Genomic DNA, 72,089 nt, shown 5'->3' with positions numbered 1-72,089 from the left:
AAGATATTCGTTGCTAAGAATGGATCCTTTCTAGAGAAGGAGTTTCTCTCGAAAGAAGTGAGTGGGAGGAAAGTGGAACTTGATGAGGTAACTATACCTGCTCCCTTATTGGAAACTAGTTCATCACAGAAATATGTTCCTGTGACTCCTACACCAATTAGTGAGGAAGATAATGATGATGATCATGTAACTTCAGATCAAGTTACTACCGAACCTCGCAGGTCAACCAGAGTGAAATCCGCACCAGAGTGGTACGGTAATCCTGTTCTGGAGGTCATGTTACTTGACCATGACGAACCTACGAACTATGAGGAAGCGATGATGAGCCCAGATTCTGCCAAATGGCTTGAGGCCATGAAATCTGAGATGGGATCCATGTATGAGAACAAAGTGTGGACTTTGGTTGACTTGCCCGATGATCGGCAAGCCATAGAAAATAAATGGATCTTCAAGAGGAAGACGGACGCTGATAGTAGTGTTACTATCTACAAAGCTAGACTTGTTGAAAAAGGTTTTGAAAAAGTTCATGGTGTTGACCACGATGAGATTTTCTCACTCGTAGCGATGCTTAAGTCTGTGCGAATCATGTTAGCAAATTGCCACATTTTATGAAATCTGGCAAATGGATGTCAAAACTACATTCCTTAATGGATTTCTTAAAGAAGAGTTGTATATGATGCAACCAGAAAGTTTTTGTCGATCCTAAAGGTGCTAACAAAATGTGCAAGCTCTAGCGATCCATCTATGGACTGGTGCAAGCATCTCGGGGTTGGAATATACACTTTGATGAGTTGATCAAAGCATATAGTTTTATACAGACTTGCGGTGAAACCTGTATTTACAAGAAAGTGAGTGCGAGCACTACAACATTTTTGATAAATATATGTGAATGACATATTGTTGATTAGAAATAATGTAGAATTTTCTGGAAAGCATAAAGGAGTATTTGAAAGGAGTTTTTCAAAGAAAGACCTCGGTGAAGCTGCTTACATATTGAGCATCAAGATCTATAGAGATAGATCAAGACGCTTGATAAGTTTTTTCAATGAATACATACCTTGACAAGATTTTGAAGTAGTTCAAAATAGAACAGTCAAAGAAAGAGTTCTTGCTTGTGTTACAAGGTCTGAAATTGAGTAAGACTCAAAGCCCAACCACGGCAGAAGATAGAAAGAGAATGAAAGTCATTCCATATGCCTCAGCATAGGTTCTATAAAGTATGCCATGCTGTGTACCAGATCTATTGTATACCCTACACTGAGTTTGGCAAGGGAGTACAATAGTGATCTAGGAGTAGATCACTGAACAATGGTCAAAATTATCCTTAGTGGAATAAGGATATGTTTCTTGATTATGGAGGTGACAAAAGGTTCGTCATAAAGGGTTACTTCGATGCAAGTTTTAACACCGATCCAGATGACTCTAAGTCTCAATCTAGATACATATTGAAAGTAGGAGCAATTAGCTAAAGTAGCTCCATGCAGAGCATTGTTGTTGAGGCATGTCTCTCTCGATGTGGTTTTGGTGATTGATGACAATGTGCTTGCGGACTAATCTTATGCTTTGAGCTTTGCAGAGATTCATCCCTGGAACAAGACGATTTCTTCCCCTTGGAGTGTCATTCAAGACGGTGTAGCTCGTCGTTTCTTATTTGGTGGACTAGTTGCGTAGAGGGCACTGTACAATCAAGAGGGGGTCCGCTTTGGTATTGCTTGGGTGGAATCAACACGTACACATCCGCTTTTCACCCTCCGAGCCCTTTCGCTTCTTTGGAGAGTTTTTTCTCCCTCCCTGTGGGCTCTATCTGGTACCCAGCGGCAGTACCGCTTGGGGGTCACAAGCGTTAGTACCGCTCCGCAGCGGTAGTACCGCCGGTGGCCCCTCGGTAGTACTACCGCTGGCTTGCCAGGACCCTGCCGCGTCGATTCGAGGAGCTCTCTCTCGTGTCGGGTTTTTCGGTACTTGCTGCGGAAGTAGTGGCGGTAGTACCGCTTCCCAGCGGTAGTACTGCCCTTCTTCCACGGTAGTACCGGTCTGGGTCCTTGCCCTTGGCTCATCTCCCTTGCGCGGTAGTACCGCTAGCGTGGAACGGCAGTACCGCTGGCTCAGCAGTAGTACCGCTCTCACAAGCGGTAGTACCGCTCTCTGCGGGGCTGAGTGGGGGGTAACGGTTGGATTGTTCCCCCCACTATATAAAGGTGTCTTCTTCCCCTTTGTTGACTACCTCTTCCCCCAAAATACTCCATTGTTGCTCCAAGCTCCATTTTCGCGCGATCTCTCTCACTAGCCAATCAAACTTGTTGATTTGCTCGGGATTGGTTGAGAAGGCCCTGATGTACACTTCCACCAAGAGAAATTTGATTCCCCCACTAATCCCTAGAGGATCTTGTTACTCTGGGGTGTTTGAGCACCCTAGACGGTTGAGGTCACCGTGGAGCCATATTCCATTGTGGTGAAGCTCCGTGGTGTCGTTGGGAGCCTCCAATTAAGTTGTGGAGATTGCCCCAACCTTGTTTGTAAAGGTCCGGTTGCCGCCTCCAAGGACACCAATAGTGGATTCACGACATCTCGCATTGTGTGAGGGCGTGAGGAGAATACAGTGGCCCTAGTGGCTTCTTGGGGAGCATTGTGCCTCCACACCGCTCCAACGGAGACGTACTTCCCCTCAAAGGGAAGGAACTTCGGTAACACATCCTCGTCTCCACCGGCTCCACTCTTGGTTATCTCACTCCTTTAGTTGTGCAAGCTTATTTGTGTTGTTCCCCTTGCTTGCTTGTGTTCTTATTGTTGTTGCATCATATAGGTTGCTCACCTAGTTGCATATCTAGACAACCTATTTTGATGCAAAGTTTAAATTGTTAAAGAAAAGCTAAAAATTGTTAGTTGCCTATTCACCCCCCTCTAGTCAACCATATCGATCCTTTCAATTGGTATCAGAGCCTCGTCTCTTTTTAAGGACTTTATCGTCTGAAGAGTATGGTTGACGTCGAAGACGATGTGGGAGAGCACTCTGGTGCGAATCTGATATCGTCTACGGGAGATGGGGGTAACTCGATCTCTCGTGAGGAATTCAATGTGGCGTTAGACACATTGAAAACCTCCATGACGACCGAGGTCAAAGACATGTTTAAGGAATTCCTAGAAGGGCTTAAACTTTCCACCGCACCGTCGAAAGTGGGTGATCCCGCCAACACGGTGACGGATGCTAACCCCGACAAGGGGGAAGCTACTAGTGAGAAAGCCCCTTTGTCTAGTGGTAAGAATGGCACCGGCATATTTGCTCATGTGCAACCTCCACCCGTCTATGGTGGACCGATTCCTTCTACTCACTCGAATCATGCCGGTCCACCCCCCAAGATTGATAAAAAGGAGGATTTTGATTCTTGGGTCTATCGTTTTAAGCGTCATTTAAATCATGTGAACACTAACCTTTGGAGAATCATTGAAGAAGGTTTTTATCCACATGACCGAAGCAACTTCACTCCTAGAGAAGAGGTGGAGAATCAATTCAATGAGAATGCTCCCTTCATCATCCAAGAAGCAATCCTTCCCGAAGACCTCCCGCATCTCCGGCCCTACTCATTGGCCAAAGATGCTTGTCACAAAGTGGTTTCCCTCTACCGGGGAAGCACAAGCATTCAACGTTCCAATTATGAAGTGGTGCAAGATGAAGCCGATGAGTTTGCAATGAAAGAAGATGAAGAACCTCGTGAGCTCTATCGGAGAGTTACCAAACTCGCGGTCTCTCTCCGGGATCATGGAAGCAAGGACACGGATGACAATTGGATCAAGCGCAAATTCCTCAAGGCAATGATGCCCTACCACAAAGCCATGTCCTCCGTCATCCATCAAAGGTCGGACTTCCACACCTTGTCCTCAAGTGATGTGTTGGATGAGTTTGTGGCTATGAGCATATTGGACAAGACCGCCGACAATGCGGTGCTTCGCTCCCAAAGGGCAAAGAAGCCCAACCTTGCATTGAAGGCCAAGGCTTGTGTCGAAGAAGAAGAAGAGGAGGAAGAAGAGGAGAGCAACCTCGAAGATACGAAGTATGCCTATCATGAACACATGGCCCTTGCTTCAAGGCAATTTTGGAGCAATAAGAACTCAAGGCCCAACTTCAACAAGAGCAACTCGAGTGGCGCAAAGGGCAAGCAACGAGTGAGGACTTGCTTCAATTGTGGAAATGTGAGTCACTTTGTTGCGGAGTGCCCTTATGAGAAGAGGGAAGACAATGGTGGCAAGCTCATCCGTAAGGACAAGGCCAAGTATTTCCCCAACAAGAGCAACTTCTCAAAGAAGACTCCTCACAAGGCATTGGTGGTACAAGAAGAGTACAATGAGGATGATGATGATGATGATGATGAAGATGGTGAGTCAGTTGCCATGGCCTCCGTTGCCATTGCGACGACTCCACGGGTGTCTCTCTTCGACTCACCCAATGAAAGCATCACCGCCAAGTGCCTCATGGCTAAAGCCACCAACAAGGTAACCCCCAACATCAAAACAACCATCATTAATCATCCTTCTTCGACGGATTGCATTGATGAATATGAGGGAACTAATGTGGAGGAGAATGAGTTTGAGGCCTTTATGGGTAAACTCAAGGGTAAATCCAAGAAGCACTTTGTTGCTCTCTTGGAACAACTTGGTGAAGCCAATGACATGATCGAGGTTCACGAAGATACTATCTCTAAGATGGAGGGGCATAGTCGTGACTATGCCGATGAGATTTCGGATCTTTCCAATGCTCTTGAGGAAGAGCGTGGTCTTCGTTTGGCTCTTGAGGAGTCATACAACGATGATCATGCTAAATTAAAGAAAGATCTTGACCATGCTCTTGTTGTTTCTCGTGTGCTAAGCTCTGAGAAGGCAAAGCTTGGGGTTGATCTTGCTAGACTCAAAGAGGAGTTTGACATTCTCGACAAGGCTCACAAAGTCTTGAAGGGTATTCATGCTAGCCTCAAGGAGTCTCATGATCAACTCCAAGTGAAGCTAACTAAGGAGAAAGCCACTTTTCCTCATATGGTGTTGATTGATAATGCAAATGCTACTAACCCTTGTTGTGAGCATGTGCATCTTGTTGAGGAGAATGCTAAGTTGAAGGAGCAACTTGAGAAAGGCCTTGTTACATGCATACAAGGTGAGAAGAATCTCAACGACCTTTTGAGCAATCAAAAGGAGGTTGTGGCCAAGGAAGGGATTGGGTTCGCACCCAAGCCCAAGAACAAGAAGAAGAATGACAAGACCAAATGACCTCCTCCTCTCAAGCAAACGTTTGTTAAGGAGGGAGAGGGTGCTTCCAATGAGAAGAAGAACAATGCGAAGGGTGGCGGTGTCAAGAACGGCAATGCCACCCCTCCCATCAAAGCCGACGACTTTAATCCTTCTTATGTGTTATGTTGTGCTAGTGATGGGCATGTTTATGCCAAATTTGTTGGTTCTCTTCATGAATACATTGAATGGTCTATTTGGGTTCCTAAGACCCTTGTTACTAACATCAAAGGACCCATTACAAAATGGGTACCTAAAACCAAGCATTGATCTCTTGTAGGTGTTTGCTTCCGGTGGGGGATCATGGTTGCTCGATAGTGGAGCTACAAATCATATGACCGGAAGCAAGGACTTGGTGGTGGGCGTGCACAAGATTCCATCTATGCCCACCAACGTCGAGTGGGGTGATGCCTCGATTTCTAAGGTATTGGGACTCGGCAAGGTTGTCATTTCTCATGATCTCACTATCGAGAAGGTCATGCTTGTAGAGTCCCTTGCATACAATTTACTTTCCATTCGTCAACTTGCAATCATGGGCTTTGCCACTTTCTTTGATATTGATACCGTGGCCCTCTTGTGGAGCAAGACTCTTAAAGTAGCCTTTGTTGGGCATGTCGAGAACGGTCTATATGTGATTAACTTTTCGGAGCGACCCACTAAGACCACGACATGCCTAATGGCTAAAGTTGACGTGGGATGGCTTTGGCATCGTCGTCTAGCCCATGTCAATATGAGATCTTTGCAAAGTCTTCTCAAGGGGGACCATGTCCGTGGACTAACGAATGTTAGTTTTGCTAAAGATCGTGCTTGCGGTGCGTGTATTGAAGGAAAGCTTCATGAGAAGGCTCACCCTCCCACGACTATCATTTACTCGAAGAGGCCTTTGGAGCTCCTTCACTTGGATATCTTTGGGCCTCCATCCTTTGATAGTCTTGGGGGTAGGAAGTATTGCTTGGTGATTGTGGATGACTACTCAAGATATACTTGGGTGTATTTCTTCAAGAGGAAGAGCGAGACCCAACAAACCGTCATTGACTTTGCAAATGAAGCTCAACGTCAACACAATGCAAAGATCTTGACAATAAGAAGCGACAACGGCACTGAGTTCAAGAACTACACCTTGGATGAGTTCCTTAGTGATGAGGGGATCAAGCATCAATATTCCGCACCCTATACCCCTCAACAAAACGGTGTTGTGGAGAGGAAGAACCGGACATTGATGGATGCGGCAAGGACCATGATGGCGGAGTTCAAGTCTCCATACAACTTTTGGGCCGAAGCCATCAACACCGCATGTCATGCATCCAATCGGCTCTATCTCCGCAAGGGCTTGAACAAGACTCCATATGAGATACTCACCGGTAACAAGCCCAACCTCAAGTACTTTCGGGTGTTCAGATGTAAGTGTTTCATTCTCAAAAAGGGTGTTCGGTTGTCTAAATTTGAGGCTAGAGCTTATGAGGGCATATTTGTTGGTTATGCTACAAACTCTCATGCTTACCGTGTCCTCAATAAATCCACGAGACTTATTGAGGAGACATGTAACGTGGAGTTTGATGAGAATAACGGCTCCCAAGTGGAGCAAAGTGGCACTTGTGATGTAGGTGATGAAATTCCTCCTCAAGCCATCAGAAGAATGGGTGTTGGTTTTATCCTACCCATTGAGGAACCCCTTGTGGCCTAAGGATAAGGACAATGCTCCACTCAAGTGGAGCCATCACCAACCCAAGACCCGCATGCTTCCGAAGAACAAAGTGAAGACCCTCAACCTCATGAGCAAGACCAAGGGCAAGATCATGCTCAATAAGGTGTTGACACACCAAGTGATTCCCAAGGTCAAGCTCTCTTACCCGAGCAAGTACAAGATCAAGAAAAAGCTCAAGACGACGCTCAAGATGATCAAGTGACCGCTCCTCACCTCACCACCAAGGAGGAATTAGAGCGTCGTGCCGCCAAGATTGCTTCCAAGCTCTCCACCAAGGGTCATCTCATGAAGAATGTACTTGGAAGCATTCAAAAGGGGGTAAGCACTCGTAGACAATTGGCAAACTATTGTGAACATCACGTGTTTGTCTCTTGTGTTGAGCCCCAAAAGGTATATGAAGCACTCAAAGATCCGGATTGGCTTAATGCCATGCATGAAGAACTCAACAACTTCGAGTACAATAAGGTGTGGAGGTTGGTGCCAAGGCCAACGGGGAACCATAATGTCATTGGGACCAAGTGGATTTTCAAGAACAAGCAAGATGCTCATGGGACCATCATTCGCAACAAGGCAAGATTGGTGGCACAAGGCTACTCCCAAGTCGAGGGTATCGACTACAGTGAAACCTTTGCTCCCGTTGCTCGTCTTGAATCCATTCGTTTGTTGATTGCTTATGCTTCTCATCACAACTTTAAGTTGCAACAAATGGATGTGAAGAGTGCTTTTCTTAATGGTCCCATTAATGAGTTGGTTTACGTCAAACAACCCCCCGGGTTCGAGGATCCCTACTTTCCCGATCATGTGTATCAACTCGATAAGGCACTCTATGGCCTTAAACAAGCCCCACATGCGTGGTATGACCACCTTACCGAGTTGCTACAAGATCGCGGGTTTGAAGTTGGGCTAATCGACCCCACTCTTTTTACTAAGAAGGTCAAAGGGGAGTTGTTTGTGTGCCAACTATATGTTGATGACATTATCTTTGGTTCCCCTAACAAAGCTTTCAATGATGAATTTGTCGCGCTAATGACCTCAAAGTTTAAGATGTCTTCCATGTGAGAGTTAAAGTTCTTTCTAGGTTTCGAAGTGAAGCAAAGAAAAGAAGGTACCTTCATCAACCAAGCCAAATACACTCAAGACATGCTCAAGAGATTCAAGCTAAGCGATGTCAAGCTGGCTTCCACTCCAATGCCTACCAAGTGCCAACTTGACATTGATCCCAATGGTAAAGCGGTGGATCAAAAGGTATATCACTCCATGATTGGATCCTTGCTTTACCTTTGTGCATCTAGACCGGATATCATGTTGAGTGTGGGAATTTGTGCACGGTTTCAAGCCGCACCTAAGGAAAGCCACTTTGTGGCGGTCAAGCGAATCTTTCGATATTTGGCTCATACCCCAAACTTTGGCTTATGGTACCCAAGAGGAGCAAACTTCAAGCTTGTAGGTTTTTTGGATTCTGATTGGGCGGGAGACAAAGTGGATAGTAATTCCACTTCCGGAGGGTGCCAATTCCTTGGTTTCTCTTTCGTAAGTTGGTCTTCCAAAAAGCAAAGTTGTGTGTCTCTCTCGTCCACCGAAGCGGAGTATGTAGCGGCCGGTAGTTGTTGTGCACAACTCTTATGGATGAGGCAAACTTTAAAGGATTACGGTGTCATTTGTGACAAAGTGCCTCTTTGGTGTGACAAATGAAAGTGCCATCAATATTTCCCTCAACCCGGTGCAACACTTCAAGACGAAGCATATTGAGATTCGATATCACTTCATCCGGGATCACATTAGGCGAGGGGAGATCGAGCTCAACTATGTCAACACTCATGATAACCTTGCATATATCTTCACGAAGCCCTTGGATGAAGCAAGATTTTGCGAGTTAAGGCATGAGCTAAATATCATTGATTCGAGCAATGTTGCTTGAACCCTTGCACACCCCACCATACTCAACTTGTTGTCCTATTTAGGTGTAGGCATGGACATAGGGGGGTGTTGTTCTCTCAATGAACTCTCCCTCCCCCCATTATGCATAAATTGATCAAGTCTTTCACATTAGCCATTGTTGATGGTACTTGTGCTTCAAAGACGAGTTTTGGTCATGGGCCCAAGGATAATTCTTCGCGGTGCCATACCAATTGACTCAAACATAGGTGGCCTCGGCCACCGCCCTCTCTTAGAGAGGTGTGTTTGTCTTGTTCTCTTTGTTGTCTTTTGGGTGTGTGTTTTGGTCTTGTTTCCTTTTTTGCCTTCTTCTTGAGCTTAGTCGTGTCGTTTAGTTGCCTTGGCGTGCTGGGCGGTACTACCGCTGGTGGTATGCGGTACTACCGCCCCCAGCGCGGTACTACCGCTGCGGGGCGGGACCAGGGGGTTATATCGGGGCAGGGGGAGGTTTCTTCTCCCCCATACCCATTCGCTTCGCCCCCTCGTTCCTCTTCCTCTCTCCAGCAACGCATCACCGCGGGAGGGCTCCGGCGGATCTTCTTCTCCGGGGCGTCCCTCTCCATTTCCTTCGGTGGAGTCGATCCCCACCCCATTCTCTTGCCATGGATGCCGGTATTGCCCCCGTTCCTTCTCTCCTTTTGTCTCTTTTTCAAATCTTGTGTTTTAGGGGCAATAGTAGTTGCATCTCTAGATTTTTGGCTAAATATAGGCTTGAGTAGGTTGGAGAAGGCAACTAGACTTTCTAGATTAGAGTTTGGTAGGAATATTTTTGAATTTGACAGGCCGGTAGTGTCGGATCTGACCACCGTAGTAGGGAACTGCTGTTTCCCCGCCTCGAGCAGTACTACCGCTCCCTTTGGAGCAGTACTACCGCTTGGGCGGTACTACCGCTTACAGGTCGCGGTACTACCGCTGCCTGCCAAGTTCCATCATATCCCTACCATACCTTGATCCCTTTGTTGTGTTTGTTGGCTTATGCTCGTTCTTTCTGGTTGTTCTATGTGTTCTTGTGTTTGGTTCCAGGTGATGAACATCCAGATCCTCAAGCTCGCTGTATCAACCCCAATCGTGCCACGTCGAAGCGCTATCGCACTTCTGAGTCAGCAATTGGTTCCTCTAGTGCTCCACCACCGCCTGTGGGTGCTTCCTCAAGTGCGGCTCCTCCACCTCAACTCCAGAAGAGGCCCGCCAACAGGCAGAAGCCAAAGGGCAAGACTATGACTGAGATGACTGCCAAGGAGTTTTGGGCTAAGCGTCGCCGTAACCCCTATGAGGATGCCCAAGAACTCAATTTGGTCAACCGCCCTTTCTGGAACCGCTTTCAGTTTGCCATCTTCCTTGATGTGATCAAGGCCAAGAAGAACCTCTTTGTTAATGTTCGCTCCATCAACATCGATGCCATGGAAAAGGATCCGGGGTACTTTGGTGAAGCGCTTCAGATGTGTACCCAGATGAACATCCTCAGGATCATGCAGTTCAACAAGGATTTTGATGCTGATTTGGTGGCTCAATTTTATGCCATTGTCCATCTTGGGACTGATGCAGAGGGGACTCTGACATGGATGACCAATGGCAAGCTGCTTTCTGTCAAGTGGAAGGCCTTTATGGAGTTACTTCATGTGGAAGATCAAGGGCTTGAGACTCCAGTTGGTTTCTGTCCTCACCGCAAAGACAACTCGACTCACAAGCAAGCTCTGTGGCCCTACTGCACTGTGAAGGTCAACCCTGTGACTGAGAAGGAAACCTATGAGTTGCCTCCCTATCTCGACATCCTTCATCGTGTCTTTCGAGAGACTCTTTTCCCTCACATCGGGAATCTGGATATGGTCCACTCCTATCTTGTGGATATGCTACTCTTCTGCCAGCGTGAGAAGGAAGCGAACACTAGCGAGTCCCTAGACATCTCTCATGTTATGTGGTCTGAGCTTCTTTCTGTCATTTCTGAGCGCAAGTGCCCGATCTATGGCCCGTTCATCATGCTTCTCATTGAGAAGGCTTGGGCACATGTCTATCCCAAGGTTGGTTTGGAAACTGGAGATTTGGTGTCTCACGAGATCAGAGTCTGAGGAAGAAGGACGCTTGGGGCGCCCCCGCTCCCAAAGCTGGGGGTCCATCCACTGCAGCTGCCACGGAGACCGAGGGCGAGGCCGAGGCTGATGATGACGATGAGGACTATGAGCCGTCTGGGACAGAGCCCTCTTGGGCAAAGAAGCTCAAGCTCAAGATGAAGAAGCTCTTCTGCATGGAGTCACATGGCCAGTACATGACTCATGTGGCGGAGAAGAAGGGCAGGAAGCGTCACAAGGAACTCATGCGTCAGTTGGGTGCGACCGTGGTCAGTGGTTCAGAGGATCAGATCTCTGAGGAAGAAGAGTGGATCCAGCAGCATTGCCCGTGGACAGATTCAGACGTCGAGTAGTTCCTGACCGACGACGGAGGTGCAGACGATACCGCAGGGATGTGATGCTCGTGATCCTTAGCTTGTTTTCACCTGGAGCCGTCGCCTCGCTCTTTGCCCTTTTGGTGTCTCGATGCCAAAGGGGGAGAGAGGTTTAGGGATTTGTGGAGTTGTCGTTGCCGTGCTTTGTGTGTGGCGTGTTTTGTGTGTTCGTGTTCGCCGTTTGCTTTGCTTTGTTTGGTGTATGCCTGTGAGACCTAAGTCCTAGTCATATGGTGTGAGACATATGCTACCTTATTACCTTATCTATGTCTATCTAGCACTCTGGTATCTTATGAGTTGCATGTCTACCCTGTTATACTTTCCTTGCTCTCATATATCCTTTCCTTAGGTTGTTGGACTATAACATATAGGGGGAGTGTTGATCCTAATGTGTGTGTCTTGCTTTCCTTGCCTCTCCTTTCTAGGTGCACACATTCAGGGGGAGCCCATCTATATGTTGTAGTCCTAAGTATCTCTTCTTTCCTGTTTTCTTTTCCTTTGTGCAAATCCCTGGTTGTCATCAATCCACCAAAAAGGGGGAGATTGTTGAGGCATGTCTCTCTCGAAGTGGTTTTGGTGATTAATGACAACGTGCTTGCGGACTAATCATGTGCTTTGAGCTTTGCAGAGATTCATCCCTGGCACGAGACGATTTCTTCCCCTCGGAGTGTCATTCAAGACGGTGTAGCTCGTCGTTTCTTTTTTGGTGGACTAGTTGCATACAGGGCACTGTACTATCAAGAGGGGGTCCGCTTTGGTATTGCTTGGGTGGAATCAACACGTACACATCCGCTTTTCACCCTCCGATCCCTTCCGCTTCTTTGGAGAGTTTTTTCTCCCTCCCTGTGGGCTCTATATGGTACCCAGCGGCAGTACCGCGGTACCCAGCGGTAGTACCGCTTGGGGGTCACAAGTGGTAGTACCGCTCCGCAGCGGTAGTACCGCCGGTGGCCCCTCAACAGTACTACCACTGGCTTGCCAAGACCCTGCCGCGTCGATTCGAGGAGCTTTCTCGTCGGGTTTTGCGGTACTTGCTGCGGAAGTAGTGGCGGTAGTACCGCTTCCCAGCGGTAGTACCGCCCTTCTTCCACGGTAGTACCGGTCTGGGTCCTTGCCCTTGGCTCATCTTCCTTGCGTGGTAGTACCGCTAGCGTGGAACGGCAGTACCGCTGGCTCAGCGGTAGTACCGCTCTCTGCAGGGCTGAGTGGGGGGTAACGGTTGGATTGTTCCCCCCACTATATAAAGGTGTCTTATTCCCCTTTGTTGACTACCTCTTCCCCCAAAATACTCCATTGTTGCTCCAAGCTCCATTTTCGCCCGATCTCTTTCCCTAGCCAATCAAACATGTTGATTTGCTCGGGATTGGTTGAGAAGGCCCCTATCTACACTTCCACCAAGAGAAATTTGATTCCCCCACTAATCCCTAGCGGATCTTGTTACTCTGGGGTGTTTGAGCACCCTAGACGGTTGAGGTCACCGTGGAGCCATATTCCATTATGGTGAAGCTCCATGGTGTCGTTGGGAGCCTCCAATTAAGTTGTGGAGATTGCCCCAACCTTGTTTGTAAAGGTCCGATTGCCGCCTCCAAGGGCACCAATAGTGGATTCACGGCATCTCGCATTGTGTGAGGGCGTGAGGAGAATACGGTGGCCCTAGTGGCTTCTTGGGGAGCATTGTGCCTCCACACCGCTCCAACGGAGACGTACTTCCCCTCAAAGGGAAGGAACTTCGGTAACACATCCTCGTCTCCACCGGCTCCACTCTTGGTTATCTCGCTCCTTTACTTGTGCAAACTTATTTGTGTTGTTCCCCTTGCTTTCTTGTGTTCTTATTGTTGTTGCGTCATATAGGTTGCTCACCTAGTTGCATATCTAGACAACCTATTTTGATGCAAAAGTTTAAATTGTTAAAGAAAAGCTAAAAATTGTTAGTTGCCTATTCACCCCCCTCTAGTCAACCATATCGATCGTTTCAATTGTAGACATAGAAGTTTGCAAAATACATACGGATCTGAATTTGGCAGACCCATTGACTAAACTTCTCTCACATGCAAAACATGATCACACCTTAGTACTCTTTGGGTGTTAATCACATAGCGATGCGAACTAGATTATTGACTCTAGTAAACCCTTTGGGTGTTGGTCACATGACGATGTGAACTATGGGTGTTAATCACATGGTGATATGAACTATTGGTGTTGAATCACATGACGATGTGAACTATATTATTGACTCTAGTGCAAGTGGGAGACTGAAGGAAATATGCCCTAGAGGCAATAATAAAGTTACTCCCTCCGTTCCTTGATATAAGGTGTATAGATTTTTAAGAAGTCCAAATTATAAGGTGTATCGCATTGCACCACTCGTTTGGATAATTTTTGAAGGGATTTGATTACATTTCCTTATATTAGGTAATCTCCTCTATTTTCTCATGTCAAATAGTCAGGAGTAATATCGCCCAAAACTTGTGAAATTTTCCCTCCACTTGCGTTCTTTAATTTTCGTGCCAAAAACTATACACCCTATATTTAGAAACGGAGGGAGTATTATTTATTTCCTTACTTCATGATAAATGTTTATTATTCATGCTAGAATTCTATTAACCGGAAACTTGATACATGTGTGAATACATAGATAAACAGAGTGTCACTAGTATGCCTCTACTTGACTAGCTCGTTGAATCAAAGATGGTTAAGTTTCCTAGCCATAGACATGAGTTGTCATTTGATTAACGAGATCACATCATTAAAGAATGATGTGATTGACTTGACCCATTCCGTTAGCTTAGCACTTGATCATTTAGTATGTTGCTATTGCTTTCTTCATGACTTATACATGTTCCTATGACTATGAGATTATGCAACTCCCGAATACCGGAGGAACACTTTGTGTGCTACCAAACGTCACAACGTAACTGGCTGATTATAAAGGTGCTCTACAGGTGTCTCCGATGGTACTTGTTGAGTTGGCATAGATCGAGATTAGGATTTGTCACTCCGATTGTCAGAGAGGTATCTCTGGGCCCTCTCGGTAATGCACATCACTATAAGCCTTGCAAGCATTGTAACTAATGAGTTAGTTGCGAGATGATGTATTACGGAATGAGTAAAGAGACTTGCCAGTAACGAGATTGAACTAGGTATTGAGATACCGACAATCGAATCTCGGGCAAGTAATATACCGATGACAAAGGGAACAACGTATGTTGTTATGCAGTTTGATCGATAAAGATCTTCGTAGAATATGTGGGATCCAATATGAGCATCCAGGTTCCGCTATTGGTTATTGACCGGAGATGTGTCTCGGTCATGTCTACATAGTTCTCGAACCCGTAGGGTCCGCGCGCTTAACGTTCGGTGACGATCGGTATTATGAGTTTATGTGTTTTGATGTACTGAAGGTAGTTCGGAGTCCCGGATGAAATCGGGGACATGACGAGGAGTCTCGAAATGGTCAAGAAGTAAAGATCGATATATTGGACGATTGTATTCGGACATCGGAAAGGTTTCGAGTGATTCGGGTATTTTTCGGAGTAGCGGGGAGTTATGGGAATACGGGGAAGAAGTATTGGGCCTCATGAGCCAAGTGGTGGAAGAGAGGTGGCAGGACAAGGCAAGGCGCGCGGCCCCCCTAGCCCAAACCGAATTGGACTAGGGGGCGGCCCCCCTTTCCTCCTTTCCTCCATCTCCTTCCTTCTCCCTCCCTTCCTCTTGGTGGACTCCTACTAGGACATGGAGTCCTAGTAGGACTCCACACTTGGGCGCGCCTCTAGGGCCGGCCGGCCTCCCCTCCTCTCCTCCTTTATATACTGAGGCAAGGGGCACCCCATAGACACAAGTTGATCAGTTGATCTTTTAGCCATGTGCGGTGCCCCTCTCCACCATCATCCACCTCGGTCATATCGTAGTGGTGCTTAGGCGAAGCCCTGCGTCGGTAGCATCATCATCACCGTCATTACGCCGTCATGCTTATGGAACTCTCCCTCGAAGCTCTGCTGGATCGGAGTTCGTGGGACGTCACCGAGCTGAACGTGTGCTGAACTCGGAGGTGTCGTGTGTTCGGTACTTGGATCGGTCGGATCGTGAAGATGTACGACTACATCAACCGCGTTCTCATAACGCTTCCGCTTACGGTCTACGAGGGTACGTGGACAACACTCTCCCCTCTCGTTGCTATGCATCACCATGATCTTGCGTGTGCGTAGGAATTTTTTTTAAAATTACTACGTTCCCCAACACCACGGCCTTGTAACATTACCCTTGTACCCTTGGGGGGGTTGACCTATAAAACCCCCCAGGAGCCCTCATGCATAGGCGATCAGATCATCAGTAGCACACACACGCCACAAGGAGGAGCAGCCCAAGCCCCGGCATGTCTTCCTCCTTCCTCCATACAGCTCAAGGAGCAACTCTGTACTGATACATATCAACTACGCTCGGCAGGACTAGGGATGTTATCTCTCCGGAGAGCCCCGAACCTGGGAATGTCTGGCGTCCCGCGCTCGCTCATGCCGACCTCGCCTCTAGAGCCCACCAGTGCCCTCGAGCCTCCTCCTATCTTTAGCCATCCCTTGGCATCTGCTGTGCGCCCACCACGACAAAGCTTGCTACCACATCACCACCACCATCATCATCTTCCCCACCAAAGGAGACTTGAGTACACAGGTATGGGCACTCACCTTGGCTTGTGCCAATCTTAGGGGAGGTGCCCCTGTATCGTATCACCATCACCTTTATTTACCTTTACCTATCTTAGTTCGATCATTAGTTACTTCGTGATTTAGTTGAATAAAAGTTTAGTATGATCTATTTTCGAGTGTTAGTTATCTGTCTATGTAATCAAGTGAGAGTTATATAATAAAGTTTAGTTTGAGTTTTTTGCTTCTTTACTTTTATGTTTCAATGAAAATAAGAAGGAAATAATGAAAACCATCTCATATGCTAATCTTATGGTAAGTAATGACATCACATAAGGAAAAGTATAAGTGATAAAATTTATTGAAGGATGATAAACATATCATTGATCAATGATGCAATTCATGAAAGAATTAATAAGGGAAGAGAAGATTCACATGAAAATACACTATCTTGGACATCTTTTATGATTGTAAGCCCCCATTAAATATTATATGCCAAAACGGTTGATGCTGGACAAGGAGGACAACGTAATGATTTATGTTCGCTCATATTCACATAGAAGTTATATTGTCATAGACCCTTCAACATGTGTTTCTTGCCCAATATCTTTGCTAGCCAAAAATCCGCACTAAATAGAGATACTACTTGTGCATCTAAAAATCCTTAAACCCAAATCTATATTTGAGAGCCACCATACCTACTTATGGATTGAGTAAGATCCTTCAAGTAAGTTATCATCGGTGTAATAAGGCAATAAAAATTGCTTCTAAATGTGTTTGATCATTTAGTGTAAGAGAAATTAAGCATTGTACAAACTTGTGATGGCAAAGTAATAAAAGCGACGGACTGCATAATAAATGTTGCTATCATAAGGGCAATATAACATGACGTTCTTTTACATTAAGAGATTGTGCATACAAACCAAAAAGCGCATGACAACCTCTGCTTCCCTCTGCGAATGGCCTATCTTTTACTTTTATGTATTTACTTTTTATGAAAGGGTCAAAGTATTTTTCTCTCTATTCCCTTTATTTTTCTCTTTGGCAAGCATCATGTGGTGGGGAAAGAGCTAGGCACATATGCCCAGTTGGATGTGAGTGAGCATGAGTTATTATTATTGACATCACCCTTGAGGTGAATAAGTTGGGAGGCGAAACTATAAGCCCCTATCTTTTTATGTGTCCGGTTGAGAATTTAGCTCATATGTATGCTATGAGTGTTAGCAATTGTAGAAGATTAAATGATGGTTGAGTATGTGGACTTGCCAAAAGGGTCCTATACGAGACCCTTCCTGAAAATATGATGAATTATAGTTGCAAAGTTGACTGTGAACATAGTTTGTTGCTTTTCAATAAGGTTTATGCTTTTTTACTTCGATGTCGTGATGAATTGTTACTTGTTCATGAGAAGCTATATGATGAAGTTTTATGATAAGTTTGTTGCTGCTATATGAATATGCATGATCCTACTTGATACGTCTCCATCATATCTACTTTTCCTAACGCTTTTCCTCTTATTTTGAACTCTAATGTGCATGATTTGAATGAAACTAACCCAGACTGACACCGCTTTCAGCAGAACTACCATGGTGTTGTCTTTGTAGAAATAAAAATTCTCAGAATGAAACGTAACTTTTTGGAGATTTATTTCAGAATAAAAGAAAAATACTGGAGCCAAGAACCACCGGAGGGGGGGCCTGGGTGAGCACAACCCACCAGGGCGCCCCCCCTCCAGGCGCGCCCAGGTGGGTTGTGCCCACCTGGTGGCCCAGCAGACCCTGACGCCAACTCCTTAAATACCTAAATTTGGAGAAAAATCAAGGAGGAAGAATTATCGCGTTTCACGATATGGAGCCGCCGCCACCTCCTGTTCTTCATCGGGAGGCTAGATCTGGAGTCCGTTTGGGGCTCTGGAGAGGGGGATCTTTGATCTTCGTCATCACCAACCCTTCTTCATCACCAATTCCATGATGCTCCCCGCCAAGAGTGAGTAATTCCTTCGTAGGCTCGTTGGTCGGTGAGGAGTTGGATGAGATTCATCATGTAATCGAGTTAGTTTTGTTAGGGCTTTATCCCTAGTATCCATTATGTTCTGAGATTGATGTTGTTATGACTTTACCATGCTTAATGCTTGTCACTTTGGGTTCGGGTGCCATGAACTTAGATCTGAACCGTTTATGTTTTCGCCATTATATATATGTTCTAGATCCGATTTTGCAAGTCATATTCACCCATTACATGTTATGATCCGTAAACCGCAGGGTGACAATAGTCGGTATACTTTCCGGTGATGACCGTAGTTTGAGGAGTCCATGTATTCACTATCTGTTAATGCTTTGTTCCGGTTCTCTATTAGAAGGAGGCCTTAATATCCCTTAGTTTCCTTATGGACCCCGCTGTCACGGGAGGGTAGGACAAAAGATGTCATGCAAGTTCTTTCCATAAGCACTATGACTATTTACGGAATACATGCCTACATTATATTTATCAATTGGAGCTAGTTTTGTATCGCCCTAGGTTATGACTGTTATACGATGAATATCATCCAACGAATCTACCGATCCAACGCCTACGAATTTCCTGCATATTGTTCTTGCTAAGTTACTACTGTTGATGCTACTGTTACAACTGCTACAAAATTATTGCTATCATTGTTACCGTTACTACTGCTGTTACCACTACTATCAAAACTATCCTATTATTGTGCTACTGATCACTTTGCTGCAGATATTTAATCTCCAGCTGTGGCTAAATTGACAATTCAGTTGCTAATACTTGCAAATATTTTTGGCTCCTCTTGTGTCGAATCTATAAATTTTGGCTGAATACTCATTGTTATTGAGCTGAATGAAAATTTGGCGCTTCATGCGCCTTAAGTTGTTCAAAAAAATACAAGTAGGTTTAGCTTTAGGCTGCGCGCGCGCGCACCCGGTCCTGAGTTCTATATTGTGGAGAAAACAGAAAATAAATAAAGAGGAGAAGAATAAGGCACGTGCCACGGCATGTGCTTTTGGCCAAAAGTTCTTTGTGCGCGTGTTTGTCCTGTGTTGGTGTGATCGATTCGTGGGCGATTTCCAACACAACTTACCAGTATCATCCCGGGATGTTCATGTCATAGATAAACTTCTATGGTTCTGGCAACATGGTATGCTCGACACATCAAAGTGTAAGCTGCGAAACCAAAATCTGACAATCACTGTCGCATCCGCACTTTTCTGATCCGATCTGAAGTTGTCTAATTTCTTGTCCAGCCCAACTGGGGCCGACGCGGTATACGTGCGGCCATAATCCTCGTCCTATGATACAGATCAATAATGGCTCAGTTGATTTCTACAAGAACAGCCTCAAGGCCATGCGTCATGATGATACAATGGAGGTCTATGGCTTGATTGCTGTCATGGACCCCTTGGATTTCTCCCGAAACTACAATTTCCGTCGTTCTAATTTGGTTCTTAGATAAAAAGTTCATGGTCAAGCATACGTTGCCTTTGTTTCTAGTTAGAATTGTTTCTACACTACAATACAACTCGAAAACTCATAGTTTCACTACATACTCATATGCCAAAATATATAGATAGGAGAAAATCATAATCAAAAGGTGCGATAGAAACTCCTTGATTTTTCATCATTTATTGAGAGGGCTCCCATAATTTACCTCGTGAATAAAAATAAATCCCATAATTCCAATTCGTCCATTCCTTAATAATAAAGTAAATTCTATATTATGCTACTCCCTCCGATCCATATTACTTGTAAGTTGTACTAAGGCTGCGACAAGTAATCTGGATCGGCGGGAGTACATTAATTCTTAGATTAATATGATTCCTTCTTACTTCATATCAAAAAAGTGATCTTTACGTTTGGTGACCCCATCACAGGGAATATCTGCAATGGGGTGCTTGATCGAAATCAATGCAAGGATCAAGGCTGCAGGGGTTGAGGAGGATTTATCAATTGTCGATGGTTCTCTACAAGCCTTCGAAAAGTTTAACCCACGGAGTATGAACCCTGTTGATGGCTTCAACGGCAAAACGACATTTGAGTCGTATGTTATTAATAAAGGCGTGGAGGTAACTATAGAGTTGGATCTCATGAAAGTGCCAGCAGGTGCCTTTACGGTGAGGATGCGTGGTAGCACTACCCGCTCCAAGGATTTCTACTCCTTCATTGATGAAAGTTGTCGTGACACTGAGGGCTAGTTTGGTTGTTGGGGATGAAAAATCCTGGGTAGTAAACCCCTGAAGTGGGATTTCCCTGCCCATACGGGATCCCCTCCACTATGTGAAAATACACTTTGCCATTCGGACACCAAGGGGGAGGGAAGAGAAATCCCCGCAGGCAATATCAGAAGGGGACATGCCCATCCAATAGGACAGAATGTGTAAAAGAAAAATATCATTACAATAAAAAATCACCACAAATAACTTCATGTTTTCTCACAATATTGTCATATAATTACCAGAATAATGTTTGTCCCTCTTTTCTGAAAAAAGTTCAGGAAATTTAGGACTAAAATTTAATACAGAAATTTGAATAAAAAAACAAATACACAGTTCGCAAAAGATACAAATATTCAACTTGCATCAATACATGCATAACCTTACATGTCAAAGTCCGACAAATAGTGCAACACCAATGATAAATATAGTTGGCTAACTATGTCTCAAAAGAGAAAATGGTAACTATAGTTACACGTTCAGCAAGAAACAATACTTTGTTCCACTAAAAACATCACAAGTATGTGAACTATATCCATACTGAACTAGGAATAACTTCCACCGTCAACCTTTTGAACATTTCCATCGAGTTGTGGTAAGGAACCTGCATCACAAATAGTATTGAATTTTGAAGCATCAGTATAAGCACGAACTTTTCTGTCCTAGTGGTTACACAAATATGACATCTGACCCCTTCTCTACTGAATAGAAAGAAAGCCACACATACCAACCCAAGAGGGTTATTCGAGCATGGAAAAATGCTGCTGATCCACCTGCAAGTTCGCTTATCTTTTTCAGATAAGAACTGTGAATAAACTCATGTAACTTAGCAAATAAAGCATCTTTGGACAGGCATTTTCGCACTATAGGCATGGTAGTTTTTCTTCATTGCAGAATGTAAAAGATATATACTTTATGAAAATAAAAAGTATAACAGCCAGCTATAAGAAAAATGCAAAGCTTGAAATTAGTTTCAACCGGGAATCCACTCGGATCATTATCCAACAATGTTATTTTTAATCTGGACAAGCATTCCATATTTTGTATCGTATACCAAATCATGTATGCTTGCTGGCATAGGGGAATTGGACTGCCATCCTTGGTTGGCATGTTTCATCGAGCAAGACGACACAATAAGAAACTCAAAAAAGAAATGGGAAAGTAGTGGCTGCACCCACGAAATGAACAGTAAATTCGAAAGAAATAGTAAAAAAATAAAAAAAATCTGAAACTTGGTGGATGTGATTATGAGCTAATGTTTTAGGTGCTTGCAAAGTTTGGTCACCAAAAAACATCAAATGATTTCCATACAAAACGAAATACAAATGATGTTGTGCACCCACGTTACTGTTCACATGTTTTCAGCACAAACTTTGTTTTTTTGTATAGATTTCCTCGGATGTTATTTCGCCACCAAATTTTGCAAGCGCCTAAAACATTTGCACATAATCACATCCACCAAGTTTCAGAATTTTTTGAAATGTTTTGCTAAGTTTTTTATCGTGGGTGCACCGGGGGTGTAATGTGCGTGGGTGTAGAACAACCACACTCAAAAGAAATTGGGTATAGCTCATCTTTGTTGATGTTTTCTCCTTCTGAAATTTATTCTCTAGTAGAATGCTGAGTTTACTGATGTATGATCTTGATGAACACTTGATCAAGATATTGGTAAAAATACTGATGCAAGCTATGCTATACAACAAGTGCAGAGCAACTACACAAGAAAAATACATGCTCCTATGAAATTGGTGGTTCAAGATCAGGGACAGTGAAGGCATTAACTGAAGAAAAATGCATTGGGGAGGGTGGAGGGGGGGGGGGAGGGGGCTAACCCTTGATCAGATGAGATGAATACGTCTGCGAAACCATCGTTGTCGCCGTTGCCGGAGGCGATCAGAGCTTGGAGGCGGAGGGGAGATCCGGGGAAGGAGAACAGTGACGGCCGTGGTCCGTCGCTGGAGGGGCGGAGCTTGGATCCTCACTGGAGGGAGGGGGTTGGGGGTGTCACTTATGTCGCCGGCGGAGGAGCTCGGAGGCGGTCGGGGGTGCTGGATCTTGGTCGACGGCGCTGCCGTTTGCTTGTCTCGCTCGAGCCGTGGGTTTCCTCCCCGAGATCTGGGGTCGTGGGTTTCCTCCCCGTGGAAAGGATGTTTTTTTTAGGGAACGTGGAAAGGACTTTTTTTAGGTGTAAAACCAAACTTTATTCTGCAAATTCCACAAAAAGTGGGATACATGATTGGTCATGGGGTTCAGTAAGCCACAGGTGGCGACCCCTAGCTAGAAAAAGTGAAAATTTAGCTAAGCTATGTGCCTCCCTATTGGCGGCTCTACCTTCAAAGATGAAGTTACGCGTAATGTTTCCCACCCTCTCCTTGATCTCTGAGAGAATTTGTGCATAACGTCCTCTGCTGCTATTAATGATATCATGGATCACTTGCTTAGCATCACATGCGATGATACATCTCTGAAGACCTAGATCTTCAGCTAGACAAATCCCCTCACGGCATGCAATTGCTTCCAGCGCTGCTGAGTCATGTAGGCCTTCAATCACAAGTGATGAACTGCCTAGGTAGTTGCCGTATTGGTCTCTAGCCACCGCAGCAGCCGAGCCCCGACGATTTCCATTCGATACCCCCACATCAACATGCACTTTGGCATAGCCCGCGGGTGGAGCACTTGGTCTAGTGACCCGCGCCGCAGCTACTGGTTGTATTGCCCCTCTATTCGCAGTCGGACACTCCTTTATGATTTTCAGGTCGGCCATGAATCGCTTTTTTTTTAGCATTAAAACTTTATTCATCAAATAAGAGCAAGATCATTTACATAAGAATGCAGAATAAAGTCCGGGACAACGTCCCAAGTTTCAGACTTGCTAAGACTAAAGCTATGCTTTGCTAAGCCATCCGCTACCATATTCGCTTCTCTGCTACAATGAGTAAAACTGATGCTTTTAAATTCCATGGCCATAAGAGAGCATTCTACTACTATTGGAACATCGGTTCCCATGTATGCGTTTGGGTCAGATATAGCCTCCAAAGCAGTCGTACAGTCAGACTCCAAAATAAGCTTAGTGCATCCAAGATTCACTGCAAGGATCATACCACACCTGATAGCTAACAATTCCGCAGAGCTTGCACTAGACACATGCGGTATTGCACAAGTAGTTGCAGCCAAGAAATTGCCTCGATCATCACGGCCATGAATCGCTTAATGAACTCATGTGTGGCATGTGAGAGTCTATTGGTCAGCCATCGTGAACGGTTGGCCGTTGGGTATGTAAACAATGGATGAGAGGATGGGATATGCCAGCGTCATGGGTGGATTCAGGCCCAGGCAGAAGGGGCGGTGGTCTGGGGCGTAAGCCCATCTCCTTTGTATATTTTAACATTATAGCTTTTTTTTTTTGAGAATCATTTTAACATTATAGCTACAATAAAACGCTACAGTCAACTAAGCTGCCTGGACCTTGGCCCAGCCTGGGGCCTGGCCCATTCCTAGGTCCGTCACTGGCCAGCGTTATTATTAATTCTAAGTCATTGATAGTACTCCCTCTGTTCACAAATATAAGATGTTTTAACTTTTCTTTGAATCAGATTTATATAGACATGGTTTAGTGTGATTGTTCACTCATTTCATTTTCTGTATGCAGTTTATATTAAAATATTCAAAACACAACGACGGTGTTGTTAAACCAAGAGCAAACCCTTTTTTCATTTTAGTCCGTATGTAATTTACATTAAAATATCAAAAACATAACGACGGTGTTGTTAAACCGAAAACAAATACAACCTCCGGCGGCCCTCTTGACAAAAAAAATGGTGATGGAGAAAAACATAGGATTTGATCCACGGGCTTTGGAGGAAGGGGCGGCGCTCTTGACGTTTAGGGAGGCGCGGGGTGCGCCGCCCACGGAGGGCATGATAACATGTCATCTCTGCCCCGATAGGGCGCCGGAGAAGGACGAGAAGAAGGCGGCGAGGTCCGTTGCGGAGAGCGCCAAAGTCAACGCAGCCCCGCTCCGGCGGCTCAAGGAGCGCGCGGGCGGTGCTCAAGGGCAAGGCCCGCACTGCCGGCGAGTACGCGGCGGCCGTGACCCACCAGGGCATCTCCATGTTCGGGGAGCCCAAGCTCGGCTCCATGGTCAAGACAGGAGCGGACGGGGGCGGAGGCAGCGCTATGCGATCGGGAAGCGTGATTAGCAACAAGGTACGGGCAGCCGCCGGCGAGTACTACGCGGCGATCACAGCCCACCGGGGCAACGGGCCCGAGACCGGCTCCAAGGCCGAGGAAGGAGGCCCCAAGTCCAAGGATGATCAGTGAACCCAACGAGATGAGTCTTCCGTTGAGTAGTTTCAGTTTCAGATCGAGTCAAGGGAAAGCTAGTGCACGATGTACCCATCGTTTCAGTTTCAGTTTCAGTTTCAATTTCAGTTGCTCGATTGATCATTTTCTTTTCTTTTCATCTTTCTTGACAAGTTTCACGAGAAATCAGCCAATTTGGCGCTCAAGCAATTTGGTTCTACTTCAAGTTTTGAAATTCATCCCTGTGCTAGACTAAACCATGTGCCCAGGGCGGTCTGTCACGCCACGTAGACCTGGTGACGTCACTAAGACCACAATGATGTGCCACATAGGCGTGCAAATGAGTCTGTTGTGAAATGCAAGCTTTACCTTTGTTTTGTTTCTCTAATATGCACATTATTGTTGTGACCGCTTTATATAAACTAGTAAACATGCCCATGCGTTGCAACGAGAGAAAACAACTCTCGCACGCCCTTTACGGACTGAGCATCGCTAAACACATCACCTAATGCCCATAACATAATAAACATGACTAATACCCCATCCTCGGGCCACAACCTCCATTTCAATATAACACCAGATACATGTTTCCGCTTGCCGTCTTTGCCGTCCTCGTCGTCGGATGTCATGGTACCAGTTGTCACTAACCAAGATTGGCCAGGTCCAATAGCTGGATTGTTGAGTCGTCTTCGTGTCCGGCAAAGATCAAGAACGTTAAACAAAGTTTTTTTAAATCATCTGGCTAATATAAAAGGGAAAAGCACCGCACATAATATATGTCCGTGTCATCATGTAAATTGAGTAGTTTATGTCAGATAGACCATGAAACCTTAGTTGGACTCCTCATGCATTTTGACCGGAGTCACTGCGCCGAGTGAGACTGGTCGTACGTGAAGACGTGACAGAGAAAAGGATTCCTTCCATATCCCTAGTTTAATAAATTGAACTAAAACAATGCATCAGGTGGGCATATTTCAAAAGTCGCAAAGTTTTAGTAATAGGCATAGATTAAAGCAATTTAGCTACAGTACATCCTTTTTTTTAAGAAACATGTTTTAACAAAATGTTTGCCTTTTCAAATTTAAAGTTCAAAACATATTTGTGTTTTTAAAATGTTTGCAAATTCGAGAAATAATCACAGCAGTACCTCCTAGTTTTAAAAATAGTTTGTGTTTTAAATAATTCTCAGGTTTAAAAAAATTAAAAGATAAAACTGTTCTTTTTTTAAATGTTTGAGTTTCAGTTTTTTATTAACAACTTTGCAAAAATTTCGCGTTCTAAAATATATTTACCTTTGAAAAAAATATATTTTTTTCTCCCAGTATCTCATGCGACTTCTAGCTAAATTTAAAATTTCGCGCTGCTAAGTAAACACCATTGCTTGCCTAATCTAGTGGTTAGCACTCCTTTTCAAATTTAATGTACAAAACATATTTGTGTTTTTAAAATATTTGCAAATTCGAAAAATAATCACAACAGTTCCTCCTAGTTTTTAAAACTTGTTTCTGTTTCAAAAAATACTCAGGTTTAAAAAAAGAGAAATATTGCCCTTTTTTAAAATGTTCGAGTTTCAGTTTTTTTATTAACAACTTTGCAATTTTTTGCGTTCTAAGATATATTTACTTTTGAAAAAAAAACTTTTTCTATCAATATCTCGTGCGACTGCTAGCTACTCCCTCTGTCCCATAATATAAGAATGTTTTTGGCACTACACTAGTGTCAAAAACATTCTTATATTATGGGACGGAGGGAGTAAATTTAAAATTTCACGCTGCCAATGAAACACCAATGTTTGCCTAGTGTAGTGGTTAACACTCTGAGCTGCGTGAGTGGTTGGGTTCGAATCCTTTCAGCGCATTATTTATTACTAGCACAAATGCCCGTGCGTTGCAACGGGAGAAAATTTAATGTTTATTATCATGTCATTGGTGTGTAACTGTTGGGCTACAACATTGATCCTAACAAAACAAAAACAAAATGATACTGTCTATATATGTATGTAACATTGGTCTATAAAGGTTTTTACCAGATTATCGATCAAATATATGCCACTTTCGTAGATTTCACAAGGAAATGAGAAAAACATCATTGGATTTGGATCAAAATCAACTACCTTGTTTCCCAAGAAAAGAATTTCCTTCAAAATGCAGAATTACCTCTGCACATGATGATCAAGCAAATCTTTGTATAAACTTATGCAAAACTAAATCACTAAAATTACTCACCAACATGCACGATATAATTTCCATGTAGCAAATGAATACAAATTTGTGCAACTTTATTATAATAAGTTCGCCGTCCGCCCCACAATTTTTATTTTTTTTGCTGATTTCAAACTGGGTCCTACTATGTCTTGCGTATTTTAGAATTGGCTGGATCTGAGGACGGCTAGGGGTCGACTGGGCGAGTTGAATGCTATTTCTATGGGTAGAGATTGTGGATCCTTCTTGGTGCCTTGTGAAACTACATAATCTCTTAACACACACGTCTTCGAGCAATCTCGAGCTTTATTTATCTGTCTCTTGATGAACGAATTGAACTGACATAATACATTCATTGTTAGGCTCTGCGTGCACATTGTGTTTTTGGTTTAGTGAAACTTATATCTCTAGAACATCCAAGTTGTATAGTCCGGTCAGCCGGTGGCATGGTGGTACAACATGATATGCGTGATGAACTGGTGGAGACTACTTAATTCCGGCGTCACGGGAAAATGTATGCACTGACAGAGGATTTGAGCATGAGCAGCACCGGCACCTGAGGATCCCATACGTTGAATTCATTAAATTCGTCTACAATATCGTGTAACAGCATGCACTGTTGTTGACCCGTGAAATACGAATGCACTACTGTACTGACCTAGCAGCGTGAGTAGAGCATGCGTTCTGTGCTCTGAAAGCAATTTTTGTGCGAAAACAATAGAAGATCGGTCGATGTTCTGAGACAAACACGGCGTTTTTTCCCAGATTCCGAACCGATCGTTCGTGCGCAGCAAGAGAAAGTATGCTGCACTATAGCCTCCAATCTTAAAAAAAATCATTTTTCTTGCCCCCAGCCCACCTACTTTTGAAGTCTCTCGAGCCTTCTCATCAGATCACCGCCCACCAATTAGCAAAAGAAAAAAAAAAGATCACCGCCCACCACCTGATTTTCTCCCCCTTCCTCCGATCCACACGCTGGGGTACTGTGTGGATATCTGTATATACTCCTACTTACTACTCCACCTCCGCGACTTCGCTCCTGCCGGCCCGGCCATCTCCATCCACCGGCTGCTCTGCTCCGGTCCGGTCCGGCCGGCCACCTCGCCACCACTGCCGCCTTGTGATGCTTCTCTCTCTCTCCCTCTCTCTCCCTCTCTCTCTCTCTCTCTCTCTCCGGGAGCTCGGAGGGGATCCTTGGTGTTCTTAGCGGGGAAGGAGGAGGCGCCCCTGCATTTGACTATTTTGGTTGCTCTCTTTCTTCGATTTATTCTGCTTTTTTCCTCTGCTGTCAATTTATTTGTGGGATTAGTCTACGCAGACATGAATCCAACAACTACAGGTTCTTGCTAGCCGCTATTTGATTTCCTTTCATTTTCTTTTGGGAGGAAAAGAAGTTCTTGGCTAAGTAAGATCCAGCTCCGATGCTAGTTTCAATCCGACTATTTTAATCCCCACTCCACTCTGGGTTTCTGTGTTCGTCGTTGGTGACCAGGGAGTCAACTTGTGAAGCTGACAAGTTCGACCAGCAATAAAGTTCGGCAGAATCTTCACACTTGTTTATTGTTTTAATAGGAGACGAGCGTCGCGCCTCATCCCATCTCGGCCGGAGCAACCAGCAAGACAGTGCCCTGCCGTGCCTCCCCTCGTTTCTCTCCTTCCTCCCAGTTTTCTCTCTCTCACTCATCCTACCTCGTTTTCTTTCAGGAGCAATCTGGAGCAACCATGGCGCCGCCTTGGTGAAACCCGCTGCCTTCCAAGGTCCCGCTGCTGCTCACCTGGATCTGGCCGCCGCTGTTATTCCGCACGCCCAGCCCGTCCGCCCCCGCCCTCTGCAGGAGAGCCGCATGCCGCCCCGCACGCTCGTTGAGTAGCTTCGATCCGGATCGATCGGGAGACCCCGATGGGTTGACCCACCCTGCCGACTCTCCACTTTTCTCCTCCTTCATCTCATTGCGCTCCTCCCGCCTAGCTGCCACCGCCAAATGCGGTGCCCGACTGCAGCGCCGCTTCCCCGCCATGGCTGCCCCCTGCAATAAGTCACAGGGGTTTTTCTGCAAAAAACGAAACGTTATCCAGATTTAAGTAGAACCGCGGGTTAATTTCTAAGAAATAGGGGGACTTTTTTGCAAAATCGCCGACGACGTACGGGCAGAAGCATTAGCTGCTTTATTAGTAGGTAAAGATTGGATATTTTTTTACTGCGGCGGGCTATTGTTACGCTAATGGGCCGGCCCATTACGAATCTGTGCATCCTGTGATTTTTTCCAGACAGAAACGAATTGGGAGAAACACCTGGGAGGTACGAAAATTATTTTGGTCCCACTGTGAACGAAAAAAACTGGAGAAACAATCTTTCCTTTAATAATAGGTAAAGATAAAGATTTTCCAATTTGCTTAAATTTTTTTTTGCGGGTTCAAAACTTGTATTACTCATAAAGTATCAGTACAATCCATCGCAACCAGTTCTAACACATCCGCCGGAGCCGACCCAATCCAGGTCATGGTCCTATTGTGAGCTCTACCAAAAGCAGCTAGACTATCACTGGCCTTATTTTGCGACCGCGAGACGTGAGTAATACAAGATTGACGAAGACTAAGAAAATATCTAATCTCCTTTACCAGAAAAGCATAAGCAGACCGATCACAACCGTCACATGTGATCATAGATACCGCCACAGCAGAGTCCAACTCGATTGCAATGGGCAGATCTGATCGCTGCAAAGCATAGGAGACGCCCTCCATACAGGCACACAGTTCAGCCTCCAAAGCATCTTTACTGGAGTATAGAGCCCTGCACGGCGAGAAAATGATCTTGCCATCCGAGTCTCTCAGTATCATTCCTGCTCCAGCTATTTCACTCGAGACAAAAGACCCATCCATATTAAGTTTTACCCATCCATTCACCGGTTTAGACCACGTCGGCGAAACATCCACCGCTGCACTTGTGCGCTTGGTAGCACCGTCCAGAACGACTGCCATCTTCCCTCTAGCAGGATCAAAACGTGAGTTGGACTTTACTGCCATCAAGGATTCCATATAGCTTTGCAAGAACCTGATTGATACATCCATTGGCGGAGCAGGCTTAGAGTATACTAGCTCATTCCTTACGTACCAGCATCTCCAGAAAATCATCAACATCATGCATCGTTCCAAATCACTCAACTTGGCTAGGACATGCAGCAGCCATTCCTTTCCAGTAGGGATGAAAGTTTCTATATTGGGCAGTCTCCAAATTTTTGCCATTGACCTGTACAGATCCCGGCCATATTGACACTTCACAAAGGGATGATAGTTATCTTCTGCTGCAACTCCACAAACTGGGCATGTGCTAGTAGTCTCAAGGCCGATCCTGCATTTATTTTTCCAGGTCGGTAAACTGTTCGTTGCCACTCGCCATGCAAAATTTGCAATCGTAGGTGTAGCGCCGCAATTTCAGATGAACTTCCAGCATTCCCTGGCTCCCGTCGACGCTGAACTAGAGGAGGCCACAGACCCTTGGTGCAGTTCATCAAACACGAGGCGATAGGCGCTTCTAACGGTGAAGACTCCATGCTTTTTAGGTGCCCATGCAAGGAAATCATCGTCTAGTCTCGGAGACGCCCTGATCTTCATGATCTCTTCAACATCCGCAGCAACGAAATAGCGAGAGAGCAGCTCAACCTTCCAAGAACCATTAGCATTTAACAAGTCAGAGACAAAACGCGTACGGCACACACCTTGCCGTGAGATGGGTCTGAATGAAAAAGGTCGGGGGATCCAGTTGTCCCACCACACTCTTATGCTTCTGCCATTCCCAACGCGCCAAATTAACCCTTTCTTTAGTAAGTCGAGACCATGGCTGATTGCTTGCCATGAAGAGGAGGCATTACCCGTGAAAACAGTATCCTCAAGTTTTTCGTGTGGGTAGTAACGTGCTTTAAGAACTTGTGCACATAGGCTTTCCGGTCTGGATATTAATCGCCATGCTTGGCGAGCCAATAGCGCTTGATTGAACAAATGGAAATCCCGAAAACCTATACCACCCCTATCCTTGGGTTGTAGCAACTGATCCCAACCCTTCCAATGAACTTTCCTCTTGCCTTTTTCCGAACCCCAATAGAAATTCCATACCATCCTTGTGAGATCATCGCACACCGAGTATGGTAGCTTGAACACACCCATAATGTACGTTGGTAATGCCTGGGCTACTGACTTTATCAAAGCTTCTCTTCCTGGCTGAGCTAGGTGTCCATCGCCCCACTGAACGAGTCGTTTAGTCAGACTAGTTTGAAGATTTTGAAACTTACCCTTGGACATGCGGCCCTCAGGTGTGGGGAGGCCTAGGTATTTTTCCTCAAAGACCAAGCTGGTTACATTCAACACATCTCTGACTTCCTCTTGAGCTGCTGCTGGACAAGCCTCCCCAAAGAAAATTGAGCATTTGTTATAATTAAGGATTTGACCTGTAGCTGAACCATACATATCTAGTGCCCCTTTTACACTCTCTGCTTGGTCTCTAGAAGCCTCAAAAAACAACATGGTATCATCAACAAATAACAAGTGGGATATACCTGGCGCCCTTCTGCAAACCCGAACTGGTGATAGAGCTCCAGCTTGCACTTTATTTCTCAAAATTGCCGAGAGTCCATCACCCACAAACAAGAATGTATATGGTGAAAGAGGGTCCCCCTGCCGGAGCCCTTGAGTCGGTGCAAATGAATGCAAGAGAGTTCCATTAAGTTTGACAGAATACCTCACCGATGTGATACACGTCATTATCCAGTCAATCCATCGCTGAGAGAAACCCAACTTTTGCATCACCTGCTTCAGGTAAACCTAGTCCACCCTATCGTAAGCTTTAGATAGATCGAGCTTGTAGGCGCAGAAACTTTTCGTAGGGTCCTTCTCTTTCTTAATGTAGTGGAGGCACTCAAAGGCGACCAACACGTTATCAGTTATCATCCTGTCAGGGATAAACGCACTCTGTTCCACTGATATTAAATCATCCAGGAGTGGACGCAACCGGTTCACTAGGCACTTGGAGATGACCTTGTAAACCACGTTGCATAAGCTAATGGGCCTGTATTCAAACAATTTTGTAGGGTTAGCAATTTTTGGAATAAGAACAATGGAAGTAGAGTTTACTCCCTCCGGCATGATACCCGTACAAAAGAAGTCTTTTACTGCTGCAATCACACTATCTTTCACGGTGCTCCAATTCCGCTGAAAGAATCTGGCAGGAAACCCGTCCGGTCCCGGTGCCTTCAAGGGCCCAATCTGGAACATAGCGTCTGAAATTTCCTTACGGTGCACAAAGCTTAATATTATCCTCTTCCACCACCAGAGGTTGCACTAAGTCAATCACGAGGGCTGCATCTAATGATGTGTTTGCCGAAAACAAATTACACAAATAATTCGTTGTAAGTTTTCCCATGGCAGCAAAGTCGGAGTGCACTACCCCAATACTATCTGTCAATTATCGGATCTTGTTCTTTCTTGCCCTCCAAATGGCCTTGCTCTGAAAGAACCTTGTGTTTCGGTTGCCCTCCTTAAGCCAGGATATTCTTGATCTTTGGAGCCACATCATCTCTTCCTGGTACAATAAATCGTTCATCTTATCTATTACTGCTCTTATATCTTTTCTATCCGCATTCATATTCATAAGCTCCTCTAATTGAGTTCGAGACTTGGCAAGCTCCCTCTTAATGTTGCCAAATTTTCTACTCCATGAACCAAGGCATATCATGGTTTTTGATAGAGCATCTCTCAACTGTCCCAAATTCTGCACCCCTCCTACCGCAGCCCATGCATCCTTTATGACTTCAGGAAGTGTAGGATCTGTTTCCCAAAAAACTTCATACCTTCTACTTTTTGCACATGCGGGGCCTGGATCAACCTCTCCCTTTAAAAGTAGCATAACATGATCTGAACATGGTGAAACAACATGATCAACAGAAGCATAAGCAAACATATTTCTCCACGAACTTGTAGCTACTGCCTGATCCAACCGAACTCTCACATTACCCATACCACTTCGCCTGTTATCATACGTGAACGGAACTCCAGAGAAGCCAAGGTCCACCAGCTCGCAGGTTTCAAGTACATCGCGGAAAGCTAGCATCTGAGCCGCAGCCCTAAGAGTGGCCAAAAAATGCTCGAAATCCCACATCGCTTCATTGAAATCACCGATTACAAGCCAAGGCAAGTCACTTACAGTTTTCAGGTTCTATAGCTTAGCCCACATGAGGTGCCTATTTTCAACACGGGGTTCACCATAGACGAAAGTAACACGCCATTGATTTGCACCCTCCTGGAGCCGAACCAGAGCATCAATATGACGCTCATCTTTGTCAACTATCTCAACAACACAATTCTCATGCCAATAAACAGCCAGCCCTCCACTCAGTCCATCGCTGTCAACGCCACAAAAACCCTTTAATCCCAGGCGATTACGTATCCTCCTCATCTTAGATTCCTTTTGCATAGTCTCACATAAGAACACAAACATGGGGGAACGCAACTGACATACCGTCGCTAATTCTCGAACTGTCGGGGAGTTCCCCCCTCCCCGGCAGTTCCAACTTAGGCAATTCATTGGGACCGGCGGTCCTCCATCTCGGAGGCCGCCTCATAAGTAGTGTCCATGTCGGTTTGCTCTACCTCTCCATCCACTCCATCCCCCTGCCTTCTTCTCTTCACAATCGGCACTTTCCCTGGTGTGGAGTTTGGGTTCACAACTGCAGCTGTCGCCTCCGGTGCCGAGCTTCCCTCAATCAAAAGAACAGTATCTGCTACCTTCCCAGCCAGATTAGGGACTGGTTGGCCACGAACATTTATAGTACCATCGTCACTTACTAGCCTTTTCCTAGCTGATCGATCCTGTTCACGTAGCATAGTTTTATACTGGACTAGATCCATACCCACAACTTCATCTACACGCACTTCCACTCCCCCCGACCTCCTGTACTAGTCGTCCTTCCTCCTCGCTCACCTCCTCCTCTCCCACTTCTACCTCCTCCTCGACCTCCACCCCTAGCACCTCCTCCACCCCTGCCTGCGTTCGTCCAACTCCCTCTTCCCGCCATAGTATTGCCACTAATCGGTTCTCCCGACCAGTGAAGCCAGTCCCCCCATTCACATAAACTCAGGTTGTGCGTTCCGTCCCCGCATTCCTCCACAACATGCCCCATACGACCACAAAAGAAACAAAAGTCCGGCAACTTCTCATAGAACACTGGATATTTTTTCCTTTCCTTCAACGTGATCGGGACAAACCTGACGAGAGGTTTTGTAACATTCACAAAGACTCGCACCCTCAGGCAACTCGCCGGATTGATCTTTCCTTCATTTACTACCACTGTAAACGGTGGATCTCCGACCTTCTTTGCCACCCTCTCCGCCAACTCCTTCCTAGTCAACCCATCAGGTAATCCTTTGATTCTTGCCCATAGAGGAAACATATTAAGAGCGTAGTCTGAAACATTGGTGAATCCGTCATATTCTACCAGCACCACCGGATCTCTCCGAAACTGCCACGGCCCCCCTTCCATCACGCGCTTCCAATCGCCCAAACAATGGCACTGAGCCAAGAAGAGGTTAGGCCCCTTAATGTTGAAAGTTACCCCCTGTGCACAGGCCCAAGCATTGCGCATCGAGTTCAGCAGGGCAGCATGACTAAACGGGCGCATGGTATGAACCCTAAACAGCGCTAGCCATCGAACATCTTTGATCAGTTCTTCCACCTCCCCTGACAGATCCAAATCCTCCTCTTCTTCACCCTGCAAATTGAGTCCTTCAAACGCATCCTCCAGGCTCGTATCCGGTCCATAATGATCCCAGTAGCTCTGATCCTCGTCTTCCACATCCGCTTCCGTGGTTTTTGTCTCCTCCGCTCCCTCCGCAGAGTCCGCCAAGGCCGGATCTCGCGGATCTTCAGTACCCAAGTCATCCGCCCTTTGCACCACTTCCTCCCGTCCAGCGCCGTTCAACCCTACTCCTCCATTCGCACCCCCCGAAACCTCCATGCGGCCATAGGAGCAGCTTCGTTGCTCGCCTCCTGGGGCGTCGAACGCCCACGCGTGGTAGCCCTCGTCGGTGATCTGACGTAGGAACCCTAGACTTCAGCGTCGCCGCCGAAGGAAGAGGTGGACTCTAAGAAACCCTAGAGGAAACTAATGGGGCATGTACATCGGTCGCTCTCCTTTCCTATTTACGCGCATTTTTTTCTCAAATGAGGGCTCAACATGTAGATTTGTCGTGTACGCCGGGCGTGAGTGTGTCGTGCCCGATATGATTGTCCTATACTTTTAACTAGTCGGTGCATTATATTGAGATGTTCTTTTTAAAGAAAACTCAAATATATGGTTGCTCATTTCTCTTGAACTAAAGCATCTTGAATTGGCAACATTCTTGCCTTGCATTATTATTTTTAAACTTGCCTTTCGCCACATTTTACATCGGTGAGAGGGTTACCGGGAACAATGGATTTGATCTAGACGAGTTGGCGAAAGGGGCGACACGCAAGCATTGATTTGCTAATATGCACATTTGTATTGTAGCTACACTATAATGATTTTCCAGATTTCTTAATACCACCCACATCACAGACGTTCTTAAATGAGTGCTCAACATGTACAATTTTTATGTCTGCATTGCTTGCATGATAGCTAACATGATATTTGTATGGTTCGTCCATTTTTTGATATCTCCACTACACTAGATCATTACACGTACTGGTACAGTACTAGAGGCATTCATTAGATGTGTTTCTACATCATGTTTATTTTTGAGTTATAAGTACATAGGCCAAGAAAAAGAGAAAAGGGAGATAGGGGCATCATCACTGGACGCAGCGATTCGGTGCTCGCTGCTCCCGAAATCGCTAGCGTTGGTCGCTGTATGGGGATTCGCAAAATTCGGTCCGACGCTTCTGAATAGATTCAGCGGAAAAATAAGATACACGCTCGTATACATGGTGAACAGTGCGTCCAATGCGAATCAACCTGTGGTTGAGATGGTTAGGTGGACAGTGGTATTCCCAACCCACCAGGGTTCAAATCCTGGTGCTCGCATTATTCCTGAATTTATTTCAGGATTTCCGGCGATGCGCTTTCAGTGGGAGAAGACGTTCCCGTCGACGACGATGCGTCTACGATGACTTCGTAAATCTCAAGTTGATATGCCGGCTCAGTCTTTCGGAGATGCTCATAGGGATAAGATGTGCGTGTGTGCGTTCATAGGGGTGAGTGTATGCGCATGTATATAAGCGTTTGTGTCTGTACTGATGCTAAAAAAAAAAGAACAGTGCGTCCAATCGGGCCCAGACCGTATGGGTCAGGCGCCGTCCGCGCGTGGTTCGTCCTGGTCCGTGGACCGGCACGTTTGCTTTTTTTCTGAGCCGTGGAACAGTAGCTCTCGGTACATCCGCCGCTGACGGCGATCCCCCCCCCCCCCCCCCCCGCGCGTCTGCTCGGGCTAGCCGGCGATGGAAGATGCCGGTCTAGTTCCTGCTCGACGCCGTCGACCGGTAAACCTTGCTCACCTGGAGATCTACAGTTTTTATTCATGTCCCCCCCCCCCCCCCCCCCCTCTGACGGAGCCGCCGGCTGACTGTGGCCCCGCCGCCCCCCCCATGGCTATGAGTTGCAGGTTTCCCCTTCGGGAGGAGTTTGCGGACTGCCTGTACTCATCCAGATCCGATTCCTCTGGCGGTGCTACTGCGGCGATCTGTGTTACTCGTGCCAATTGGGAGGCACCTGGTAGCGGCGGCAGATGGCGTCGAGAAGGAGACATGCCCAATGGGTAATGGGAAGCCGACGGTGAAGGTATGTGGCTGGGCGAGCACCCCTCCCATCTTCGGTAGCGTTGGTGATCAGACCGGCAGCAGTGACAGGGAGCAATTTTGCTAGCGTTCTCTGTTTGGATCTGAACAGAAAATGTGCTAAAGTTGTATTTGCCGTACCCTTGGCTGCAGGTTAGATAAAGGGGTTTTTGACACTTCTTGTTATAATCTCAGGCTAATTAGGTTGTTCCAACATTGTCTGGTCTTTAGTACTTGACCAATGAGAGTCCAGTCGTCATTCCTTTTCCGAGCTAATTAAGCTTTTGATCTCAAGAATGACACTTTCGACAGATTGGGTCTTAATTATTAATTTTTTGAGATACTTGTTTGGTATCCTTTCTGTTGAGAAAATAATATTACAAAGAAGCACATCGTTTGGTGTTCGCATCTTAATTGTCAGAATTTTTTTAGATGTGGTTTTCAAGTTATGGGACAAGTGCTTCTGCCTAGATGCGCTAGACCAGAAAAATTGTTGCCTTTCAAATCTTGACCTATGTTTGATTTAACATGCCGTAGTTTGGCCATCTTTATTGTTATCTATTGATGTAATCAGTTTGTGGATGCACATAACTCATACTTTGTCATGTCATGTAGGAATCTTACTATCTACTCCTCCTCCTATAATATAAGAGCGTTTTTGACATCATTACTGAACTCGAAGCTTTGGAAGTACACCAAATGTAAAAAGTGAAGTTGTGCTCTTTCTATTAGATGTTTGAGTAGTGATTAGCACGTAAAGATTTTTTTTGTTGGTCTCGAACTCTCGAGACAAGTCCATTCTTTTTTAAAATTTAATATGTTCTTTTATAGTTCTCAACTTCTCATTACAAGTATGACTATGTATCTGGTTAATTCTGTTTTTCATTAGTCCGGCAAGATTTCCAAAATGTACCCTCTGATGTTGTTGATTATACAGAATCATCAAATCAGGTTATCAGGCAATTTCTAGACTCTGAATGTTCAAAACATCAGCTCTGAAACATCAAAGGCGCTATTTGTTTTACATAGGTGCGTATTTTGCTGAAAAAGAAGCATGTGGTTGTACTTTATTTTGGAGTGGTATATTCCAAATAGTTGACTAAAATTATGCCTCTGTGACCATGTGAGATATTTTCTGCTAGATATTTACTACAGCCCTTGATTATATTTTTAAATTTGGCAAGACAAATAACAATACCTAGTTTGTTTTAAAGTTGCTACCCAACTAATTAAGTGACTGGCAATATCACCAACAGTTGTTTGTATTAAAATCACATCTATTTTGTTGGTTATTTTTGTTCTGATATTTGTTAGTGAGTTTCGTACCTTTCTAGCTTCAGTTTTTGTCTCCTACTACGTCTACGTGCAGTTTTCCCAATGTTGATTCTTGTGGTTTGCATCTCTTGTGCCATTTAGTTAAACAAATCATATTCTTTGTATGCGTTTTTCCATTCTAGAGTACAGCGGTATTGCTTCAACTCTATTTAAGATAGTGTGTGCTCTATTATTTTCTTGTCTTAAATATTTGATTTGTATATAATATTAACTCTTTGTTTGAACAGTTTGGTCGGCTACTGATTAAAGGAACGGCTTACAATGTTACAGAAGTTGAGAAGATGAGGAAAACAATGCAGCCAAGAGGGAGAAATGGAGCAGGGTCATGTACTAGGTGACCGTCAAGGCCGCCGGTTTAGAGTTGTAGTGTGAGTGCGGGCAATTCGAGCACATGGGCATGATGGAGCAGGGTCATGTACTAGGTGACCGTCAAGGCCGCCGGTTTAGAGTTGTAGTGTGAGTGCGGGCAATTCGAGCACATGGGCATGCTGTGCTCTCATGTCTGAATGGTAAGAAATCATGAAGCATATCGTTTGTTCTCCCTCGTTAAGCAAAAAGAATTTGAGTTCATCTCTATTTGGCAGTTCCATTAGTTGTAGAGATGACATTGTTTGTCATAATGCAGGTGATGGACGTGCTTCACCTGGAGGAGATTCCTGCAAAACCCATCGTGAAGCGGTGAACGAAGGATGCAAGGAATATCCTCTGTCCAGACACCTTGTGCAGTACCAGAAAGACCAGTCGGTTAATAAGTCCTTTTGGTACTCTGTATGTGCAAGATATGGACGTTGTCAGGAGGGGCGACGCGAGCATGGAAGGTTTCAAACACATGTCGGCTGGCCTCAAGGCATTGCTCGCCAGCGGGCCGCCATTCGTTGAGCAGACGAATGGTTTAGGTTTTGTGGACCGTCAGGGAAATACGCTTGCAGGAGTGCTGCGTGGGAAAGGAGAAACTGAATTTATTGCAAATTGGGGGGGTTCAGATCATGCAATTGGAGGTCAAAGTGCCCCGAAGAAGCGAAGAGGAGTTGGCAGACCGACGGACAGCCAAGAGAAAGCACCGTACGAGGGATGAGTAAACGGACAAGGTTTTGCAGTATCTGTCGCCGCGACGGCCACAAAAGATGAACTTGCCTTGGGCGGGGTGATGCCCCTAAGCAATCGCGAAAACCAGGAAAATTCAACAACGGTGTAATGGAAGCACACCGCCGGAACACATGCACATCATAACTGCTTCGTTGTCCGCAGAATCAAATGTGAAAACTAGATTTTAATTGATGTATGTTGTGCTATGAGGACTTCTGGTGTGTTGAGCTTTGCTCCATGCTTGTTCCTCCACATCTGAACGTGGGACTAAAGTGTGACATTGAGTGAACTTGTTTGACGTTGATCAGTATCTTCCTCTGTGTGTGTGCTTGTTTTGAGTTGTTATGTGTGACTGGAAATGAATGTTTGGTAGAATATCTGTTTGTTGTGCACCGTGTACAGTTTACTTGTGCCTGATGAGTACACGTGGCACTGCAGATGTTAATCATACCATGCATCTGTTCACCCGCGCGTTTCTGCTTTCAATCGCTGACTGAGTAAATGCAATTTGTGTAGAGGCTGGTGCAGGGTTACCCATCGGCTCGGCGCTTGGCAACCAGCTGGAACCTTGGTAGGCAGCAGTAGAGAATTCAGACAGCTGCCTTGCACAAGCGACTGAGCCGTTCCATGAGTACCTGTTCCGCCCTCACCTTACCGCTGCCATTGCAATTAATGCGCCCATGTGCTGGCTTTATTTGCGTGCGATACATATGCTATACAGACCGAAATACATGGACATGCACAGATCCACATGCTTGCTGACGGCTATGATTTCAGGATCAGCTGAGCCTGGGCTCAGAATTGAATATCCGCATCACATCATCACTATCCTTTTTGCATACTTCAAAGTAGCGCATTGCATTTCTTATAGAGAATTTTCGTATGCTTCATGTTTATATAGATACTAGTTGGGAAATTTTTACACTATAGAACCTAGGTGTTGAACATCGATTCGAACGTCTCTTCGTTGCCTAATGATCAAATGCGTTGATGCAAGACTCTCTTTCACTTTTGTCCTTTTTTAAACCTCTATCATTTTTGTTCAATTTTAGTGCAAAGATCAAGGCTCGTGCTCAAGTATTGCATAAATTATTCATTGGTTGAAAGGAGGTTATGTAATTTATTCATTTGATCGACAATTTGAATGGGTAGATTGTCTCTTGATACAGTGAAGACATAGTGTACTATGCTTTCATGATAAAATTTGGCATTCTCTTCCCATACCTAAAAGCTTGACATGAAAGAAGTGAGCCATGAACAACGAGAATGATTTTACTTATTCATTTTGATGTTGCTTGCTTTGTATCAACTATAGACTATTGCATTGCATCACTATTCTTGTAGTCATGCCTAATTACATCAGATTGATTATAGTTCATGCTAGTGGCATTTACAATAAGATGCTGATATGTCGCAAACGTAACTATATTTTTTTATTTTTTCATGTCATGTTTATATCATTTTGGCATCAATTTTTTTTATCATTTTTCTCGGCTAACCTATTAGCTCAGTGCCCAGTGTCAGGTGATTTTTTTTCTCGTGTTTTTGTACTTTGAAGAAAATCAATTTTACTGTGCTCCAACCCCCCCCCCCCCCCCCCCCCCCCCGAAAAAATTAGAAATTATTTTGCATCAGGAAGCTTCCAGAGGTTAGTGACCCTGGATGGGGGTGGACCATAGACCCCATGCGCCCCCACTAAACTACTAGGGGCTGCGTGGACCCCTAGTGCTTTGATCCATTATCGCTCAAAGCCTATATTTATCTTCCGCCGAGAAAACGCTAAATATCGGGCAGTTCTTCTGCTTCCACCGCCGCACCTCTCTGTTTCATGCCTATTCAGTTTGGAGTCATTTTTCGGTACTCTATTAGAGGGGGAAAATCCTATATACCTAAGAGATTCATCCCCACTAACCTATCTATCTAAACATGCAGCCTATCCAAGTCAGCATCAATCCACGTCATCAGTTCTCCACTCACACAATTCTAAACATTTTGTTTTGAGCAGTCAACCGACGACTCCTTTCTTCCTCTTCTTCAGTTTCGCTTCTTTATGGCTTTCAACGAAACGATAGAAGTGAGCAAGTCGATTCAGTTCCCTACCTCTTCAGTTTTCCACTTCTCCTCCTTCAACTGATAAAGGTGCGGATGTCGATCCAGTTCCCTGCTCGAGGCCTCATTTACTTAGGCTGCTGCGAATGCATGGGTGCTTAGATGAGGTGCTAAGCACATTAAATAGCTTAGCAACTATACTCCCCAATGCATAGGTGCTTAGCTTATGGTTGCTAAGCTTACTTCATTTAATGATTTAGCAACTAAAGCTCTTCATGTATTGGTGGGTTTCCTTCCTTTAAATGTTTTGCCTAGGTTCACGCGCTTAGCATTGTTCCTTTTTGGGGTCACCATACTCATCTCTCTCCTCTTAAATAACTCGCCACATCAGATTTTTAACCTACGTGGAAGACTTAGCACATGTACAAGGTGGAGCATTGGGAGGGACCTTAACACGCAACACGCTCCCTATTGCGCCACCGCCGAACAAGCCGTCGATGGTTGTCGCCTCACCACTATAGACCTATGCACTGACGTTGGCCCAGAGCCCCGTGATTGCCTCCAGCAGGGGCTATGCTGACCCAAGCCATATGCCCACGGGTCGACTTGGCCTCTCGGCGAACTGAGTGTGCCACTCCGCCTCCTCCTTCAACCTCACACTAGATTAGGATCGCGCCTTGGCGCGAGGGTGCCGGTCCAAACGCCAGGTTTAGCATATGCATTCACACTGTATACATCATACAAAGAATAATGGCCAAGGTAACAATATTTACAATCCACTCAGTATATACCGTAAAGGAAAATCAAAGGAGAATCTATGTACAGTTGTACTCAACCATCAACCGTAGTATCTTGAACTTTAACAATAGGCTTATCAAAATTAAAATGGCCTAAGTAAGCACTGGCCCTAATCCAATACATAAAATCCATAGCATAGAAATCATCACAAGCATAGAAAGCATATCTTTGTCAGCCAAGCAACCAGATTTAAGCAAAGTAATTTTTGCACTCATTATTCTGTCAACCATGATAAAAATAAAAAACTAACAAATAATCATCCAGAATAAGGTTTGTTGGTATGCACACAATAAGGAGCCACCTAACAATGTACGAACATAGAAAGCACGTAGCACAATAGGTTTAGTAGCAAATATCACAAGCATAGGACGTACAAAAGCACATGGTAGCTTGCAGACGATCCACAACTTTGCATGTCTTGGGCATAATGTAGACCAGGAGGAATGACGACACGACGCGTTCATAATGATTGGTCCTCCAAGATCCAATGTAGAGGTGTTGAAAAAGATAGTCACACAGATCTTGCCATCGTCATATACAACACGATCATACTGAGCCAATGATTAGCCTAAGGTGTGCTAGGAGCATGTCAAGAAATTCCCGGTGTGGGATCCTAAACACTCGCTTGGTATCCTGTAGTGCCCGAGAACATAGAACATAAGGCCACGAGGAGCTGCTTACAGTAATTGCATCACAGCACGGGAGAGATATCAGAGAAATCAGTCGCGGATAAAAGTAGACATAGTGTTAAAAAAAGATACGTTAAGTCTATCGGTTAGTCAGATTGTCTTGAGCATGTGATGAGCATTTTTAAGAACAACGGGGCTATTAATCAGTTGAAAATACAACTTGTTTTTGTAAGAGCAGTCGATAAGGTAAGATCAATATGATCACCTTCAAAGACAGAAATCTAATTAGCACGTAGAATGCTTGCGCTTTATAAACAAAATACATCTACATAGAAGGCTAGACAACATCTAATCAATCGAGGAAACACCTACAGATCTATTAACTACACGAAGAGCACGTCAAAGAAATAGAGTTAAAATCATCACACTGCCTGGATCTAAATATCACTATCTCTTTACTACTATCTGCGAGCATCAATAATCCCTAGATCAGATGCGTGTTTCTTTGTAGAGTTAGCAATGTTTACATCTATGAGTACTTCTTTTGATTATAAAAATTCCAGCATCACACACTCATCATATTTTTGCAACCGTCCAGTAAAATCAGAGAGGGGACAGGATGGATTTCACCTGACCTGTGCAAGCGCCCATAGACGGCTGTTAGTGGAGCCAGCGGAACCTGACGAGCCATGGACATCAAGCTCTTCGTCAGCCATCGCCATCTGAACAGAACACATGGATCCAAGAAATTACTCAGAGGCGGGCACACATTTAGAGTTCAAAAGGAAAACAAACCATGTAACCGTCCATTAATGAGGACTGACCTGGTCGGTGGAGCTGAGCTGCGAAGGGAGAATCGAGATAGACGGCTTGTCCGGGCACCAAGAGCTCTAACAATGGGGAAACTCCGTAGTTCGGTCTTTTTCCCCTGGTGAGTTCTGCGCCATCCTTACATGATTCATTAGCAGCCACCAAGAAATGATCTGCAGAAAACAAAATCAAAGTGAAATCAAATGGAATCACATGCAGGAAGCAGTGAAGTACTATACATGCAAAAAAAGACACGAGGAACGAAGGGAGCCCAATGGATTATCATTTTATTCCAATAATTAATTAAATAACATCATCTGCCCCATCATAGGAGCACAAGATGTGTACAGGGCAACAAGAATGCCTCTCATCAGACGGCACTAAGGAAAGCTAATCAGATAGAATACATAGACGCTAAATGATGGTATGTGTTGGATGAATGGCAACTGCATTCTCAGGAGGGCCAGAGGCCAATACATGTACATGTGTGGTAAAGTGCAAGAGACCCCTTATACAATGGGGATAAACCGAAAAGGGCTATACACATCTAACACCCCCCCTCAAACTCATGGTGGATCAACAACACTGAGTTTGGAGAGAAGAAAACTATGCTGTGCTCGAGTCTGTGCCTTCGTGAAGAAATCTGCCAACTGTAACTCAGAGGGCACATAGTGAAGAGCGAGAGTCTGATCCTGCACAGTAGCACGCACAAAGTGGGCACCCACACCGATGTGCTTGGTGAGCTCATGCTTCACCGGGTCACGCGCAATACTGATAGCACCAGTACTGTCTGACAATAAGGGAATCAAGGTAGCAGCAGACACACCAAAATCCTCAAGTAGCCAACGTAACCAGATCACCTCAGCCGTCAGCATAGCCATGGCTCGCAACTCAGCCTCTGTACTCGAGCGAGAAACTGCAGTCTGTTTATTGGTCTTCCAGGCAATAAGAGAGCCACCAAGAAAGACACAGTAAGCAGACAGTGAGCGTCGATCAGAGGGATCACTAGCCCAGGTAGCATTAGAGTAGGCCTGGAGCTCAAGAGAGCTGGAGCAGGGAAAGAAAAGGCGCTGAGAGATCGTGCCACGAAGATATCGTAGAACACGGAGGAGATGACTATAGTGGACAGAGGTGGGGGCTGAAACGAACTGACTCAGAATGTGGACAGGATAGGAGATATCAGGACGTGTAACAGCAAGATAGACAAGACTGCCAACAAGGTGACAATAGCGAGTGGGATTAGGGAGAGGGTCACCATCAGAGGCATGAAGCTGAACGTTGAGCTCCATGGGAGTGACAACAGTGCGCTCATCACCAAGAACAGCGCGAGCAAGAAGACCCTGAATATATTTTTCTTGGGAGATGTAGAAGCCATCAGAGGTCGAGGTGATCTCAATCCCAAGAAAATAGCAAAGGGGACCAAGATCAATCATGAGAAACTGGTCGCGAAGGCGAGCCTTAATAAAGGCAATGTATTCAGAGTCGTCGCCAGTGATGATTATGTCATCAACATAGAGAAGGAGAAGAGTCCGACCACGAGGAGACGTGTGAACAAAAAATGCGGGATCATGATCACTGGGCAAGAACCCAGCGGCAGTCACCACAGAGGCGAAGCGCTCAAATCAGGCGCGAGGGGCCTGTTTGAGACCATAGAGGGAGCAGCGAAGTCTACAGACCATACCATCAGGAGTATAGTACCCCGGGGGTGGTTGCATATAAACCTCCTCACGCAACTCGCCATTGAGAAAAGCGTTCTGAACATCAAGTTGAGAGATAGACCAGTGACGAACAGAAGCCACAGCAAGAAGTGTGCGGACAGTGGTCATGTGGGCCACATGAGTGAATGTCTCATCATAATCGCGCCCCTGCTCCTGCTGAAAACCACGAGCCACAAGGCGAGCTTTGTAGCGCTCAAGAGAACCATCGGAGCGAGTCTTAATCTTGTAGATCCACTTGCAGCTGATGGGGCAGACACTAGAAGGAAGGGGAACCAGATCCCAGGTGCCAGAGCGCTCTAGAGCAGCAAGCTCTTCGGCCATCGCAAGCTGCCATTCAGGCTGAGTCATGGCAGTCCGATAGGAAGTGGGCTCAGCAATAACAGAGAGACCATACCGATCAGGGGAGTAGCGATCAGGCGGGGGGCGAGGCCGAGCACGGAGGTTGTGAACCGGGGGAGGCGTGAGAGGTGAACCTGAGGTGGAAGGCTCGTCAGAGGAGACACCCTCAGTACGAGAGCGATGAGTATAGTGAAGAGGAAACGGTGAGAGAGGGCGACGGACGGGAGATGATGGCGGAGAGGTGGAGGAGGAGGATGGAGAGGATGGTGTCGGAGAAGGAATGAGAGGTGCCAGAGGAGGAGGTGACACATGAGGCACATAGCAGGGTGTATTGGGAAGAAGAAGGAAAGAAAGGTCGTCCATAGAGAAACTCGAGGAGGAAGGACGTGGGTAGTAAGAACGAGACTCATCAAATGTCACATCACGCGAGATGCGCAAGCGACGACCCACTAGATCCCAACATCGATAGCCCTTGTGCTCATCACTGTAGCCAAGGAAAACACACTCACCCGACTGAGCAGTCAGTTTGGTGCGTTCTCGGGGGGGAAGAAGAACATAGCACACACAACCAAACATACGAAGAGCTGAGTAGTCAGGAGAGCGACCAGTGAGACACGCCAGAGGAATACCACCCCGCAGAGCAGTCGATGGATGAATATTGATAAGATAGGTGGATGCGGAAACAGCCTCAGCCCAAAAATGGGGTGGAAGGGAAGCAGCAATCATCAGCGCACGAGCCGTCTCAAGCAAATTATGATGCTTTCGTTCGGCAACGCCATTTTGAGCATGAGTGCCAGGACATGAGAACTGGGCAAGAGTGCCCTGTTCCGCGAGAAAACCATGCAACAGCTGAGAGATATACTCTCCAGCGGAGTCAGCACGAAAAATACGAATGTGCGCGGCAAATTAGGTGTGAACCATGGCAGCAAAACGTTTGTATATAGGGAGAACCTCGCTACGAGATTTTATGAAGTAGATCCAAGTGTAGCGAGAGAAATCAATAATAAACAAAACATAGCAGCGATGACCACCCTTCGAATCAAAGGGAGCAGGACCCCAGACATCAGAATGAACTAAGTCAAAAGGACGCTGAGATACAGACTCACTAGTAGGGTAAGGTAACTGAGTCTGTTTGCCAAGTCTACAACCATTACAATGTAAGGAGACATCTCCAGATACAGACCCTAAGAGGCCCTGACGAACTAAATAAGACAAGCGAGAGCCACATATGTGACCAAGGCGATGATGCCACTGCTGGAAGGACGCAGACGAAGAGGCAGCAAGAGCATGGGAGCTGGCAGAAGTAGTGGCAGCGGAAGGAACACAAAGCCAGTCAACCTCCCAAAGGCCCTCGGACTCACGGCGCCGGGGGCCAGCACCAACCAAAGTCTTGGTGCGACGATCCTGAATGGAGCAAGAGTCGGTATCAAGAATGACACGACAATCAAAATTAGTAAGTTGAGCAGCAGAACAAAGATTCATGGTAAGGCGAGGGACATGTGAAACACTAGGAACAGAAAAAGATGGAGTGGAAAGAAGACCACGACTAGGAACAGGAAGAGGTGTGCCATCGGCAGTAAGAACATTAACAGGTGAATCAAGAGGTCGAAGGGAAGACAACACAGAAGAATCAGAAGACATATGAAAGGAGGCTCTAGAATCTAGAACCCACAAATATGTACCTGACTGAGTAGATGCCTGCGGTGATGGAGAGGTGGATGCCGTTACAGCAGCAATGGAACCAGTTGACAAAGAGCCTAAAGAAGCCAAGAGACGCTTGAGCCTCACAATGTCCTGGTCAGTGAGTGACGGAGTTGAGGAAGATTCAGAAAGCCCACTGGAAGAGGAGCGCCTCTGGTCTCGCTTCTTCTCACAACAATCAGACTCGGGATGTCCTGGCCGAGAGCAGTAGCCACAGAAGGTGTCACGTCGCGACCGGCCCTTCTCAGCATAAGCAGGGCGACCCACTCCCCTGAAGGCGTGGGTAGGAGCGGTGGAGCAGTGAGCCGAGCGGACGACACGGGAGCCCGAGCAGCCAATAGAGACGGGACCACCAGCAAACCGGCAGAGCGAAGGCGGGTCTCCTCAGCACGAAGCTCGGTAAGCACCTCCGAGATTGGAACACGACCACGAGCAAGCAAGTGAGCACGTCTGGGCTCAAACTCAGAGCGGAGACGAGATAAAAACTCATGGACCCGTTGAAACTCCAAGTCAGACCGTGTAGTCTGACAGCAACGGCAGGTTCCACAAAGAACTGTCCTCAGTGAGTCAAGCTGACGCCAGATGGCAGAACACTGTGAGTAGAACTCATCCACAGACGAATCACCCTGCTGGAGAGCATGCTCCTGGCGCACCACAGAGAGGTATAGGGCATCGCCAGAGGGCTGATAGTGCTGACAGAGGTAGGACCACATCGCTGCAACAGTACCGAGCCCATGAACTCTGAAGCAAACTGAGGAAGAACACTCGTAGTGAGAACGGCAGCAGCACGAGCATCATCATTGCACCACTGAGTGTAAGCAGACAGATCATCCCGATAGACAGAAAGAGCATCAGAATATGCAGAGACCTGTTGATCATAAGCATCAATTGCAGCATCATCAAGGGCCTTGGCTGCATCACGATCATCCTGAGAAGCATCAGTAGCAAGCACCGGTGGAACCGGCGGAACAGGAGCGACCGGAGCAACGGGACAGGGCGGACAAGCTACCTCGCCAGAGAGCACGCCCCACAGCAGAAGACCGCGCATATGGATACGCATGAAGCCCACAAACTCAGCATAGTTGGTGCCATCAAAGATCACCGAGCAGCGAGGAACAGCCACATAGCCTGAAGATGACATACTGAGATATCTCGCTGTCTCTCTGATTTTTTTTGCAGTCAACAGATCTGGATCGGGGGATCGATCCCAGACTGAGTCAGGAGCGAGGGGCCCGGACGGAGTCCGGATCGAGAGAACGCGAGGCGAGAGGGATCTGGATCGAGAGGGCTCCTGGTAGTCTCGCGTTGACTTGAGGAGACTAGTGGGCCGGACGGAGCAGAGGCCCGCGGGAACGCGAGGCAAGCAGGGGCCGAGCGAGCGCTCGCGCGCGGAGAGAAGCCACCGCGGGAGGCCGCCGCGGGAGGCTGCCGCGGGGACCGGCGCGTAGGGAAGCCGCTGCTGCGGCAGCGGAAGCAGCAGAGCCGAGCAAGGAGAGCTCGAGCCGGGCAGCGGAGCAGGCGAGAGGGGCCGGAGCCACAGCAAGGAGGGCTGGGGCGTCCGGATCCGCGGCGAGGAGAGCCGGGACGGACGAATCGGACCTGGGGCATCCGGATCCGTGGCGAGGAGAGCCGGGACAGCAGCCGGACGGAGCGGCGGCCGGACACGAGCAGGCTAGGAACGAGGCGCACGGAGTTGCATCGTGCGGGAGAGAGGGGCTAGCCTGGCATCTGATACCATGTTGGATGAATGGCAACTGCATTCTCAGGAGGGCCAGAGGCCAATACATGTACATGTGTGGTAAAGTGCAAGAGACCCCTTATACAATGGGGATAAACCGAAAAGGGCTATACACATCTAACAGTATGAAGCATCTCGCTGCATATCGTTATACAGTTCTTGCAATAATAGATCCATAGAGCAGTAGGATATTCAGAACTACATCTCCTGGGAAGGCCATCATGACATTCAGTATGATTTAATAGATCCATATTCAGTATGCTATTCTTGAAATTGGAGGATCAGTTCAATCCGGATTTTGCTACATGTGAACTTATCAATGCAGTTCATTTGTGCTGCTCTCTCTTCCTAAGCTAACCACGGCCATAACCAGGCAAAAAGGGAGGAAACTGGATGGCATAACTGAAAGACCAAGTATACTGGTGGGGCGTAGATGCATACGGAAATGCAACTGTAGAACTGCATGTCATAGGAGAAGAAATAAATCTAATATATAAATAAGACATAAAACTCTAATAGAAAGAGGAACCGAAATTCTGTGAGGGGAATACATCGTAGAATTGGTACTGAAAATTTAACTTGACTAATTTAATGCAGAGACAAATGCAATGAGAAGATAGGAGCATCAATATATATTCGTGGTCAGTATTCAGTCCCAATCTCTCCAATTCATGCAACATCCTTGCAAGCAAGCATGAGAATTGCAACAGTCATCCATGAACTCATGGTACAACCTACCCAATCTCAACCAGCGCCAAAAATTGGTGATCCCATGAATGCATTAAGTTTGGACCAACTCTCAAAAGCTATCCCTGAAAAAATTGGACAAAGTGAAACTACTAATACTTTCCACTTACACAAAACAGAAAGCTATGCATGACTCGACACATACTTAAAATTGCAAGGTTCGACTGAGTTCACTAAAGAAACTGAATTTTCCATACACTTGTCTCGCTGCCGAGGATCGTCGTCAGCTTATTTCAAAATGTCAATTTAATACAAAAAATAGTGGCAACTAAAAAAATGGAAGTATAAAAAGGAATCATACTTGGACAAAGGAAATTCACTAAACCAAACGATTTTTAAATTTTCACAAGCTATATATTGAAGTCTATACTTGGACAAGCACGTAGATATAACTATGTAAAATCCAGTTCTACTTCATATGACATGCTTTCAAAAAGATCTACAATAAAAGTTGGTTCTTAAGAAAAGAGGATCCATGTTGGAAGAAAAACATCTAGTAAGTTGTCGGCATGGCCGCAAGGGACATACAAAGATCTTCGTAGCAGCATCTCTTCTGAAAGACCATCGTATGATTCGTATCTCTCTTATCTATCCCAGGTTGTTGCCCATGAAATTTTTCTACTTACACATTTATATAAACAATCAAGGCACGCATCTGCAACCTCAAATTCAGAACACAAATTGAGAAAACAAAGTGCAGCCACCTAATGAGAATAACCATGAAAGAACACATACATCTCACCAAACAAAGAACTGGTTGTGAACTTGAGGCCAAGACATAAAACGACATCATAAGAGACACTAAGCTCACTTGCGTCAGCTTGTCGTTCCTGTCGCCGATGGTGTTATTACTTGAGTAAATGATGAGAGTGGTCAGGGCCTTCTTTCCTTCAGTTTCACATCCCTATCTCATGGTGTTTGCACTCTGGGAGCTTGAAGGGCTACCAGAAGAATATCGTTGGAAGCTATTTTCAGGAGTAAAACATAAGGATAGGAAAATCCAATGATCTCTTCTGACATATGGCCAAAACACCCTACAGATAAATTCATCACGCATTTTACCTCGAAAACACGCACTCCTCCCCCCAAGCCGCTGCAGGAAGAACACGACCGTGAGACTAAATAATGGAACTATTCTCATAAATCAGTTAACTTTTAACAATATCATTACCTAATTATGCTACTAAAACAACTATAAGTTGTTTATCGTCACAAGAAACAACAATATTTTTTATTGTTTAGCACTAAATGGAGACACCAAATTATGATGTAGATCTTTTCCAAGATGAACACTGAACCCATAACGTTGAAATCAAATAAGCCAATGCAAAAGGAAATACAAAAGTGAAACTGATTCGTCACCAGCTCATCCATATGCACTCACCTTGGTCGTGCAAGCATCCACAAAGCACTTTCGCTTGCCGATGATCAACCTTACTAACAGTCCTACAAATCAAAAAAACATATTGATTTAAGGAGGATAAACAAACACAAAAAACTTTCAGATATTGACATAGGCTACCTTACACTAATTTACAAAATGAGATAAAAATGGGAGCCACCAGCTATTTGTTCTTACACTGAGCAGACCGCCTCCACACATCATCAAGGCTACTTTACACCAAGTTAGCATAGAGATAAATGCTTATTGACAGAAAGTGAAATGTTCTGCAAGTAATAGAAATGGCAGGCTGGTTATGTTAGAAAAGACCAACATGCCTATTTAAGAATAGACCAGAGAGTAGACAGCTTGTCCATCCAAAAGCGGAACTGTGTAACGGGAAGTTCTCAGACATACAAAATATGAAGAGAAATATTTGGTGAGCTTAAGAAATAACCATGACGCTTCCGATGACATCTGTGAGTAAGCAATACAAAGTGAAAACACAATTAGTACATGATATTTGAATACTGAGAAAGGGCATGCCCCTATGCAACCCGACACCGTAGCGTGCACTGCCACAACACAACAATCTCTACCTCAACCACCTCCCGGAAAGCAAAATTTGGAGCAAGAGTTATCATTGAAAACAATTGGGGGCATTGTAGCATAACTGTCCACATATGCTAATTACAATGTTGGTCGTTCCAGACTCTTGGATGGCCTAAAAGGAGCAGTTTTGGTTTATCTACACCAAGAACAGGAGCAAAGGAGCTCCAGGACAAATATTTTAAACAACATTACACCTAAGGAGCTAGCAATATGTGAAAAGAAATATTCCAATAGAGAGCAAATAATTCATATTTACTGCAAGAGGATCATGGTCAAATTCAGTATCAGACATGGCTCGAGGCAATGAACAATGCCAAGAAATCAAGTACCACTTAGATCAAAACAACCTAGAACTAAATACACGAAGTAGACTATAATCTAGTGAATGTACATGTGTCAAATCAATCAAATGAGGGAAATCATGGATAACAAAGCGAGGCTACGTAATAGAATGGATTGAACTAAGATCAATACTGCAATCTCCACATCTCAGTTTTCATAGTAACCACGGCTCTAAAAATTAAACATACAAAACTGAGAAGGGAATGTCAAGTGGAAGGATACTCCCCTGCCTAGCTATGCCAGTGCAGGTTGGGGCCTCATGTCCATCTTCTCCAAAGCACTAAGAAAACAAAAGTGAATGTTAAACAGTGTTGTATTCCCGATCCAAATTGTGTGAGTAATAGCAGCACCAGAGAGGAGTAAACACGGGAGCGATGCACGGCTAAGGTTAGCTAATCTAGTTCTCTAATTATTGCCAGGTACAATAAGAAGAGCATACTAATGCCTTGGACCTGATGGTGCCAGGTAAACAGGCTAAATATCAAGTTATCAACACTGGACCGGAGTGGCACTAATATTGCTGCTTATTGTGAGCCTCATGTGACTCTGGTAGTTCACATCGACACCGTACACAGTATGACAAAGACTTTAGCTGAAAAGAAACGGTGGACGTAGTAATTAAACAACCTATGTATAAGAATCCATGTGGATTATTAAGTCATATACCATCAAAGATTTTTTTGCTTCCTGCAATGGACACGAATATTTACAATATTGAAGGAAATAATTTGGCATAGTTACGTAACTGGTTTTCTACCCGACTGTGAGCTACAACCACGATGCCCAAATGCTGGAACCGGCACATGCCAATCAGGACACCTCACAAAATATTCTTAGAATGCATTGACCAATATTTATGCAAACCAACCACTGTTGCGTCACCTTCTCACCTGCAGCTTGGGAGCATGCCACCATCGTTGACCGCCGCTCTGCCTCTTGTCGGCTGGATCCACCCCTGCTGTGGTTGTCGGTGTTGATGGAAAGCAGAGTGGCTTGGAGCGGCATGCCACTGTCGACCATAAAGAGCACTAAAACTTTTGCTAACAATATCATAAGACCAGTAACATATATGCATACATCCTAAATAGTAAATATCAATAATCCTTCATATCATCTAAGAATAAAATTCAGCTGGTAGGCTTCTCATCATTAATTCAGTAGGAGATGGCTACCTCATCTTTTACTATTTTTTACACCTAAAAGTAAAATATATGGCTTCTCACTATTAATTCAGGAGGTAGGCTGCTCACTGAGAGTTTTTACAATGTCAATCATAGGATTCAATGATTCATACCTCTGTATCGATGGAAAATGCATCGTAAACATGATCCTAGTCTTGTTCAGCTACTACATCTTTAAATTTAAGCTGCTGAAGAGTAGGATCTATCACATTTGGGTAGCTTCCTTTGTATTCTTGAGTACAGTGTGATGAACATTATTCAATGAGAAACCAATTTTGGCTAGCAAGAACAGAGGGTAAGCCTCAAACTCACCATGGCTAAGAAAAGGTCGCCGCTCGCATGAGAGACAATTTCAATTTCCAAGAACAGAGGGTAAACTCCAAACTCATCATGGAATCCTGCCTTTGCTTCGCTCCTGCTTCTTCTGACAAAATTAACAAAGTTCAGAAAAGATTAGTAGGAGCCCAAGATCCTGGAGGCACAAACTCCAGACACCAGAAATTACTTTTTGAAAAGAAGAAGCAATTTGACCTTTGCTAGGCTAAACAAAAAAAGAAAGATCGTGATAATATTTAGATGACAATCGAGGTGGTTTGCACAATCTGACATATAAGTTCTAAGTACACATGGATAAAGACAGATGGCCAATTACCTGATAGACCTATTGTTGTGGTTATGTTGTTGTCCATCCAATAGAAAAGAAAATGCATCCTTTCTTCTGTAGGAATCTGAGAGGGACACACAAGTTGTTCCAAGTTGTCCTGACCAAAGACAGAGTCAGTATAAGACCAAAAGAAGTAGACCAACAATCTTGAGACATCTCATATTCAAATGCATATGCAGAAAGACCTACCCCGGCTACCCTGCAACCAATTTGTCTGCTAGTATCAGATAGGAACAAAAAATTCCTTGAGAAAGGACACAACCTCAGGACAAATCGGTCCTCCTAAACAGAAAATAAACAGGTACCCAACAAGCTAAGGAAGGCAACAAAAACTACTGTGCAGATACCTAGGACACATCTAGTTCTACCCACCCCTTCAATTCTAACCTATTCACACAATGCAAAACTGAAGAACACAACAACATGAGAAAAAAAATGCAAAGATGGATCTGCCTCTCTATGAACACCACACCAAATTGCTAGGGTTTTCTATTCCACGTTGAGCAGTCTGAACTCTCTAGGTCCAGATTCTCTGGGGAGGGAGAGGGGGAGGGGGGAGAGATGCACCTGGAGGTCTAGCAGGCGCAGCAGGAAGGAGTGGTGAGCTCGTTTTTTCCGCTGCTCTCACGACGAGCTTGCAGCCGCGTCCGCATTAGCCTGACCGTCGCCGCTACTGATGGCGTCGGCACGGAGAAGGCAGTGGACGGAGGAAGCATCCCTCCATCCAGGGAACCACGCTGGGGAGCTCCTGGTCGCCAGGCTGTGCGGCGGCTGCCGCGGCCCCTTCCTACCGTCGGATCAGGCGCGCGAGCTCGTAGGGGGGGCTACAGCGCAAGCAGCAGCTGCACCCCTCCGGGTGACGCAGGAGAAGGAGGACAGGCGGAGGAGGGGCAAGAAGGAGCCAACAGGGAGGAGGTGCCGGAGGAGAAGGAAGGAAGAGGCGAGGCCGGGAGGAGGTTTGGAAGGAGAGAGAGGTGAGGCGAGAGGAAGAGGAAGGGAGCGGTGCGAGTGCGGCTGTGCGGGAGGATCGACGGCTAGGTGCAGCTGGGGGCAGAGGACGGGGCGGCGACGGCGGATGGGGAAGAACGCAGGCGGCGGTGGCTCGCGCGCGCGAGAGAGATGTGCAGGAGAGAGGGAGAGAGAGAGATCGATTGGGGAGGAGGCAGCGAATCTGAGATGAGCACGTGTTGACCTAAGAATTGAAATGATGAAAATACCCTCATGGGAGCACTTTAATATCGGCGGTGGCATGAGATCTTTACAGTGGGGTGAAACTGTTCATTCTTACAGTGTCAACTCTTCGATCCGATGGGGCAGGTCATCTGGAAGCTCGATCCGACAGCCCACATCCGATCAAGCACGCAGATCCAACGGCCAGGGATCCAAACGGCTGAGGAGCCGGGAGGATCCCTATCAATCTTATTTCTCGATGCGCCAGGGTGGGAGCTCTCCTTCTGTCGGAGCCGGAGTAGCTGGGAAGGGCGAAGAGCACCGGCCCCAGCTATAGTTTGGCGGCGCTGATGGAGCCATGCCGATGTGGAGTATGAGCGATCTCAATCGAACGAGCGCCTCTGCTGGCAAGGTAGGAGCAGGAAGATTAGGTCCCTCCCGTCGTTTATGTCATTTATTTATCTGTTCAGATCTCCACGTCTGCAATTTTTTCCCCACCTCTGTGTTGTTCCCCTGGAGATACATGCTCTCTTCTTCAGTTCAAGAGGTGCATCTGGGCTTTTATGTGTTACTATATGCACGTTCTTTTGTCTCCTTTTTGGCGATAGGTATGAGGCTCGTGGTCATGTAGAAATTCTAGGATGTATGGGTGCGTTGCTGAGATATTTGTATATGTTTTGTGCTTTCACTTTTGAAGGACGGATATATCAACAAGCATTCGCCTTTGTGGATTTACAGGCCTCGAGCTTGGATTCAGACTACCCGGCTTTTGTGTTGAGACTTGCTTGGGCTTTGATTTCAGTGAAATATAATATTAGGTTTGGACCGGGCTTGGGTAAGTTTTCTAAAAAAAAAATCAAAGTATATGTTCAATTTTTAATGATACTAATGTATAAAATTTCTCATAAAAACTGAGACATTACTTTTTTAGATGAAAAAAGGAACACATACTAATTACGCAAATCTGGAAATAGTCTAAAATATACTACTTTTCATCTTCTGTTTAAATAAACAATATACTAATTTTCATCTTTTGTGACCAAACCTTTATATTTATTTCCACGGTTTACTACTTTTACTCCACAATCCTCCTCCTATATGGTGCTACAAATTCCCGCAGCAACGCGCGGGGTATTGTCTAGTTATCACAGTGACCATCTCCATCAACTTGAAGGCCATCATGATCGTCAGTGAATAGTTTCCTTTGAACTATGTGTTGGGAAATGTAGCATGCAATTTAAAAAATTTCCTACGCTCACGCAAGATCTATTTAGGAGATGCATAACAACGAGAGAGGGAGAGTGTGTCCAATGTCCATGTACCCTCGTATACCGAAAGCGAAAGCGTTTGACAACGCAGTTGATGTAGTCGAACTTCTTCTCGTTCCGACCGATCAAGCACCGAACGTACTACACCTCCGAGTTCTGCACACGTTCAGCTCGATGACGTCCCTTAAACTCTTGATCCAGTAAAGTGTCGAGGGAGTAGATGAGTTCCGTCGGCACGACGGCGTGGTGACGGTGATGGTGAAGAGATCCACGCATGGCTTCGCCTAAGCACCACGAAGATATGACCAGAGGCGTAAACTATGGAGGGGGGCGCCGCACACGGCTAACAATTGTTGGTGTGTGTTCTAGGGGCACCCCCACCATATATATAGGTGGGGGAGAGGGGAGGCAGCCAAGGGGTGCCCTAGGGTTGTCCACCGCCTCCTAGGGGCCCTGCCTTGCCCTGCGCCCCCTTCCATGTATGCATGAAGGGGAAGGAAAGAGGGGGGTGAGGGAAGGAAGTGGAATCCTAATCCACACTTTCATTTCCCTTTCCCCCTTTCCTTCTCCTCCTCCTATAGCCTTATAGGGCGCACCAGCCCCTTGTGGGTTGGTGTGTTCCTTCACAAGGCCCATATGGCCCATAGGATTGCCGGGGTACCCGAAACACCTTCTGGTGACCCGATAAGAACCCGAAACCCGCCGGAACACTTCCGGTGTCCGAATACCATCTTCCTATATATCAATCTTTACCTGTCGACCATTTCGAGACTCCTCGTCATGTCTGTGATCTCATCCGGGACTCCGAACAACATTCAGTCACCAAATCACATAACTCATATAATACAAAATCGTCATCGAACGTTAAGCGTGCGAACCCTACGGGTTCGAGAACTATGTAGACATGACCGAGACACCTCTCTGGTCAATAACCAATAGCGGAACCTGGATGCTCATATTGGCTCCTACATATTCTACGAAAATCTTTATCGGTCGAACCGTTATGACAACATACGTTATTCCCTTTGTCATCGGTATGTTACTTGCCCGAGATTCGATCATCGGTATCTTCATACCTAGTTCAATCTCATTATCGGCAAGTCTCTTTACTCGTTCTGTACTACATCATCATGTAATTAACTCATTAGTCACTGCTACCTCTTGAGCATGCGTTGGTTTTCCCTTGAAGAGGAAAGGGTGATGCAGCAAACTAGCATAAGTATTTCCCTCAGTTTTTGAGAACCAAGGTATCAATCCAGTAGGAGACAACGCACAAGTCACCTAGTACCTGCAAAAACAATTAAGAACCTGGCAACCAATGTGGTAAAGGGGTTTTCAATACCTTCATGGTCGCTCGCAAAAGTGAGATCTAATAAAGATAGTAAGATAAATATTTTTGGTATTTTTGTTGTATAGATTGGAAAGTAAAGATTGCAAAATATAATAAATAGGAAACTAGAATTGTAGATCAGAAACTTATATGATGGAAAATAGACCCCGAGGCCATAGGTTTCACTAGTGGCTTCTCTCATGATAGCATGTATTACGGTGGGTGAACAAATTACTACCGAGCAATTGATAGAAAAGCGCATTGTTATGAGAACATCTAGGCAATGAGCATGAATATAGGCATCACGTCCGTGCCAAGTAGACCGAAACGATTCTGCATCTACTACTATTACTCCACACATCGACCGCTATCCAGCATGCATCTAGAGTATTAAGTTCATAAGAACAGAGTAACGCATTAGGCAAGATGACATGATGTAGAGGGATAAACTCAAGCAATATGATATAAACCCCATCTTTTTATCCTCGATGGCAACAATACAATACATGCCTTGTTACCCCTACTGTCACTAGGAAAGGACACCGCAAGATTGAACCCAAAGCTAAGCACTTCTCCCATTGCAAGAAATATCAATCTAGTAGGCCAAACTAAACCGATAATTCGAAGAGACTTGCGAAGATATCAAATTATGCATATAAGAATTCAGAGAAGAACCAAATAATATTCATAGATAAACTTGATCATAAATCCACAATTCATCGGATCTCGGCAAACACACCGTAAAAGAGTATTACATCGAATAGATCTCCAAGAACATCGAGGAGAACTTTGTATTGAGAATCAAAGAGAGAGAAGAAGCCATCTAGATAATAACTACGGACCCGAAGGTCTGTGGTAAACTACTCACACATCATTGGAGAGGCTATGGTGTTGATGTAGAAGCCCTCCATGATCGATTCCCCCTCCGGCAGAGCGCCGGAAAAGGCCCCAAGATGGGATCTCACGGGTACAGAAGGTTGCGGCGGTGGAAAAGTGGTTTCGCGGCTTCCCCTGATGTTTTTAGGGTATAAGAGTATATATAGGCGAAAGAAGTACGTCGGTAGAGCTCCATGGGGCCCACGAGGGTGGGGGGCGCGCCTACCCCCTAGGCGCGACCTCCCGCCTCGTGGCTGCCTCGTGGAGTTCCAGACTTCAACTCCAAGTCTTCTAGACTACTTTCGTTCCAAGAAAGACCATCGCGAAGTTTTCATTCCGTTTGGTATTCCTTTTCTGCAAAACACCGAAATAGGCAAAAAAAACAGGAACTGGCACTGGGCCTTCGGTTAATAGGTAGTCCCAAAAATAATATAAAAGAGCATATTAAAGCCCATTAAACATCCAAAACAGATAATATAATAGCATGGTACAATAAAAAATTATAGATACGTTGGAGACGTATCAGTCACTTTGCTTGCAAGGCTTCTTATGATGTGCATTACCGAGAGGGCCCAGAGATACCTCTCTGATACTCGGAGTGACAAATCCTAATATCGATCTATGCCAACCCAACAAACACCTTCAGAGAGACCTGTAGAGCATCTTTATAATCACCTAGTTACGTTGTGATGTTTGATAGCACACAAGGTATTCCTCCGGTATCCGGGAGTTGCATAATCTCATAGTCGAAGGAATATGTATTTGACACGAAGAAAGCAATAGAAATAAAACTGAACGATCAATATGCTAAGCTAACGGATGGGTCTTGTCCATCACATCATTCTCCTAATGTTGTGATCTCGTTATCAAATGACAACTCATGTTCATGGTTAGGAAACCTTAACCATCTTTGATCAACGAGATAGTCAAGTAGAGGCTCACTAGGGACACTGTGTTTTGTCTATGTATCCACACATGTATCAAGTTTCCGGTTAATACAATTTTAGCATGAATAATAAACATTTATCATGATATAAGGAAATATAAAATAACAACTTTATTATTGCCGCTAGGGCATATTTCCTTCAGTCTCCCACTTGCACTAGAGTCAATAATCTAGTTCACATCGCCATGTGATTTAACATCAATAGTTCACATCATCATGTGATTAACACCCATAATTCACATCGCCATGTGACCAACACCCAAAGGGTTTACTAGAGTCAATAATCTAGTTCACATCGCCATGTGATTAACACACAAAGAGTACTTAAGGTGTGATCATGTTTTGCTTGTGAGAGAATTTTAGTCAACGGGTCCGCCACATTCAGATCCGTATGTATTTCACAAATTTCTATGTATACAATGCTCTTCATGGAGCTACTCTAGCTAATTGATCCCACTTTCAATATGTATCCAGATTGAGACTCGGAGTCACCTGGATTAGTGTTAAAACTTGCATCGACGTAACCCTTTACTATGAACTCTTTATCACCTCCATAACCGAGAAACATTTCCTTAGTCCTCTTGAAGGAAATATGCCCTAAAGGCAATAATAAAGTTATTATTTATTTCCTTATATCATGATAGATGTTTATTATTCATGCTAGAATTGTATTAACCGGAAACATAATACATGTGTGAATACATAGACAAACAGAGTGTCACTAGTATGCCTCTACTTGACTAACTCATTGATCAAAGATGGTTAAGTTTCCTAACCATTGACTTGGGTTGTCATTTGATTAATGGGATACATCATTAGGAGAATGATGTGATTGACTTGACCCATTCCGTTAGCTTAGCACTCGATCATTTAGTGTGTTGCTATTGCTTTCTTCATGACTTATATATGTTCCTATGACTATGAGATTATGCAACTCCCGTTTACCGGAGGAACACTTTGTGTGCTACCAAACATCACAACGTAACTGGGTGATTATAAAGGTGCTCTACAGGTGTCTCCGAAGGTACTTGTTGGGTTGGCGTATTTCGAGATTAGGATTGGTCACTCCGATTGTCGGAGAGGTATCTCTGGGCCCTCTCGGTAATGCACATCACTTAAGCCTTGCAAGAATTGCAACTAATGAGTTAGTTGAGGGATGATGTATTACGGAACGAGTAAAGAGACTTGCCGGTAACGAGATTGAACTAGGTATTGAGATACCGACGATCGAATCTCGGGCAAGTAACATACCGATGACAAAGGGAACAACGTATGTTGTTATGCGGTCTGACCGATAAAGATCTTCGTAGAATATGTGGGAGCCAATATGAGCATCCAGGTTCCGCTATTGGTTATTGACCGGAGACATGTCTCGGTCATGTCTACATAGTTCTCGAACCCGTAGGGTCCGCACACTTAATGTATCGATGACAGTTATATTATGAGTTTATATGTTTTGATGTACCGAAGGTTGTTCCACTAGTGCAGAACCGGGCAATAGCACCGGTTCGTAAGGCCCTTTAGTGCCGGTTCCATAACCGGCACTAAAGTGTGGTCACTAAAGGCCCCCCCCTTTAGTACCGGTTCAGCACGAACCGGTGCTAAAGGGAAACCACGTGGCACGAGCCAGCTCCGGGGGCCGGGAGCCCTTTAGTACCGGTTGGTAACACCAACCGGTACTAAATGTTTGTGGGTTTTTGTTTTATTTTGTATTTTTTCAATTAAATTTGTGTTATCAATTTGATTTAGGATTGTTTTACGTTATAGTGAGTTGTAGTCGTCATCATCATCATCATCATCATCGCATATTAATAAATAAATAAACTCTAGCTAGCTAAAAATCATCGTACTCATCTAATTACCACTATTTAATCACCATGGTCATTACCGCTAGCTATTTAATCATCACCAACACTGGCTAGCTTAAAGAGGAAACATTCACTTTCTAACAGAAGCAAAGATATCATCGAGTTCAACATAATCATCACCAACATCGAAGTTCAGGACACGGACATGAGACACTAATTAAGAGCATGAACTAGTGCTGCTCCCTCTTAGGTAGAATAGCATAGAACATGTATAGCTCTCCTGATTCATCATACTGGAGCATGCAGATGAATCAGTCTCCTAATCTTGGGTTGCGCTTCTCCTTGCTGCCCCCTAGTACTTCTCTGCGATCGTTAACAATTTTGCTCCAATCTTTCACTATTAAGCATTCTCCGCTTTCAGAAATCCTGAATGCACTCATGTGCAATGTAGGATATCTTGGTCGTAAGCTAACCATTGACATGTCACCTTTAGTCTCGATCCACTGAGGCACAACTATCATCGGAAGTCCCTGTTGAAGAACATCGTATAGTAATTAATATACTAAGCAATGAAAGTTTAGCTTCAAAAATAATGTATGCAAAAGATGCACTAATTAAGGACAAATAGTTAAAATCTTACCATCTTTCGATTATAGATGTGACCGTAGTTCAATACGATCACCATTGGTCGCACGTTTTGAGTACTAACATTTCTAAGTTCAGGAAAAAAATTTGTCTTGACAGTATTAAGATCCTCAAGCCATGAAACATAATGACTTATCTCCTCGCAGTTTAGTTGAGCCCCGGGGCAGTAGTAGGTCCTGTCTACCAAGCGCCGGACATGTTTGCTTGAACCGAAATAAGCTGACAATACAAATTAGTTGTCAACTATTTTTGAATAAACTGTATCAAAGACATAAACATATGCATGCATGGTTGAGAAAAACTCACATAATGGTAGAACTGGAGGTGTTTGCACATCGACCCAGATGTCTATATTACCTTCAATATCATCTTCCGGACGAATATCAAAGGTGACAACCATACCAGGCTCAAATGCATAAGCCTTGCATAGTGCTTGCCAAGTTTTGCATTCAAAATGGGTGTATGTGTCTCCATTATATAATTTGACGTTGAAAGTATACCCATGCTCCGTCTTCAAGTAAACTCTCTTTACCTCCATATCATCTATAGCACTAAAACCTATCTTATCCAAGACAAAAATTCTTGCATGGCAGGGGATGCGCTAGTAGAATAGTGAAAATTTAAATTATAAGTTGAAGCAAATGAAGCATAAGTTTTGCATTCAAATAATAATTGACAAAGTGACTTACTGTATCAACTTCGAATGTCTCATCCAGCTTGATGCTGAAGCGCCTACCATCAACAAGGAAATTTCTGTCGCACAGGCCGCGCTGGTCTTCACAGTGTTCGCACATAATGAAATCTTTTTCGTCGTCAGATGACATTTCCTATGTTCATATAGGTGAAACATTAAACACCTATTACTATCTAACATTAATTAATATCTAGCCAAATATATATTCATCTAACATTTGACATTAATATATCTAACTATATTCATCTCTAACAATTGACATTATTATATATTTAACTTTTCTATCTAATTCATCTAACATTCGACATTAATCTAACATTTATATAAACTCAAAATATATAAAAAAAAATAAACAGAAAACTCATTAACAAATAATATTTTAATTAGATCATCAAATCTCAGATACCTAAATTTTCTTACTAAAAATAAACTAGTTATATTAATTATTGAACTAGTTCAAATCCCATATACCTAAATAAACTAGTTATATTAATTATTGAACTAGTTCAAATCTCATATACCTAAATAAACTAGTTCGACAATTTTCTTACTAAAAATAAACTAGTTATATTAATTATTGAACTAGTTCAAAACTCATATACCTAAATAAACTAGTTCGATAATTTTCTTACTAAAAATAAACTAGTTATATTAATTATTCAACTAGTTCAAATCTCTAGTTCGACAATTTTCTATCTAGCTAATTCATCTAACATTCGACATTAATCAAACATTCGATCATCTAATTAACTTTTCTAAAAAACAGAAAATAAGTAAAAAAAAGGTGTGTGTGTATGTGTGTGTGTGTATGTGTGTGTGTGTATGTGTGTGTGTATGTATATATGCATGTGTATGTGTATGTGTGTGGCCCTGTACGCCGCCGCCCCGTACGTATGAGCGGGGGCGCGGCGTACGGGGCGGGGCGGCGGCGTACGTACGGGCGGGGGCGCCGCCATACGGGCCGGGTGCGACGACGACGGACGGCGGCGCGGCGGGTATACGCGAGAGCGAGAGAGGTACGGGACCGCGGCGGGACGACGACGGACGGCGGCGCGCGGCGTTCGGGGCGGCGGCGCGAGACGGCGACGACGACGGGCGGCGGCGGGGACAGCGACAACGACGACGGACGACGGGCGACGGGCGGCGAGAACGGGTTCGAGCGGCGCGCGAGAGGTTGGAGACGAAAGAAGTGGGGAGATCTAACTGAATTTTCGTAAGTGTTGTATATATAGGAGAGGCCTTTAGTACCGGTTGGAGCCACCAACCGGTACTAAAGGCCAACTTTGGCTAGGCCAAGAGGCGGGAAGAGCAGGCCTTTAGTACCGGTTGGTGGTTCCAACCGGTACTAAAGGGTGGTCTTTAGTACCGGTTGGTGCCTCCAACCGATACTAAAGGCCTCGCGCTGCCACCCCAAAGTTTAGTCCCACCTCGCCGGGCGAAGGGCAGCCGCACTGGTTTATAAACCCAGCCGCGGCTACCTCTTCGAACTCCTCTATATAGCAGGCTTCTGAACCTAATTAATTAGGGCGCGCTGCCCTGTGAGCCTGCTGGCCCTTCTGGGCCTGCATTTGCACACCCTAGGTCTGGCAGGCCTACTGGGCAGCGCGCCAACAAATTTTTTATATAGTTTTCTCTTTTCTGCATTATTTATTTTCTTCTATTTATTTTTGAGTAGTTTTTTATATAGTTTTTTCTTTTATGCATTATTTATTTTGTTCTATTTTTTTGAGTAATTTTTTTGTATAGTTTTTTTATTTTCTGCATTATTTCTTTTCTTCTATTTATTTTCTTCTGGAAATTGAATGCTGCATACTGAACAATTAGGTAAATGACCGAAAAACAACAAATGATGTCAGAACATGTTGGAAATTGATGACGTCGCTTTGAATGCTGCATACTGAACACAAAAGAAGTCCGAAATTCAAATAAGTTTAAAAAACATTGAAGTTGGCCGTGTAACAGATGAGTTCTCGTCCGAAACCCTGATACTCCGAAAGAGTTTGTCCAGTTTGTACACGAAGTGCGTCCAGTTTTTGCCGTGACCCTCTCTACTCTTTCGCGCATGCTATGCGGGTGATATGATGATACCATGCCAAGTTTCAACATTTTCAGGATTCATTTTGTAGTGATTTTCAATTTCACGGTCATTTAGCTCTCTAAACAATTAGGTAAATGACCGAAAAACAACAAATGATGTCAGAACATGTTGGAAATTGATGACGTCGCTTTGAATGCTGCATACTGAACACAAAAGAAGTCCGGAGTTCAAATAAGTTTAAAAAACATTGAAGTGGCCGTGTAACAGATGAGTTCTCGTCTGAAACCCTGATACTCTGAAAGAGTTTGTCCAGTTTGTACACGAAGTGCGTCCAGTTTTTGCCGTGACCCTCTCTACTCTTTCGCGCATGCTATGCGGGTGATATGATGATACCATGCCAAGTTTCAACATTTTCAGGATTCATTTTGTAGTGATTTTCAATTTCACGGTCATTTAGCTCTCTAAACAATTAGGTAAATGACCGAAAAACAACAAATGATGTCAGAACATGTTGGAAATTGATGACGTCGCTTTGAATGCTGCATACTGAACACAAAAGAAGTCCGGAGTTCAAATAAGTTTAAAAAACATTGAAGTGGCCGTGTAACAGATGAGTTCTCGTCCGAAACCCTGATACTCTGAAAGAGTTTGTCCAGTTTGTACACGAAGTGCGTCCAGTTTTTGCCGTGACCCTCTCTACTCTTTCGCGCATGCTATGCGGGTGATATGATGATACCATGCCAAGTTTCAACATTTTCAGGATTCATTTTGTAGTGATTTTCAATTTCACGGTCATTTAGCTCTCTAAACAATTAGGTAAATGACCGAAAAACAACAAATGATGTCAGAACATGTTGGAAATTGATGACGTCGCTTTGAATGCTGCATACTAAACACAAAAGAAGTCCGGAGTTCAAATAAGTTTAAAAAACATTGAAGTGGCCGTGTAACAGATGAGTTCTCGTCCGAAACCCTGATACTCCGAAAGAGTATGTCCAGTTTGTACACGAAGTGCGTCCAGTTTTTGCCGTGACCCTCTCTACTCTTTCGCGCATGCTATGCGGGTGATATGATGATACCATGCCAAGTTTCAACATTTTCAGGATTCATTTTGTAGTGATTTTCAATTTCACGGTCATTTAGCTCTCTAAACAATTAGGTAAATGACCGAAAAACAACAAATGATGTCAGAACATGTTGGAAATTGATGACGTCGCTTTGAATGCTGCATACTGAACACAAAAGAAGTCCGGAGTTCAAATAAGTTTAAAAAACATTGAAGTGGCCATGTAACAGATGAGTTCTCGTCCGAAACCCTGATACTCCGAAAGAGTTTGTCCAGTTTGTACACGAAGTGCGTCCAGTTTTTGCCGTGACCCTCTCTACTCTTTCGCGCATGCTATGCGGGTGATATGATGATACCATGCCAAGTTTCAACATTTTCAGGATTCATTTTGTAGTGATTTTCAATTTCACGGTCATTTAGCTCTCTAAAACAATTAGGTAAATGACCGAAAAACAACAAATGATGTCAGAACATGTTGGAAATTGATGACGTCGCTTTGAATGCTGCATACTGAACACAAAAGAAGTCCGGAGTTCAAATAAGTTTAAAAAACATTGAAGTGGCCGTGTAACAGATGAGTTCTCGTCCGAAACCCTGATACTCCGAAAGAGTTTGTCCAGTTTGTACACGAAGTGCGTCCAGTTTTTGCCGTGACCCTCTCTACTCTTTCGCGCATGCTATGCGGGTGATATGATGATACCATGCCAAGTTTCAACATTTTCAGGATTCATTTTGTAGTGATTTTCAATTTCACGGTCATTTAGCTCTCTAAACAATTAGGTAAATGGCCGAAAAACAACAAATGATGTCAGAACATGTTGGAAATTGATGACGTCGCTTTGAATGCTGCATACTGAACACAAAAGAAGTCCGGAGTTCAAATAAGTTTAAAAAACATTGAAGTGGCCGTGTAACAGATGAGTTCTCGTCCGAAACCCTGATACTCTGAAAGAGTATGTCCAGTTTGTACACGAAGTGCGTCCAGTTTTTGCCGTGACCCTCTCTACTCTTTCGCGCATGCTATGCGGGTGATATGATGATACCATGCCAAGTTTCAACATTTTCAGGATTCATTTTGTAGTGATTTTCAATTTCACGGTCATTTAGCTCTCTAAAACAATTAGGTAAATGACCGAAAAACAACAAATGATGTCAGAACATGTTGGAAATTGATGACGTCGCTTTGAATGCTGCATACTGAACACAAAAGAAGTCCGGAGTTCAAATAAGTTTAAAAAACATTGAAGTGGCCGTGTAACAGATGAGTTCTCGTCCGAAACCCTGATACTCTGAAAGAGTATGTCCAGTTTGTACACGAAGTGCGTCCAGTTTTTGCCGTGACCCTCTCTACTCTTTCGCGCATGCTATGCGGGTGATATGATGATACCATGCCAAGTTTCAACATTTTCAGGATTCATTTTGTAGTGATTTTCAATTTCACGGTCATTTAGCTCTCTAAAACAATTAGGTAAATGACCGAAAAACAACAAATGATGTCAGAACATGTTGGAAATTGATGACGTCGCTTTGAATGCTGCATACTGAACACAAAAGAAGTCCGGAGTTCAAATAAGTTTAAAAAACATTGAAGTGGCCGTGTAACAGATGAGTTCTCGTCCGAAACCCTGATACTCTGAAAGAGTTTGTCCAGTTTGTACACGAAGTGCGTCCAGTTTTTGCCGTGACCCTCTCTACTCTTTCGCGCATGCTATGCGGGTGATATGATGATACCATGCCAAGTTTCAACATTTTCAGGATTCATTTTGTAGTGATTTTCAATTTCACGGTCATTTAGCTCTCTAAACAATTAGGTAAATGACCGAAAAACAACAAATGATGTCAGAACATGTTGGAAATTGATGACGTTGCTTTGAATGCTGCATACTAAACACAAAAGAAGTCCGGAGTTCAAATAAGTTTAAAAAACATTGAAGTGGCCATGTAACAGATGAGTTCTCGTCCGAAACCCTGATTCTCTGAAAGAGTTTGTCCAGTTTGTACACGAAGTGCGTCCAGTTTTTGCCGTGACCCTCTCTACTCTTTCGCGCATGCTATGCGGGTGATATGATGATACCATGCCAAGTTTCAACATTTTCAGGATTCATTTTGTAGTGATTTTCAATTTCACGGTCATTTAGCTCTCTAAACAATTAGGTAAATGACCGAAAAGCAACAAATGATGTCAGAACATGTTGGAAATTGATGACGTCGCTTTGAATGCTGCATACTAAACACAAAAGAAGTCCGGAGTTCAAATAAGTTATTAAAAATAAAAAAGAAGTGCAATGCTGGTTAATTTGCTTCAAGCCATTCGGAATAGTGTAGACTGCACTGCACATAGCTCAGTGCAATCTATGCTATTCCGCAAGGCTTGAAGCTAATCAACATGTAGGTGAGCATTGCTACTCTTCGTCATTGTCTATGCACTCACGGCTTATAAACCGCTCATACTGCCTCTCTCTTGGCGAGGTGGGACTAAAAATCAGCTTACAAAGAAACTCTAGTACCGGTTCATGGCATGAACCGGTACTAAAGGTCTTCGTGGGGGCCCCAGATTGACCATAGCCTAACACAGCCTCATTAGTACCGGTTCATGGCATGAATCGGTACTAAAGGTTACCCACGAACCGGTACTAATGATGCCCGCCCGCCTAGCCGTTGGAACCGGCACTAATGGTCACATTAGTGCCGGCTCAAATTCAAACCGGCACTAATGTGCTTCACATTTGACCCTTTTTCTACTAGTGTTCGGAGTCCCGGATGTGATCACAGACATGACGAGGAGTCTCGAAATGGTCGATACATGAAGATTGATATATTGGAAGCCTATGTTTGGATATCGGAAGTGTTCCGGGTGAAATCGGGATTTTACCGGAGTACTGAGGGGTTACCAGAACCCCCGGGGGGCTTAATGGGCCATAGTGGGCCTTAGTGGAGAAGAGGAGAGGCGGCCAGGGCAGGGCCGCGCGCCCCTCCCCCCTAGTCCGAATAGGACAAGGAGAGCGGGGCGGCGCCCCCCCTTTCCTTCCTCTCTCCCTCTTCCTTCCCCCTCCACTCCTAGTCCAACAAGGAAAAGGGAGGGAGTCCTACTCTCGGTAGGAGTAGGACTCCTCCTGGCGCGCCCCCTCTTGGCCGGCCGCACCTCCCCCCTTGCTCCTTTATATACGGGGGCAGGAGGCACCCTAGAGACAACAATTGATCGTTTGATCTTTTAGCCTTGTGTGGTGCCCCCCTCCACCATAGTCCACCTCGATAATACTGTAGCGGTGCTTAGGCGAAGCCCTGCGTCGGTAGAACATCATCATCGTCACCACGCCATTGTGCTGACGAAACTCTCCCTCAACACTCAGCTAGATCGGAGTTCGAGGGCCGTCACCGGGCTGAACATGTGCTGAACTCGGAGGTGCCGACGTTCGGTACTTGATCGGTCGGATCATGAAGACGTACGACTACATCAACCGCGTTGTGCTAACGCTTCCTCTTTCGGTCTACGAGGGTATGTGGACAACACTCTCCCCTCTCGTTGCTATGCATCAGCATGATCTTGCGTGTGCGTAGGAAAATTTTGAAATTACTACGTTCCCCAACAGTGGTATCAGAGCCAGGTTTTATGCGTAGATGTCATATGCACGAGTAGAACACAAGTGAGTTGTGGGCGATATAAGTCATACTGCTTACCAGCGTGTCATACTTTGGTTCGGCGGTATTGTTGGATGAAGCGGCCCGGACCGACATTACGCGTACGCTTACGCGAGACTGGTTCTACCGACGTGCTTTGCACACAGGTGGCTGGCGGGTGTCAGTTTCTCCAACTTTAATTGAACCGAGTGTGGCTACGCCCGGTCCTTGCGAAGGTTAAAACAACACCAACTTGACAAACTATCGTTGATGTTTTGATGCGTAGGTAAGAACGGTTCTTGCTAAGCCCGTAGCAGCCACACAAAATTTGCAACAACAAAGTAGAGGACGTCTAACTTGTTTTTGCAGGGCATGTTGTGATGTGATATGGTCAAGACATGATGCTAAATTTTATTGTATGAGATGATCATGTTTTGTAACCGAGTTATCGGCAACTGGCAGGAGCCATATGGTTGTCGCTTTATTGTATGCAATGCAATCGCCCTGTAATGCTTTACTTTATTACTAAGCGGTAGCGATAGTCGTTGAAGCATAAGATTGGCGAGACGACAATGATGCTACGATGGAGATCAAGGTGTCGCACCGGTGACAATGGTGATCATGACGGTGCTTCAGAGATGGAGATCACAAGCACAAGATGATGATGGCCATATCATATCACTTATATTGATTGCATGTGATGTTTATCTTTTATGCATCTTATCTTGCTTTGATTAATGGTAGCATTATAATATGATCCCTCACTAAATTATCAAAGTATATTGTTCTCCCTAAGTATACACCGCTGCGAAAGTTCTTCGTGCTGAGACACCACATGATGATCGGGTGTGATAGGCTCTACGTTCAAATACAACGGGTGCAAAACAGTTGCACACGCGGAATACTCAGGTTAAACTTGATGAGCCTAGCATATAACAGATATGGCCTCGGAACACGGAGACCGAAAGGTCGAGCGTGAATCATATAGTAGATATGATCAACATAGTGATGTTCACCATTGAAACTACTCCATCTCAAGTGATGATCGGACATGGTTTAGTTGATATGGATCACGTGATCACTTAGAGGATTAGAGGGATGTCTATCTAAGTGGGAGTTCTTAAGTAATATGATTAATTGAACTTAAATTTATCATGACTTAGTACCTAATAGTATCTTGCTTGTCTATGTTGATTGTAGATAGATGGCCCGTGCTGTTGTTCCGTTGAATTTTAATGTGTTCCTTGAGAAAGCAAAGTTGAAAGATGATGGTAGCAATTACACGGACTGGGTCCGTAACTTGAGGATTATCCTCATTGCTGCACAAAAGAATTACGTCCTAGAAGCACCGCTGGGTGCCAGGCCTGCTGCTGATGCAACTGACGACGTTAAGAACGTCTAGCAGAGCAAAGCTGATGACTACTCGATAGTTCAATGTACCATGCTTTACGGCTTAGAACTGGGACTTCAACGATGTTTTGAACGTCATGGAGCATATGAGATGTTCCAGGAGTTGAAGTTAATATTTCAAGCAAATGCCCCAATTGAGAGATATGAAGTCTCCAATAAGTTCTACAGCTGCAAGATGGAGGAGAATAGTTCTGTCAGTGAGAATATACTCAAAATGTCTGGGTATAATAATCACTTGATTCAACTAGGAGTTAATCTTCCAGATGATAGCGTCATTGACAGAATTCTCCAATCACTGCCACCAAGCTACAAGAGCTTCACGATGAACTATAACATGCAAGGGATGGATAAGACGATACCCGAGCTCTTCGCAATGCTAAAGGCTGCGGAGGTAGAAATCAAAAAGGAGCATCCAGTGTTGATGGTCAATAAGACCACCAGTTTCAAGAATAAGGGCAAAGTGAAGAAGAAGGGGAACTTCAGGAAGAACAGCAAGAAAGTTGATGCTCAGGAGAAGAAACCCAAGTCTGGACTTAAGCCTGAGACTGAGTGCTTCTACTGCAAGCAGACTGGTCACTGGAAGCGGAACTGCCCCAAGTATTTGCTGGATAAGAAGGATGGCAAGGTGAACAAAGGTATATGTGATATACATGTTATTGATGTGTACCTTATAATGCTCGCAGTAGCACCTGGGTATTTGATATTGGTCTGTTGCTAATATTTGCAACTCAAAACAGGGGCTATGGATTAAGCGAAGATGGCTAAGGACCGAGGTGACGATGCGCGTGGGAAATGGTTCCAAAGTCGATGTGAATCGCGGTCGACACACTACCTCTACATCTACCTCGGGATAGTATTAGACCTAAATAATTGTTATTTGGTGCCAGCGTTGAGTATGAACATTAATATCTGGATCTTGGTTTGAATGCGAAACGATTATTCATTTAAATCAGAGAAATAATGGTTGTTCTATTTTATAGTGAGTAATATTCTTTTATGGTCATCACCCTTGAAGAGGGTCTATTTTTTGTTGAATCTCGATAGTAGTGAAATACACATATTCATAAAATTGAGCCAAAGAATGCGGTTTAATAATGATAGTGGCAACTTATTTGTAGGCACTGCCGTTTAGGTCATATCGGTGTAAAGCGCATGAAGAAACTCCATACTGATGGACTTTTGGAACCACTTGATTATGAATCACTTGGTACTTGCGAACCGTGCCTCATGGGCAAGATGACTAAAACGCCGTTCTCCAGAACTATGGAGAGAGCAACAGATTTGTTGGAAATCATACATACAGATGTATGTGGTCCGATGAATATTGAGGCTCGAGGCAGATATCGTTATTTTCTCACCTTCACAGATGATTTAAGCAGATATGGGTATATCTACTTAATGAAACATAAGTCTGAAACGTTTGAAAAGTTCAAAGAATTTCAGAGTGAAGTTGAAAATCATCGTAACAAGAAAATAAAGTTTCTACGATCACATCGTGGAGGCGAATTTTTGAGTTATGAGTTTGGTCTTCATTTGAAACAATGCGGATAGTTTCGCAACTCACGCCACCCGGAACACCA

General features: G+C 44.7%; 1 long non-coding RNA gene across 2 annotated transcripts; it reads left to right on the top strand.

Annotated features, from left to right (window-relative positions):
* The first annotated feature begins 36,123 nt into the window (after positions 1-36,123).
* LOC123105889 (uncharacterized) lies at positions 36,124-39,306 on the top strand. 2 transcript variants are annotated; one of them, XR_006451065.1, is made up of 5 exons: positions 36,124-36,216; positions 36,339-36,514; positions 37,448-37,539; positions 38,073-38,354; positions 38,471-39,306. It is a non-coding gene; the product is annotated as an uncharacterized lncRNA (long non-coding RNA). The 2 variants fall into 2 exon arrangements; XR_006451064.1 differs by lacking the exon at positions 37,448-37,539.
* Positions 39,307-72,089: the final 32,783 nt, after the last annotated feature.

This window comes from Triticum aestivum, chromosome 5A, assembly GCF_018294505.1.
Source record: "Triticum aestivum cultivar Chinese Spring chromosome 5A, IWGSC CS RefSeq v2.1, whole genome shotgun sequence".
Classification (NCBI taxonomy): domain Eukaryota; kingdom Viridiplantae; phylum Streptophyta; class Magnoliopsida; order Poales; family Poaceae; genus Triticum; species Triticum aestivum.
The sequence above is the reverse complement of the archived record's forward strand: the minus strand, read 5'-3'. Positions and strand labels throughout refer to the sequence as shown.